Source organism: Centruroides sculpturatus, unplaced genomic scaffold (genome assembly GCF_000671375.1).
Source record: "Centruroides sculpturatus isolate CEXI.00-Female unplaced genomic scaffold, Cexi_2.0 scaffold608, whole genome shotgun sequence".
In the NCBI taxonomy this organism is placed as follows: domain Eukaryota; kingdom Metazoa; phylum Arthropoda; class Arachnida; order Scorpiones; family Buthidae; genus Centruroides; species Centruroides sculpturatus.
In genome coordinates this window covers 343-72431 of record NW_019384781.1, presented here as the reverse complement: position 1 = coordinate 72431, position 72089 = coordinate 343, and the positions used below count along the sequence as shown (strand labels likewise).

Genomic DNA, 72089 nt, shown 5'->3' with positions numbered 1-72089 from the left:
GATATTCCCTTTGTTTGTAAACAACCACCTTTACCACAATTATTTCCTCATCTTTTAAACTACTTTCGTTTTCGGTTTTGTTTTAAAGTTTGTTTCTACGTATCTTCTTTTATCAAATTTCAACATCCTTTCTTTATGATTTCGTTCGTAAAGTTAATTAATTTTAGATGCAAACTTGCTCAATTAATTTTAGTTTTTTACTCAAAGATTAATTTATTCTTATTTTTTAAATATTTATAAATTATTTGCCAGAATTTCGCATTTATCTTGTACTTTTATTATCTTGATTGAACGCTTTAAATATTACAAATGGCCGGAGTTTCATACACACGGGAAATCATTTCTGTGCTCTTTAATTATTTTTTCCTGTCTTCTGTTTAAACTAACAATTCACTTGTAATAAATGTGCAAAACGAAGTTTTCATCGGTAAAAAAAATTTATCTAACATTAATCCTATATTGTTCTTCTCACTGCAACGGGAATAAACGAGGAAATTAAAAACTGTACACGTCATATTTCTGTTCGAAATGACGAATCGATGTCACCGACGTCACAGTTTATCGCGTTTCCAACCAGTAGCAAGAAAGTAGTAACAGTATCAAATTCGTAAGTACACAGTTTCGCTATTGTGTATTTTCCTTGACAGTTTTTGTAGTTCTTCGTGTCGAATGAATTAGAATTTTCGTCGAAAATGAGGTTTGTTATCGTTTTTCAAATTCTATTTTTAGTGGTAAATTCTTGTCGAGAGTTTTGGAAAAATTGGGGAAATTTTTCTTGTACGTCATGGGGAGACAGCTGCTACGAATTAAAGAACTTTTCCTCCGTTGAAATATTCGATCGATCCTTACGGCTCAATTGTGGCAACCGAACGACTGACTCTCGTTTCATGCGATGCTTGAATGTTAAAAATGTACTGTACAACAGATAAAACTTACAGATTGTTATCTGTCGGCGATTGACTTTGGAATCTTCACTTTCGGATATAAAATCGATCACGTCAGGATATTGTACGAAACATATCAGGATAACAGAAACTTCGAGAGCGCCTCGTTTAATAACATGTCCTCTCTGCGATCAGTCGAAATACGAAACATGAGAACGTCGGAAATTCTAAACTTAACATTTCGCAATGTTCCATTACTGACTTCATTGAGAATTACATTATATAACTTCACTTTATTTCCGAACAAACCTTTCCGAGAGTTAATTAAACTTTCCGAATTATACATCACGCAAGGAAAGTTAAGAGTTTTACCCGAAGATCTATTTTATAATCTTCATAGTTTGACCAAACTTGACATAAGTCACAATAGAATTGAATCGATTCATCCATTTCTCTTTAGAAATCTCACCAAACCCGAATATTTGGATTTGGGAATGAATGAAATAAAGGATTTACCAGGTGAGATGTTGAAAGGTCTTTCTAGTTTAAGGACATTTTCTATTAGCGGAAACCAAAGATTATCACAAATTCCGTTCGGATTCTTTAAAAAACTGCACAACTTGACTACATTTTATGCGTGTTGTTGTTTCTTTTCTTCACTCGAAGAAGATGTATTTTCTGATTTAATTAATTTGATAGACGTCGATTTAAGTGTCAACCAAATTGAACAACTCCCGCCAAATCTTCTGAGAAATAACAAACGACATACAGAATTCTCCTGTTAAGGTAATAAAATAGCAACGATTCCAACAGAAATTTTTCACGGACTTTCCGAACTGCGTTGGTTAAGTTTGTAGAAAAACCGGTTAGAAAATTTTACCGAGGATGTTTTTCTGAATTTGTCGTCACTGCGGACTCTTAAGTTATCAGAAAATCGCCTGACATTTTTGCCCCGAAACCATCTTCCTCCCATTGACTAATTTAACGAGTCTCGATCTATCTTACAACAATTTAAGTATAACTATTGGTGAACATTCATTCGGCAGCAGTAAGCATCTAACTTATGTCCGTTTAATTAATGCAGGTTTGACGCAATGGCCGATGATAAATTGGACAGAATACAACTTGACTGAAGTCGATTTTTCCAATAATCGTTTTGAAACCGTCAAATTGCCAATTTACACACCAAATCTCATGATAATTCGTCTGTCTAATTGTAAAATCAGAACAATTTACATCGATGACAGGAAATATGGATTTCAAATGCCGACTTATGATTTAAGTAATAACGAAATTACTTGTGACTACGAACTGCAGCAATTTATGTTTGCCCTTAAACCAAATATAGAATTAGCAAAGAAAATGTTTCCAAATATAGAGAAGACGAAATGTTACGGAGAAGAAAGAAACTTGCTGGATAATACATCTCTCGTAGTCATAGGAAATTATTGTCCGATGAATTGCGATTCTTCTGACAAGATAATCACGTGATGGTCAATTGTTCCGAAAAGAGAATCGACAGAATTCCCGAAGTTCTCGTCCCCAATGCGAAGATTGTCGATTTGAGTAATAATTACATAAACGACTTGTCAGATGTCGATTGCGTGACGTGGAGAAACGTCACCCATCTGCGTCTGAGTAACAACTCAATAAGTAACATTTCGGATTATGTTATTTTGCTAAACCTGAAATGGCTGTGGTTGAACGGAAATCGGTTAACCGAATTACCTTCCGGATTAATGAACCTGATCGACGTTTCTACGGGATTTAAGATTTACTTATCGAAAAACAATTTCAGTTGCAGTTCGCTTTTCCTGTTTACTAACGACTGGCTGCTTAAAAACAGGAAGAAGATTGCAGATTTCTCCGATGTTTTCTGTGCGAGAAATTCGTCTTTTCTGTCTTTCACCGAAGTTGTTTCTAATGATCGATGCAAACAAATTGCAGAAGATAATTTCACGTCGTCAGTAAATGTTTCGTGTACAAAATGCGTGTCTTCCGACGAAGTTAGTTGTATTTTTGTAAAATCGCAGTGGCTATTCTTACTTCGCTAATGTTATTCAGTTGGATTGTGTTTGCTTACTTTGTTTATTGTTGCAGGAAAGGAAATTTCGAGAAAGTTCCAAAGTCTGATGGTGAAAAATTAATTTATTACAATGCTTATATATGACAAATTCTGTCATTACGACAATTCAAATATATCTACTTTCATTAACTTAATCAATACTTGCCAGAAAATTGTTATTATCTTGCATTTTTTTTCTATAGAAATGAATTTTGCTTATTTCAAAGATGCTGGAATAAATGTTACTTTTATATGCATTTATAGTGAATTTCGATTAAGTATTATAAAATGTGTAATTATTAGATAATAAAGCTGTAATTCAATCGCAAAGTCAATACTGAAATTCGACAATTAAACAATAATTTATATACAGAAAGTAGGGAAATGAAAGTATCAATTTATAATTCAAAAAAATTATTATTGAAATTTGTATTCTCTGCAAGAGATCGTTGATATTTCGATGACAATTAATATTTTTCAATGGGGAATCTCCCGCAATTTGTTTCGAGATTCATAACATAAAGAAGAATTATCTATTTATTTCCTTAAACGCAAACGGTCGAAAAAGTAATTACCGATAGGAACTATAGTTAACATTTATGTAAATAACCACATCTACTACAATTATTTCCTCATCTTTTCAACTACTTTCGTTTTCGGTTTTATTTTAAAGTTTGTTTCTCCGTATTTCATTATCAAACTTCAACATCCTTCCTTTCGTTCGTAAAGATAATTAATTACATGCAAACTATCTCAATTTATTTCAGTTTCTTACTCGAAAATGAATTTATTTTTATTTTTCAAATATAAATTATTTGCCAAAGTTTCGCATTTATCTCGTATTCTAATTAACTCGATTAAACGCTTTAAATATTAAAAATGGTCAGAGTTTCATTCACACGGGAAATCATTTTTGTTTTTTTTGTTTTGGTCACAAACACGATTTATTAACACCATCCAGAAACGTCTTGCACACAGAAAATAAATAATATTTTATTTACAAAATTAATTTGTTTAAAAGAACTATTCCCATGTAATAAATGTGCGAAAAAATTTTTTGGTCTGTAAAACATTAATTTAATGTTAATCCGATATTGTTCCTTTCAAAGAAACGAAAATAAACGAGGAAATTGAAATCCGTACACGTAATATTTCTGTCGGAAATGACGACTCGATGTCACTGAGGTAGTAATTTATCGTGTTTTCAGTCAGTCAGAAGAAAGTAGTAACAGTAAGTTATTCGTAAATCGCGGTTTCGCTGTTGTGTATTTTCCTCGACTGTTTTTGCAGCTCTTCGTGTAGAATGAATTAGAGTTTTCGTCGGACGAGATGAGGTTGGTTGTCTTTCTGCAATTTCTATTTCTAGTGGTAAATTCTTGCCAAGAGTTTTGGCAACATTGGGGAAATGTTTCTTGTACGTCATCGGCAAACAGCTGCCACCAATCAAATAACTTTTCCTCCGTTGAAATATTTGGTCAATCCTTATTAATCAAATGCGGCCAGAAAACGATTGACTTTCGTTTGATGCGATGTTTGGACGTTAAAAATGTACAAGAAATAAAGTTTATTGATTGTTTTCTGTCGGAGATTGACTTTGGAATCTTCACTTTCGGATATGGAATCGAAAATATCCAGATATTGAACGAAACAAACCAGTATAACAGAAACTTCGAGAGCGCCTCGTTTATTAACATGTCCTCTCTGCGATCTGTCGAAATACGAGGCGTGAAGACCTCGGAGCTTCTAAATTTAACATTTCGCAATGTTCCGTCGCTGACTTCATTGAGAATCGAATACTATAACTTCTCTTTATTTCTGAACAAACCTTTCCGAGAGTTAATTAATCTTTCCGAATTATACATCAAGCGCGGTATGTTAACAGTTTTACCCGAAGATCTATTTTATAACCTTTACGGTTTGACAAAACTGGACTTAAGTTACAACAAAATTGAATCGATTCACCCACTTGTCTTTAGAAATCTCACTCGATTGGAATATTTGGATTTAGGTTGGAATCGGATAAAAGATTTACCCAGGGACATGTTAAAAGGTCTTTCCAATTTAAGGACATTTTCTATTACTAACAATCGAGAATTATTAGACATTCCGTCTGGATTCTTTAAGAAACTGTTTAACTTGACTAAAATTAATGCAGAGTCTTGTTCTATTTCTTCAATCAAAGAAGATGTATTTTTTGACTTGATTAATTTGAAACTTGTCTATTTAGCTTACAACCAAATTGAACATCTTCCGCTAAATCTTCTGAAAAATAACAAACGACTGACACGATTTTCTTGTTGGCGTAATAAAATATCGTCGATTCCAACAGGAGTTTTTCATGGACTTTCTGAACTTCAATGGTTGAATTTGCGGAGAAACCGTTTAGAAATTCTTCCCGTAGACGTTTTTCAGAATTTGTCTTCATTGCAGATTCTCGATTTATCATTCAATCGTCTGACATTTCTACACGAAAACCTCTTCCTTCCATTGAGTAACTTAACGCATCTCGATCTATTTCACAACAATTTCACTAAAATTTCTGGTAAGCATCCTTTTGGAAGCAGCAAGCATCTAACTTTTGTCCGTTTAATTAATGCGGGTTTGAAACAATGGCCAATGATAAATTGGACAGAATACAACTTAACTAGAGTCGATTTCTCAAATAATCATTTTGAGGCCGTCAAATTGCCAATTTACACACCAAATCGCGTGAAAATTCGTCTGTCTAATTGTAAGGTCAGAACAATTTACGTGGATGAGAGGAAATATGGATTCGAAATGCCAACTTATGATTTAAGTAATAACGAAATTACTTGTGACAACGAACTGCAGCAATTTATTTTTGCCCTTAAATCAAATATAGAATTAGCAAAGAAAATGTTTCCAAATATAGAGAAGACGAAATGTTACGGAGAAGAAAGAAACTTGCTGGATAATACATCTCTCGTAGTTATAGGAAATTATTGTCCGATGAATTGCGAATGTTCTGCACAAGATAATCACGTGATGGTGAATTGTTCCGGAAAGGGAATCGACAGAATTCCCGAAGTTCTCGTTCCGAATGTGACGATTGTCGATTTGAGTAATAATTACATAAACGGCTTGTCAGATGTCGATTGTGTGACGTGGAGAAACGTCACCCATCTGCGTCTGAGTAATAACTCAATAAGTAACATTTCGGATTATGTTATTTTGCTAAACCTGAAATTCTTGTGGTTGGACGGAAACCGATTAACCGAATTACCTTCCGGATTAATGAACCTGATCGACGTTTCTTCGGAATTTAAGATTTTCTTATCCAGAAACAATTTGAGTTGCAATTCTCATTCTCTGTTTACTAAAGAATGGTTGCTTAAAAACAGGAAGAAGATTGTAGATTTCTGCGATGTTTTCTGCGCCAGAAATTCGTCTTGTGTGTCTTTCCCCGAAATTGTTTGTAATGATCGTTGTAAACAAATTCCAGAAGATAATTTGACGTCGTCGGTAAATGTTTCGTGTACAAAATGCGTCTCTTCCGCCGAAGTTAGTTCTGTTTTTGGATGGAAACCTGCAGTTTCTGTTCTTACTTCGTTATTGTTATTAGGTGTGATTATTGTTGTTTCCATCGTTTATTATCGCAGAAGAAGAAATGACAAGAAAGAGCCAAAGACTGATCGAGACGAAGTGATTTTTTACAATGTTTATACTTGACGAATTCTGTAATTACGACAATTCAAATATAGCCTATCTACTTTCATCAATTTAAGCAATTTGTTGCAATAAATTGTTATTATTATGCATTTGTTATTATGGAAATGTATTATGTTTGTTTCAATAAATCTGTTTCAAATCTTAATTTTGTGTACTTTTGTGGTGAATTTTGACTACGAATTATTTTTAGAAACATAATTAAAAATAAAGCTTCAGATTAAACACAAAGTTAGTTTTGATATTTATTAATCAGGCACTGCTTATAGAAAATACAGCGATGAAAATAATACTGTGACCACAGGGTCGGCACCTTTTCGATGCCTTGTCTTTAAAAGCGCCGGAACATATCGGCGCCCAGTAAGTTTTCATTAGCGCTATCTGTATATCAAAATGACAACTCTTAAATCCACAAATAATATTTTATATACTAGCTGCAAGGACCCGCTTTGCTGGGTTTTTAAAAAGTAACGATAGTGAAAATTAAGATAATTACATTATAGCCAATCTTACCCGTTTTCACAAAATGCAAGAATTAGGTCCCCCGTTACCAGACTAATTAGAGACCTGGTCCCGATTCTATTTCTGGACGTCTCCTGTTCACGTCCAGTCAAACGAACTATTTTCAACGTTTCTGTAACGTTTACAATCGTTCTATAATCGAACTAATATTCGAATTTTATGTTCGAATTTAATTCGAACAAATTCAAACAAAACATTCGAAATAGAAAGCCACTTTCAACCACTTTCAAGCCCATATCTCCCGCACCCTTATAGCTATCGAGACGCAACTACCCCTATGCACGAATCGCCGGACTTGGGGCTACCACCACATACAAACACCATTCACCAGCGATGTGTAATTTTGGCGAAAAAGTAAAAATATAGGGACACACACGTCCATTTATATATATATCTATCTATCTATATATATATATATATACATATAGATTATATAAAGAAAAAATTAATATTACACAATAATAATAAAAACAAAAAAACGATGGTGTGATCTACTTATGCCTAAAAGGTATTTTTTTCAAGAAAAATGAAATTAAAATCGCCGGAACACTTCGGCGCCAGAAAATTTTTCATTGATAACACGTTTAAACACACAAATAATATTTTATATATTACAGAAAAAAATTTAACTTATTAAATATTACACAATAATAATTAGAAAGTATTATTTTTATTTTTCATTATGATAATTTTGATGAATTTTATAATTATAATAGTAATTAATAATAAATAACTAAACAATGAGAAATAAATTTATTTACTGAAATAATGCTTTTATATAATGGAAAACATTTAATATATTAAATTATTTTTACTTCTTAGATAGCTTCACGTCATAGGAAAGTCACAGGAAATAGAATGGTGTCATTCCATCTGCCGCAGGGGTTTCTGCCGTCACGTGATCTGTCAGGTCATTGCAGAAACACGTGGGTTTGTTTACAATATTTCTTACTATAATATTTTGGAAATTAATTAACAAAGTTAAATAAAAATGATCCAAAAATCTAAAATATATACCGTATTGCTAACTTTCTCTTTGTCTAGAAACTGCAAAAATTGTAAGAATTGCGAGGTTTTAAAACGGTATTATTTGTAAATGCAGCTTTAAAGTCGCGCTTACTCGGTACGATCGCTAGGGGAAGGTCTCCATTACGTCGAGGAATAGCCTCGATTGGTATACAATCCGGAAGTTAAAGATTTCCGGTAAACAATTAATACATTATAAATAGTAAGTAACCCGATACTAAATTTTCTACTAAATAAAATGTACTTAAATTAGAAAGACCTTTCAACGTGTCACCTGGTAAATACTTTCCTAATTCCTAAATCCAAATATTCGAGTTTGGTGAGATTTCTAAACACAAGTGGGTGGATCGATTCAATGTTTTTGTAACTTCAGGCTAGTTTTTTTTCAATTTGAGAAGATTATAAAATAGATCTTTCGGTAAAACTTTGTACTCACCCAGAGTGATGTATAATTCGGAAAGATTTGTTCGGAAATAAAGTGAAATAATAGAAGACAATTGTCAATGAAGTCAGCGATGGAACATTGTAAAATATTAAATTTAGAAGTTTCGAGGTCATCACGCCTCGTATTTCGACAGATCTCAGAGAAGACGTGTTATACGAGGCGCTCTCGAAGTTTCTTCTATGCAAGAATGACAACAATATCTAAACGCGTTGGATTTCATATTCGAAAGTGAATATGCCAAAGTCAATCCCCGACAGAAAACAATCGATAAACTTTATCTCTTGTACATTTTTAATGTCCAATCATCGCATCAAACGACAGTCAATCCTTTCCTCGCCGCACTCGATGGATAAGGATTGATTGAATATTTTAACAGAGGAAAAGTTCTTTGATTCGTAGCAGATGTCTGCCGATGACGGACAAGAAACATTTTCCCAACTTTTCCAAAACTCTTGACAGGAATTAACCACAAGAAATAGGAATTGCGAAAAGATCTCTAACCTCATCTCGTCCAATGAGTCTTGTAATTACATCGACAGGCGAATCTCACAGTACGATCCTCAGAAAAGAATTAGCAATAAAACACAATTCCGAACTGGTAATATTCGATATCTTTACTGTTGCTACGTCGGCAACACGATAAATTATAACGTCAGTTACATTGAATCGTCATATCCTACAGAAATATGACGTGTACGAATTTTAATTTTCTCATTTATTTCCGTTGCCGTGAAAGGAACAATATAAGATTAACATTCCTCTGGCTTGGTGTCCTTGATGCATGGCTAACCGTCGTTCCTTCTCATGTTGTGTCTGCAATTTAAAAATTCTGGATAATGATTTACTTTCGTGTTCACAATGTTTGAAAAATGCTCATTTCTACTGTTACGGAATTGGTAGTGCTGCTTTTCATAAATTTAGTAAAACTTATAAAAAAAAATTGGAAATGTGGATCCTGTAGACCAGTGAAAACTTTAAAGGGAAATGCAAATTCAGTTTTGGAATTGGGACAAGAAGATGAATTAGGTGAGTCAACTCACTTTATTTCTCCATTAAATGCCAAACCGAGTGATTGTAATAATAAGCAAAGTAACTTCTTGCTCACTCCAACGACACCCGAGCCAATAGAGTCAACCCGGTTTGATAAACTATTTTTAGAAATTAAACAAATTTATGGAGGTATGGAAAATATAAATGAAACAAATAAAAGTATAAAGGAATCGATTCAATTTTTATCAGATAAATTTGATAAAATTAATGACCGTCTTGACTCTTTGGAGATTAACAATAAAAGGTTTTCGGTTGAAATTGCAGAGTTAAAACAAGAAAATTCTATATTGAGACGAGAATTAAATAAAACACACGAAAAATTAAGATCTATAGAGCAAGATGTTAATAATTCAAGTTTAGAAATTGTTGGACTTCCTACTTTGATAAATGAAAATTTACCTGATATTGTTTATAAAGTTTTGTCATTTGTGGATGATACATTTGATAAATTATCTATTGTAAATTGCTATAGGCCTAAGTCTCTTCCGAATGAAAGAAATTCATTGTTGCGTAAGACAAAGCCGATTGTAGTGAAATTGGCTAATGTTAATACGAAGCAAAAAATTGTCGATAAAATTAAAGAAAATAAACTAAAAATTACCTCTAGTGTTTGTAATATAATAAATGAAGAATATAAAATTTATATAAATGATCATCTTACGCCATATGATAGAAATCTTTTTTATAGAACTAGAGTTTTAAAGAAGGAGGGAAAAATTCTAAATACTTGGACCAAAAATGGTATAATTTACATAAAGATTAATGCAACTTCTCCACCTTCACGAGTGTTTACGTTAGAATATATTGAGAATTTATTTCATGATGGAAGTTCTATTAAAACATAATAAGATAACTAATTTTGAAAAGGATGGACTTTATATATTTTATAGTAATGTAAGATGCTTAAATAACAAATATCAGGAGATCAATCACATTATTTCTGGTTATGATTGTAACTTTGGTATCCTGGCTTTTTGCGAAACGTGGACTAATGAAACTCACCCTCCGTTTAAAATAAATAATTTCAATATGGAAAAAATTGAAAGACAACCAAACCAACACGGAGGCATAGTTTTGTTTATAAATAAGGATTTGGTTTATGAGGTAATACCTGATTTGACATTTACTAAAGAGTTCATAGATGTGATGACAATTGCTATTGATAAAGTTTTGATTGTAGTTATTTACCGATCTCCGGCTTCAAAATACAGTTTATTTTTTGATGTAGTAAATTCTATAATTCATTATAAAATTAACAAATTAAGAAATTATAACCTACTTATTATTGGAGATTTTAATATAGATTTACTTAAAGATTCTTCAACTAATACTTGTGACTTGTTAAACTTTTGTCTGTCAGAAAATTTATCACTTTTGGCTGATCGGAGGCAACCGACCAGATTCGATAAAGACACTCACTCCTTGATTGACTTCGGGTTAACCAATATAAGTGAGTCAGAATTTTTAATACATCAGAACTTATTGTCGGATCATACACCTATAGTTTTCTTTCTCCCAAGGAAAGATACGGAAATGGGTGGTAAATCGCTAAAAACACGTAGAAAAATAAATAATTTATCAACACGTCTTTTACGTAATGCACTGTCAGCTTGTTTCGCTTGGGACTATTATTATTCTGCAGATCTTTCTGTTGACCAATTGGCGGATTACTTTCAGGATATCCTGCAGATTTTCACTAATAAATACTTTCCTATAATAACACTAAATAAGAAAACCAAGATAAAGAGAAAGGTATTTTTGGCAAAAATTATTTCAAATGATACAAAAAAGCTAATTAGCCAGAAGAAGAGGTTGTTTAAACAATTAAAAGAGTGTTGTATTTTAGGAGATCGACGTAGTAAAATATTAATGGATTTGAGAGGGTTATCCAAGGATATTAGATATAAAATTAGACAAGAAGAGAAAGATTACTACGACAGACAATTTTCTAATATACGTTCTTCTAAAGAATTTTGGCAAAAGATTAAAGGTCTACCTATCGAAGCAGTTAAAACACAGGATAACGCACAAATTAATCAATTAAAATATAATGGTAAATTTTTTCAAAATGAAGAAAAAATAAGTAATATATTTGCTGAACATTATAGACAGATGGGAGGATTTGTGACATCAACGTTAAAAAATAATTTTTTCTCATATTCCTCTTCACGCTGTATACTCGACTCTTTTGTTTTGGAAGAGACTTCTCCTAAAGAGATTTTTGATTATATTATGAGTGTAAAAGCAAACACTCCGGATATTGATAAGCTAAATATGTTTATTTTAAGACAAATAGCAGATATAATTGCTTTACCATTATCTTATTTAATTAATAAATCCTTTAAGTATGGGAGATTTCCGGAGAAGCTTAAACACAATCTCGTAATCCCAATATTTAAAGATAAAGGATCTAAACAGAACTTGGAGAGCTATCGTCCAATTACTATTATTCAGAGTATAACTAAAATAATTGAAAAGGTTTTCTATAGTAGATTTTTTGAATTCATCAATAAAAATAAAATTATATGTAAAAATCAGTATGGTTTTAAAAGAGAGGCCTCAACAATTGATGCTTTGACTCATCTTAAACAATATATTAGCACCAGTCTCGATAATGCAAATATTGTAATGGCGGTGTTTATCGATCTGACCAAGGCTTTTGATAGTGTTGATATTAAGATATTAAAACAAAAATTGTTTAAAGTTGGATTGAGAGGTGTGCCATTGGAATGGCTAATATCCTATTTATCAAATCGTACGTACTATGTTAAGGTAAAAAATTCAATATCAAAACCATTTCGAGTTAACAAAGGTGTACCACAGGGATCCGTTTTGGGCCCTTTACTTTTTAATATTTATATAAATGATATTGTAGAGACTATTCCTGAGAATAATATTATATTGTATGCAGATGATATTGTTATAACATATGCAGATTGGAATCTTCATTTGGTTGAAAATAATATAAACTCTTTGTTATCTAAATTAAGTAAGTACATGGAAAATAATAACTTAAGAGTAAATGAAAATAAAACAAATTATATTTGTTTATCAAATAAAAACAAAAAAGTGAATTTAGAAGATATACAAGTAAGAATAAATAATGAACGTATTCAAAGAGTTAATACTGTAAAATATTTAGGAATCGAAATTGATGATAAGTTACGATGGAACAATCATATAAATAATTTAACACTGTCTTTATCTAGATATATTGGAATACTGAAAAGAATAATGAGTTTTTTAAATTGTGAGACTGTTTTGCGCTTGTATCACGCTTGCATGGAACCTAAACTTCGATATGGTATTTCTGTATGGGGTACAGCTTCTTCTTTTGTATTGAATAGATTGCAAGTTATACAAAATAACTTTATAAGAGCATTATATAAGTTGCCTTATGATTCCTCTGTCACTTCTTTTTATAACCAGATCAAAATTGATAAAATAAAAACTTTATATAAAAAACAAGTTCTTTTGGAAGGTTTTAAACTAATAAAGGTGAGCAAGAAAAAATCTTATATAAGCGAAGAATTAAATAAATATTTTAGGCCTTCTAATTACAACTACCGATGGAGAAATAACTTGCTTTTACCAATGGTTAAGCATAGTTTTGGAAGAGATGCACCAATTTATCAACTTATATATAGTTGGAATGCCTTAAAAGAAGAATATAAAGAATTGTGTACTTACGGACAATTTAAACGGGCTGTAAAAATATTGAGATGTGATTAGTTGAGTGTATTTTTTTTTTTGTTTTGTTATTATTGTATTTTTCTTCTTTGTTATTTTTTGTTGTTTTGTTGATTGTATACTTGGTAAACGTCTGTATCATTAATTTTTCTTTTGACCCTTGAAAAAGGCCAATGGCCATAGGGTCGTATGATTAAATTAAATTAAAATTAAAATTAAATTAAATTAAATTAAATGAATATTGTACCAATAAAAACTTTGTTTTGCACATTTATTTCACTGGAATTGTTCGTTTAAAGAAATTGATATTGTAAATAAAATATTACTTATTTTACTTTTCTAAGATTTATCTGGATGGTGTTAATCAATTGTGTTTTGTGACACAAAGGAATCTCTGTCTGACTCCAGTTAAATTACTTTAATAAAAATTAGCTTACCGAAACTTTTTATATTCGGACTTTTATTTAAACTGACTTTCAGTCTTTTCTTAAACATTCATTTATAAACCTTTTGGTTTTAAGAAAAAATTAATAGTAATAATTTCAAAATTCACTTACCGATTCAAATTTTCTCTTTGTCTAGCAATATTTAATTGTCTTGTTTATAGTGACTTATAATACGGAGTAAAAACACAGTTATTCGTAACAAAGGCGATCAGTGATTCTAGAAGGATCAGTTGTAAGCCGGTGAATTATCTATTTACTATTTTGTTATACCCGGCTTCGCCAGGATTTATAAATTACCCGTAGCAGTAATTGTTACACCCAGCGTTTTTAATGGCAAGATTCACAAACGTCTGTGGCAAAATCCTTTTACCCCGAAATACTAAGCACGAGTAAAATTGACTAACTTTATCCGATTTTTTATTTAGTACTTACTGTGCATGTACCACGCTTTACAGAAAACCCTGGCTGCCGACAGTGCGCCCTTCGCAGAATCTGCAATATACCTTTATGAAACAAACACACCTGTCAGCAATTTCCTGTGTTTTATTGGCAATCCAATATAAACTGGCGAGTACAGAGTTTCTAGCCGTTTGACCTCAGTTACCAGTTAGTTTTATATATAACAATTCCTACGCTCAAAACAAAGACGTAATACGTGATGATGAACGACTTTATGAAATCGGTCAGAAAGCGGAAGATAATAAAGACGAAGATAATCTATTAAAAGATTTTCTGGAGATCTCAGTGATTTAGATCACCATTATTGTACAAGTGATGAAGAACCCGAAGAGATTTAGAGAATTGAGAGAGAAAGAATCCGCAAAGTCAGTAAATAAGAGAATGAAATCCAGCAATGAGTTGCTGCAATAATATTTAAAACCGCGTTTTTGGTGTCGATAGCGCATCCGAAAGTGTCCTCGAGGCGGTTTGTTGACCTACTGTCACAGTTCTTAGCAGCGGAGGTGTCGTACGTTGGTTAAAGGTTGCTATGCCAACCATAGTTGCCATTTCATAGAATGAGGTAACTTCGAATTTTCTGATTGGGTAAAAATATTAAACTTTTATATACGGTGGTTTACGACATTAAGTCGGTAGACAGAGTATAAGTAACGAACATAATCGATATTTATACAAGACGAAAGATTAATAAATCACTACAGAAGGACGATAAATTATTTATTCAATTATTTAAATGCCAACGACAGACGATAGAAATGAAAGTAATGTTTATTCGTTCGGATTTCCCTTTATTCCAGTTCGTTACACTTCCTTTATTATTTAGTACTTAAACACAATTATTTTCGTACGCAAACTGCTCGGATCGATGTATAGAAAAAAACGACCGATTAATATCTCGAAGACAAAGGAATTAAAACAATTTAATCTATCTTTAAAAACTTCCTACATAATACAGTTTCTTCTATCTTAGCCCGTTGACGAAAATGTGGCAAAAAAGTCGTAGACGTCTTCATTTACGATAACAATTATTTTAAACGAGGAAAACTAACAAACTCGCGGCCACTCTTACGAAATATCCAGCCAGAATACTCGTTTAACGTTGTAACTTGTTTTTGCGAGAACTGCGCGAGGAAAAAACGAGAAAATTACAAATGATTGCGTAATATTTCTGTACAAATCGACATCGCCGAGGTCAGTTTTTATCGTGTCGTCCACCACTGGCGACGAAGTATCTATAATAGCCGCTTCGTAAATTACGATTCCAGAGTTCTGTACTTTCGTTGATTATTTTTCGACATATTTGCCACAGATTCCTGTGTCGAATGGATTAGAACCGTCCTTAGACGAAATGAGGTGGGTGTTCTTTTTTCAATCCCTATTTCTAGCGGTTAATTCTTGTCGAGAGTTTTGGCAACATTGGGGAAATGTCTCTTGTACGTCCTCGGCAGACCTCTGCTATGAATCAAAAAACTTTTCCTCCGTTAAAATATTAGATCAATCCTTATCTATCGAGTGCGGCGAGGAAAGGATCGACTCTCGTTTGATGCGATGTTTGGACGTTAGAAATATACAAGAGATAGAATTTAGAGATTGTTATGTGTCGGGGATTGACTTTGGAATATTCACGTTTGGGTATGGAATCGAACACGTCAAAATATTTTACTCGTCGGATAAAAGAAACTTCGAGAGCGCCTCGTTTATTAACATGTCCTCTTTGCGATCTGTCGAAATACAACGAGTAAGGACGTCGGAACTTCTAAATTTAACCAGAGCCGTAACTAGGCAGGTGCAACAGGTGCACCCGCACAGGGCCCACTTGGAAGGAGGGCCCAAACTGCTGTTCACAAGAAATTATATTTTTAAATTTTAAATTTTTCCGCTTTTCTACAGCGCGGTTTGGCAATTACATTTCGCGCCTTACTTAGACCCTAGATGTCTGCTCATCAGTGTTCCCAACCATGGCAACTTTTAGAGGGACGTAGTGAGGTAGCGGAGACCTCAGACAAATCAGCCAAAAGTAGCAACTTTTGATATTTTTTAATTTATTTTTTGAGAAATTTAAATTTATATTTATAGTTTTCAAATTTACAGGTTTTTCTCTACTTTATAGAGCTTTCTGGCAACTACTATTATTATTACGATATACGAACTGTATTTCTAGATTTTTCTACAGTGTGCAGAGCTAGAAATCTGTAAAGGTAACATTTTGTAACGAAAATAAATCTGCCCGAGGATTTTTTTAAAATTACTAAATTGAAAATGGTAACTCCCGAATAAAATCTTAGTCTCGAAGTTGTAAAAGGCATGCAGAAATTCTGACATCAATTTTTGCTTTATAGTGGTACGCATATGTGGTGTATACCTGAACGGCTGATTAAGTGGTAAGCGAACTATGCGGGCACATAGGACCCGAAGGAGTTCCTGCAGTCTTTAAAATGCTACCAAAAAAAGGATTGCGAAAACTCAGAAGATAGAAATAGTCCAGAAAAACGCTTCGATATATATAGGAATAATATCATGGAATTCTGATACATGGAAGTAATAAATGATATAGCTTTATGGCCAACAATATTAACAGATGCTATTATTGATCATATTCTTAAAACAAACCAAAAAGTATAGAAAAGGGATTTCTTAATAAGCGAAAAAAAGAGTTGATAATGGAAATAGATAAAACACCAGATGAAGGAAGTTACTTGACACTCAAAAAATTATTTAAAATATAAATTTACAGTGTTCTTGACACTCTATTATGTTAAATAGATTGGCGTTATGAAAATATGAAAACTATCTGTTATGAATGGCTTGTGAGCACTAAAATTGGCTTTATTTTACCGCTAGACTTATTACACCACCACGCGTGCTTAGTCTTCTAATTAATGTTCAACGTATCGAATCCACATGTCAAATGTAAGTCCACATTCTTTGTTCATTTCTGTCAATCACCGTCTTTTTATAAAAATTGTTAACTTCCTAATATTTTTTGTAGAAAAAAGCTGATGAGGGACTCCATATCTGAAATGCATTCTAAAAATAAAATAGTGTTTTTCTAAGTCTAATTTGATGTCCTGTGCTGGTGTAATAAGTCTAGCAGTAAAGTAAAGCCAATTTTAGTGCTCACAAGCCATTCAGAAGACTAGACAAGAGGCGTATCATAGTATCTATGACAATTTTTGCTTTCGCTGTGGCTGGTCTTTACAAAGCATGAGTTTGCTGATTTAAAAAATTCGAATGCAGATCTCGCTATTAAATATAGCAAAGATTTAAAAAAGTACAAATTCACAAGTGAAATTGAAAGTTTTAATTTTGAAGTAACGACTCTTATACAAAATATAGAAACTGCATCTCCGCTTAATATTCTACAGGCTCTTCATGATTTTGGTTTAATTGAATCTGATACAATATCAATGTCGCTCTTTGAATATTTCTAACTCTTCCTGTTTCTATTGCTTCATGCGGGAGAAGTTTTAGCAAGTTAAAATTAATAAAAAATTATTTATGGTCAACTATTGCACAAGAACGATTATCCAATATTTCTATTATTTCAATAGAATACAATATCGTTAAAAATATTAATTATGATGGTGTAATTAATGAATTTGCTGAAATGAAAGCCAGAAAAATTCAATTAAAAAATGTATTTGTTTTATTATTTTCCCAAAACCAAATAAATTAAGGGGCTTAAATGCAAATTCTTGCACAGGGCACAGGAATGGTTAGTTACGGCTCTGAATTTAACATTTCGCAATGTTCCGTCGCTGACTTCATTGAAAATTGCATGGTTTAACTTCACTTTATTTCCTTACAAACCTTTCCGAGAGTTAATTAATCTTTACGAATTATACATCACGGTTGGTGACTTAAGAGTTTTACGCAAAGATCTATTTTATAATCTTCACAATTTGACAAAACTTGATTTAAATGACAATGAAATCGAATCGATTCATCCACTCGTCTTTAAAAATCTCGCCAAACTGGAATATTTGTATTTAGGATTTAATAAAATAAAGGATTTACCAAGTGACATGTTGAAAGGTCTTTTTAACTTAAAGACATTTTATATTTCTGGAAATCCTAGATTATCAGAAATTCCGTCCGGATTCTTTAAAAAACTGCACAACTTGACTGAAATTAGTGTAGCTTCTTGTTCTATTTCTTCACTCGAAGAAGATATATTTTCTGACTTAATTAATTTAAAAGACGTCGAATTAGTTTTCAACCGGATTGAACATCTCCCGCCAAATCTTCTGAGAAATAATAAACGACTGACACGATTTTCCTGTCAGTTTAATAAATTATCGAAACTTCCAACAAGAATTTTTGATAGACTTTCTGATCTGCGAGAGTTAACGTTGCGGGGAAATCGCTTTGAAAATCTCCCCGAAGATGTTTTTCAGAATTTGTCGTCATTGCAAAGACTCGTCTTATCGAGAAATCGCCTGACATTTTTACACGAAAACATCTTCCTCCCATTGACTAATTTAACGTATCTCGATCTAGCTGACAACAGTTTAAGTAAAATTATTGGTAAGAGTCCTTTTGGCAGCAGCAAACATCTGAGTACTCTCGATTTAAACAATGCCGGTTTGACTCAATGGCCGGTGTTAGATTGGACAGAATACGACTTGACTAAAGTCGATTTCTCAAATAATCAATTTGAAACAGTCAAATTTCCGATTTACACTCCAAATCGCGTGAAAATTAAACTGTCTAACTGTAAAATCAGAACAATGTACATCCATGACAGGCAATATTGATTTGAAATGCCGACTTATAATTTAAGTAATAACGAAATTACTTGCGATCACAAACTTCAACAATTCGTTTTTGCCCTTAAGTCAAATATAGAAGTGGCAAAGGAAATGTTTCCAAATATAGAGAAGATGAAATGTTACGGAGAAGAAAGAAATTTGCTGGATAATACATCTTTCGTAGTCATAGGAAATTATTGTCCGATGTATTGCGACTGTTTTATCCAACAAAATCACGTGATGGTCAATTGTTCCGGAAAGGGAATCGACAGAGTACCCGAAGTGGTCCTCCCAAATACGACGATTGTCGATTTGAGTAATAATTATATAAAGGATTTGTCAGATATCGATTCTGTGACGTGGAAAAACGTCACCCGTCTACGTCTAAGTAATAATTCTTTAAGTGATATTTCGGATTATGTTCTTTTGCCAAACCTCAAATACCTGACGTTAGACGGAATCCGGTTAACCGAATTACCTTCAGGACTAATGAACCTGATCGACGTTTCTTCGGAATTTAAGCTTTACTTATCGAGAAACAATTGGACTTGCGATTGTCATTCACAATTTACTAAGGACTGGTTACTTAGAAACAGACAGAAGATTGCAGATTTCTCCGATGTTTACTGCACGAGAAATTCGTCTTCTCTGCCTTTCACCGAAATTGTTTCTATTGATCGATGCACACAAATTTTAGAAGATAATTTGGCTTCATCAGTAAATGTTTCGTGTACAAAATGCGTGTTTTCCGACGAAGTTAATTCTGTTTTAGGATGGAAAATAGCAGTGGCTATTCTTACTTCGCTAATGTTATTAGGTGTGTTTATTGTTGTTTCTATTGTTTATTGCAGCAGAAAAGGAAATGTCGAGAAAGTGCCAGACACTAAAGAAGAAGTGATTCATTACAATGTTTACACTTGTCGAATTGTGTAATTACCACAGTTCAAATATATCTTTTATTAATTTAATTACTACTTGCCAGTAATTGTTTCTATGGAAATAAATTTTGTTTATTTCAAATATGCTGTAACAAATGTTAATTTTATATGCTTTTGTGATGAATTTGTTTAAGAATTATATTATGAAATGTGTAATAATTAGATAATAAAGCTGTAATTCAATCGCAAAGTCGATACCGAAATTCGACAATAGAGCAATACTTTATATACAGAAAGTAGACAAATGAAAGTAACAATTTATAATTCAGAAAAATTTTTATTAATAAAAATTTTTACTTTACTTTATCCTCACAGAAAGGCATAATGCCTCACAGAAAAGCAAACTTAGGTATTCGTACTCGCGGAGTTAGCGCCATCTGTTGGACATAAAAGCCTTAATCCTAGATGATATATTTTAATTTATACGAATGTTTAACGGAATAATATACAGCCTATGTCCACCCCGAAGTTCTATTATAAATATTGGTGAAAGAATTTTTGAAATCGGATGAGCAGTTAGGATTACCTCCTACATCCAAACTTATAAACATTACCTCTTTTTAATATTAGTATAGATAAGGATATAAATCATTGTGTCAGATCTTATTATGCTATTGATACTTGACACACCGACAAGTTTGACAGAATGCGTGTGACTATGTGTCTTTCGAGTTTTCAATGCACATAGTTTGTACTAGATTATCTATATTTAATAAAATAGTTATTTCTTTTACATTGTCTGTACTTTTATGGATTAAAGTAAACAAAAGTCTTATTAGGTCAGATATGTCTCCACTCTTCTATTTTATCTTCACTACGATTTCTTTCATTTTAATATATCTGTATATATTGCAAACACTATCTCTGCTTTGAAGAAGTACTTTAGAATGGGACAGTGATGGTGAACCTTTTTGAGTCTGCATGCCATATAGTAAGCATACTTATTGTTTGAGCATTGAAGTTTTAGACTTTGAATAATGATACTCAAAGAAATGAAATGAATATGCTATAATTAGAAAAACTGTAAAGAAGCTGATAGAAAAAGGACGATCGGGTGATAAACCAAAAGGATCATTAAAAAAGACAGGTGTTAAACTGAAACCTTATACATTTTTTGCCAGATGATTTCTCTGATGGGCCACTTTGGGCACACAAATCGTAGGTTCGCCACCCCTGGACTAGGATCTAACTTTGACTTTCCTACTGCTTTTAAAAAATGTGTCCGCTAACTAAAGATATTTAAGTTTCATTGAAATTTCAGAAAATATTAGTGAAATAGATAAACTAAAAGTATTGACTAACATTTTGTTACATAGTGTTAAATACATGTTAGAATGCTCTACATTTATTGATGCCATAGGCACTCAATCAGAACCGAAATGAAGTCTTTGCTTGGCATTAACTAGCCACTAGGAAATAAAAGGTGGGTGAGTTTATCTCTTAATATTTGAACTGTCTTAAGATATAGAGTAAAGAATGTAATTTTTAAACTAATTGCTGTCCCGCACAGAGTTGAGTATATACATGATTCTTTTATCAATGGTCTCCAGTCTGTTAATATCAGATAGCATTTATTGGAAGATTCTTCACGAGCCCTTGATGAGGCCTGTAAGCAGGACTGCTGCTGGACCAGCTCTAAGGACTGGCCTTAGAGATGGTCCAGCAGCTGGCTGAATAATACTTGCAACTTATAGGTACAGTACAATTATGCTATAGCCAGCACCATTATAACAAATCAGAAAGTTGTGAGGTAGTAGAAATTTCTATATTAGAACTAGTCTTTAATATTAACATCGTTCGAGAGACGTAACGATTGTTGTTCGTAGCTGTCTCCGGTTCGACACGACCCTTCTCGGGATATCTATTACCAAAGGTATTTATCACCACGCGATCCTTATGTGAACTCTTTCTCTCCGCGACAAAACTTTAGAACCTCTGTATCTTATCCAATTTATTTTTAATTAAATCCTTGTTAATTGTTAAGTGTAGTTCGAGTCTCCTCCACATGCTGTCTCTCTATCGGCTGACATTACGAATCCGTCTGTTCACTTACGGGACCGTTCGCGGGACGGTGTGACGTAATAATTGCCGTCTCGGCTTTATTACGTCACAGCCTGTCAATCCTGACAGGGCACTAAAGAAGTGCCGACCCGAAAGGTCACAAAGTTACTTGAGACAAAATGAATATTTCTCCACTTCGTCCCATGTGCACCAGTTGAATTTTCTAGAACAGGCAAATCTAGACAGGCTTAAACCATTATTAGATTTACTTGTTCCAGAGAATGCAACTGCCTTAAATTAAAACAAGCTTTCGGTTCTTTTCTCATTATATAAAAAGGATACTTTATTTTTCAGACTAAATTCAAACTACAGTGGGCTGTAACTTATTTCTGTTGAGCTTGGGCTAGACAAAGTTTTGATACATAATTAGACATTCTCAGATGTGGTTTTTAGCAGGCTCTGAGTCAAACTGGTTGGTCTGTGGCATTGTATTTACTGTCGTTCAAAAGATGAAAAAAGCACACACTGCAATAGAGAAGGAAACAGCTGCAATTCTAGAATCATTGAAGAAATGAAAAATTTACCTATTCTGATGACCCTTTAAACTAATTATTGACCAGGAGCTTTCCTTTATTATTAACAAATGGCTCTCTAGCAAAGTCTAGAATGATAAAATAATGAGATGATTCCTTGAGCTGATATTTTACAGTTCTGATATCTATCACCATTAGTAAGAAAACACAATGGCTGACACCCTCTCAAGAATTTGTAAGACTAAATGTGACAACAGATAATATGAATTCACCAATTAATCCGCCACCCTGAAGTTATTGTTACCGCCAAGAATATACTCTTTCTTTGGATGAGGTACAATACATTACCATGTCCCATTTATGCAGAAGATGCTTTTTCAAGTCAAGGAAACCTCAAAGGCTGCAACCTCTTTGAATGTCTTAACATAGATTTTAAAGGGCCACTACTGTCTGCCTCTCAAATTGCTACATTTTCATAATTGTTGACTAATTAGTACTCTTGCTTTTAGTTTGCTTACTCATGTTCAGACACAAGCTTAGCCACAGTTGTTTGATGTTTAACGTCATTATTTTCAGTATTTGGTGAACCAGACTTTGTGCATTTTGATTATGACTTCTCATTTCTCAACTAAAGACAGGGGAATGTTTTTCTCATCTTCCTTCTCCTCTTTTGGTATGGCAACTACTTTATCATCTCCATCTCCATACAGTTTTAAAAGAAAGCTAGTGGAGCAGAATAATGGTATAATTTGGAAGACTGCTAATCTAGCGTCGAAGGATAAAGGAATCCCAGTAACTTATGGGGAGCCAGTGATCATATAGGCTTTGTGTTATTAGATCCTTGTTTTGTACTGTTACTTACTAATGTCTATTCGGTCACCATCACATAGTCACTGAAATTACATGCCTGACTTGACTAACAATTTGATTTATTTCATGATCAGCAATGATTTGGGACAAATCGCCTGTCTTTATGCCATGATGCACGGATTGACCAGAGTATATTTTGGCGGTTATTTCTTGAGGGGTCATCCCATGAGCATGCATGCCATATCGTATGCCATCAACTATTGGAGCAAGGTGATGTGGAAAAGTTTTGAATTTTTTTCTTAGGTTAGTAGATGCATAAATTTTATTTTTATATAATGTCTGTAAATTAAAAAAGTTCACATTACTAAATCAGTAAGCACCTAATGGTAAATATTATTGACTGAATTTTATATATAGTTTTAGAATTTGATATTTTATTCCTTATTAACAGGATGATTATTACTTTCCATCTTACANAATTTTTTTCTTATGTTAGTAGATGCATAAATTTTATTTTTATATAATGTCTGTAAATTAAAAAAGTTCACATTACTAAATCAGTAAGCACCTAATGGTAAATATTATTGACTGAATTTTATATATAGTTTTAGAATTTGATATTTTATTCCTTATTAACCCACGGTTACGCGCGGCAGGTTACTCTCGCGAAGTCCAGCGCGGTGGGTACTATAGAACCCTTGCGTTCAAAATTCAATTTTTCAAAATTCATAGTTTTTTCGCGATTTTTTCATTTTGGGTGTTTGTGGGCATGTGTTTTTGATGTATTAGTGAAGAAAACTACTTCAAATATATCGTTTTTATTTATTCGTAACGAAAAACAGAAAGTCTCCCGTTTTTAGAAATTTTTCAAAAAAAATTGGTCAACTTCAAGAGTGTATTTTACAAACTGTAAACAAGTCTGATGCTATCTAAGCTGTCAATCGTCTTACTGTATGTGCTTTTTAACTGTTACAACAATTAAATTCTTTGTACCAAACCCCGGGCCAAAAATATCTCAATATTTCCAAAAAAACACCATGTAAAATCACACAGCAAGTAGAGGTAAAAATGGAGATTATTGGCAGATAACATCGATAGTAAACTTCTTTTGCACTGTAATTGGTTAATTTATATGTCTGTTATTAGATCGACCTATAAAAACAATTGCTGGAAATATTCCCGCGAAATGCCACGCCCCCGAAGGCCACCACATGGAAGTATGTAAACAATCGCTATAGAATCGCGTGTTTTAATCTTTTTTTCCACTTCTAATTTGCTAATAATAAGTCGCTTGACATTATTTAGACGAATAAACATGTTTTCAACACCATTTAGCAATAAATATCGCCAAAAAACGCCACTTTTCAAACTGTCAATGTTAAGTCTATGGAAAACTTTTTTGCCTTTTATTGGTTTTAAAAATCCTGTTTTTACGCCTTTTATGCTGTCATTGGTCATTTCTAAGATGACTGACTCGATATCAACCAATAAGCGTTTTCTGGAAATAGCAAAACAAATCAACCCACCTCCGTTAGTCGCGCTAAAAAAAATTACACCGTTAGGCGCGCGGAGTACTATAGCACTCTACTGATTTCCATTGTAAGTCTATGCAAAAACTTTTTTTCGTGCAAATTTGAAATTTTTTCGTTGCGATCTTCACACCATGGAAGGAAGGTACTGAGGGCATCATTTTTAAGCACAAAAAATTTTAAAAAATACACGCGTTTAAACACCCCGGGGGTTCTATATCACCCCCCGCGCCTAAAGGATTTAGGCGCGGGGGGTGATATAGAACTTAGGCTACTTTCCATCTTACAGATAATAGTTTTGTGTAATACTGTATATGTATATTCTACGCTATAAACGTATTGATAGTTATATAACACAACAGTTATTTTACTAAAACAGTAGATCCCCTATAACATGGTAGATACGTTCTGTATTATATGAATTTGTCTTATATGAACTCTTGTTATAGGGAGGGTTTACTGTATTCATATTAATGTAATTTTTAAGTTCATTTTAGTGTTTTTAATATATTTATAAATATTTTTTATATATATTTTTATTATAGAATAATTTAAAAATGAAGAGAAAAAATTATTACTAATAATTTATTACAAAACTGTCAAATTGTTTTTTTTTATTTTTAGTGATTATAGGCCTACTCTTTATCACAAAGCTGAGAAAAGTCCGTTATGTCGATTCAAATCTGTAACAGACAGTTTAGAAAAGATCGTTAATGAAGGGATCGGTTGGATTTTGAATTTCTGGCACATGTGTATAGATAAATAACATCAACATAAAGCCCGATTGGTATACATACTAAACTTCCAAACGATCGCCTGAATAACGGGCTATAATATGGCTACTTAAAATGATTAGAACCAAAGCAATTTGTCTTAAGAGGTAAGCGTTAGGCGCCATCTCGTAACTAAATTAATAATTAAATAAATAAATAATTAATTAAATTAAATTTAGAACCTTCTGGAATAAAAGAACTGGCCCGGGACGGGGCTCGAACCCGCAACCTCCGCTTACCATGCGGTGCGCTACCAGTTACGCTACCCGGACCCCGAGCAAGCCTTCGCTTCCAGAAGTATATATAATAGATTAGATATAACCTTACTTGGTTAAATACATCACTGACTGGGGGCGACTTCATCGCCCACGACCCTCAATGGCACTCAGCCAGCTAACGTAACACCCGGCGAGGTATATATATATAAATAACATCAACATAAAGCCCGATTGGTATACATATAAAACTTCCAAACGATCGCCTGAATAACGGGCTATAATATGGCTACTTAAAATGATTAGAACCAAAGCAATTTGTCTTAAGAGGTAAGCGTTAGGCGCCATCTCGTAACTAAATTAATAATTAAATAAATATANATATATATTTATTTTATTCATAGGTTACGACAATTCAATTTACATGGAAGGCAGGCAGCTCAGAAGCTGGCCCTCATCATTACTAACCAATTTGACTAGCTGGGGTTTGCCCAAACTTACTATCGTTGGGACGTGGCGACCGGGTCAGTGTTGTATTCACTGACGAGCAGGTCTTTTGTTCAACAAGTAGCAGAACCGTGTGGGTGCATTGCTTACCCTCCATCAGGTTTAACCCAGAATACGTGTGGCGCACCCAAAGAAGCGGTCGCTTCTCGTTAGGTGAGTTTTGAAATTTCGTGTTTTCGTGTATTTATATCATAAACTCTTTGAACATGACAACATATCGGCATGTTCATTTTATAAATTACAAGTTTATTGACTTTTTCTGTTTACAGGTGTATGGGGATAGATGATAGCTGCAGAACCCGGGGAGTTAGTCCGGATATACGGTCACCTCACCGCCGTACAATACATAGAGATCCTCGAGCCGACATTGAGGGCCGTCTATGACAAAGAACAGTCCTACTTCGTTCACAACCACTCCCCGGTACATACAGCCAGAGTGTGTACGCAGTGGATGGAAGAACAGCCACAGATCATAGACACGGGATGGCCAGGGAGAGGGACAGACCTCAACCCCATTGAAAACGTATGCGCTCAGCTCTGCTACGACCGCATTCGGGCAGCAACTCCCAATGAACTGTGGGAAATCGTCAGAGTTCGTTGGGAAAAGCTTTGTGAGGGCATACTTTGTCAAAATCTTGTGTCAAGTATGCCCGAGCGACTGAATGACGTCGTGGACACAGGGTTGGAATGCAGACGAGGATCTGACCCTCTCCCCTCCATCCGCGATTTTTATTTTTGTTTAAAATGTGTTAAGAAAACAGAAGTTTTTATCTTAATTCCGTCATTAGAAGGCTTCTTTCAAAATCATGCTTAGAAAAATGTATAGATTTTGATTATTGAAATAAATATTCATTAGAAATTTAAAAAAGTGTATATATTTATTTTGTTTTAATATGTCGAAAATGGCTCCCGAATGGCATCTTTCCCGGATAAACAACTTTAAAGAGGCAACTTTACGCTTGCCTCGTAGACATGCGCAAATTGCAGATCCGGTAGAGGTGACAGAGATAGGATTAACAACAGACAATTATATGCGACAGACACCTGTTTATTCAATAACGAATATGGCCCCAACCTGTCTCTATAGGGCAGGCATACTAATACACACGGTACTAAAAGTTCTTTATTTCATAAGAAAAGTCGGTATTAAACGTATAAAGTACGTGTTTTCAATAGTATTTGGTCGGTCATTTTTAACGAAAAATTTTATTTTATTAGTGCATCTTTTTATTTGATAATTTAAAAAAAAATTATAATAACTTTATCCATATTTAAATGTGTGAGATATTAAATGCAAAAGCTAGCGACAGTTCAAAGAACGTGTATACATTTCATATGTCAGTCTTGTAGTTTCAACGTTGTGAGACTAAAGCACTGTGAATTTTACAGTTTCCAACGAAAAAGAGTTTGTTTTTCGTTGTATTCTTTATCCAAAAAAAAAGAAAACAAGAATTATTTTCCTAACAATAAATTATATATATATATATATGTTAATTTCCACGTATTTCCCACACAGGAATAGTACGACATACATGTACCGTATTATAATTTTCTGGTGTAGAACAAATTAAACCTCTCAATACCTGTCATACTCTACAGCTAGAAAATCAGTTCTCAACCAGTGGTACACGTACTGCCAGGAATAAGCTACAATTTAAAACAGAAATTTCGAAGAGGTACAGTACAAGAATGAATGATTGAGATCTGATGAAGTAATCGCGTGAATGTTCTATGTAATTCGCAATGGGCTTCTAATTGCATAACAATGACCCACCCATGGCGGAGTATATAAAAAACATCGAACACAGGCTAACGGTGGCGGTTCGAGTCCTATCGATGGGCGGAATGCGTGGGATTTTCGAGGCTCGAGTCACGTGTGTAACGGGTGAATAGGGACCACATTCACGTAGAAACTATTTAGTGAAAGAGATCCTAGTTTTGAATTGTGGTAATTCTAACATTAACACCGAATAAAAATGAATATTTATAAATAAACCGTTTGTTTTCTAAATGAGTTTTATTGACCGATCGGAAATAAACAAGCATTTTAACGTTATCTTTATTTAAATTTCTGGAATTAAGTGAATACAGTGAATAATGTTTACATTAATAATATTTTATTCTTAGTAGCAATTAGCAGTTTTCGTGTATTATTTACGTATACATTCAACCATTCAATTGATTTTATAAAATACAAATATAAATTAATATTCACGATAAATGCAGTTACATACGAAACTGGTAAATTGAAAATATGTTTTATTCCATTCGTCGGATTTTCATTTCCACCGACTCTACTTGTATCAAGTTACCATTAACGAACCATATCATTCCACCGGCACACTTGTAGCTTTTATTGTTTCCATGAGGAGTTCTGTGATTATAACAGGATAGATATCGATTGAACCAATATCCGCCTAACTTCAATCTTGTGCAGATTTCCTTCCAGAATCCATTATCGTATGTGCTGAATCTATTGTTTTTAAAATGACTTAAAGAATCACCTGCAAAATAAAAAGTTGTTTTAATACCGTTCGTTCTGAAAACTAACGTATTTTAAATGTAAAATACATAAAGATCTCACCTATATTTCCTTCAACGAAGTTATCGAACATCAATTTGTCATCTTCGTCTTCGCTACCAACTTTAAAATTTGAATAAACGGCATAATAATCTCCAGATTCTTCAAATTTTACCATCTTAATTCTCAGCATGTAATTTCCTTGAGCCGTTAATGAATGTATTTTGTCCAGTCCTAAATAAAATATTTTTTTATTAATCGCTCAATTAGCAAACATTTTTTATATTTGTAAAGTATTTACCTAACCAAAATTCTTTGTTTAATTCGCCGAAACCTTGGCGGTAATCTTCCCAGTTTTTGTAAAAATAGTTAGCTGGTTTACCATAGTCTCCTCTTCTCTCGAACACCTTAAAATTATCGAAATTTTTTTGATCAGTCTTTGATTATAATTATGTTAAGAACAAAATAAAGCAGTCCACAAAATCGCTTAATTATACAAAATACTAATCTGCAATAGAGTGTTAGTGTGTACTGATGTGTCCAAATTAGTTTAGCCAAATTTATTTTGAAGTTATTATTATTACGTTAAAGAGAATTTAAGAGTCTTACTGTCCAGTCTCCTCCGTCTTTTTCCATGTCGCAGTACACGGGAAAAAGAGGTTCGTTTGTTCTTCCCCTCGGACACACTGTGTAAATTCCGGATTCCTCGATGCCGGATTCTTTTAATTCTTCGCAATCCATGGGTCTAATAACTGCATACAAAAGAGTTTAAGTAAATTATAAAGTCTTTTATAAATAAAGCGAACCGAGAATATCTTACCGTCATCGAGTAACGCATCCCTCTTGTGACAAAGCACCTGTGTCGAATACAGGAAGAGAATTACACCCAGACAATACAAGGCTCGTTAAGTGAAAGACTTGTTTGTTAATCTTTATATTTAAAAGCGGGAGGAAGTGAGTGTTAAATGTGTGCGAGAGATAAGAATTTTAATTATAATAACCGGAATGTTCGTAGGAAGTAAATATTAATGTATTTGAGACCAATTAGAAGTAATTAAAGTTTTCCGTTCTGTATAATCACAACGATAATCGCCACTTAAGTTCATAATTTATTACTTTTATTCGGAATTTTATTCCATTATATTCAATTTTTTTCTCACAACTAGCGTGAAATTTCAGAAAATTAATAAGATTAATACGTGTAAAAATCTAATAAATTTATGTACAAGAGGAAGTTCTGTTCACTGTGCTGGTCTTCAGTTTTAACACCTTTCTTTTATTTAAAACATCGCCTGACTTTTCGTCCAGTCTGAAAAATCCTATAAGAGTAATCAGTGCTTCCAAACCCTACGCTTTTTTATATTTGGGCTCGATTTTATTTCGTTGTCGAGAATAAGGACAGACGGATAGTGAAATGGTTGCAGACGGGCAGACGTACGACCGTGGGAACTTAGGTCTGTAGTTTGGAAATTGTAGCTCAATAATTACAAATACTTTCTAAACAAGCCAAAACCAAAGACAATGATGAAATTCCTAAAATCAAGAAATTCAATATATTCACGTGCAAAGCTTTCATCACAATGCAATTTGCTACCTAAAGAACAGGAATTTGACGAATTTCTTTACCGAGTTCGTGAAAGGACTCGATGACGTTAAAGATTTCGTCACTTTTCTTTAAAACCGGACCGGAAATTATATGATAAATTGAGAAACTTTTGTGAAATTCCAAACCGATATTATTCAATTGAATAAACACGAATTTATTTTTGACTTTAACTGAATCGATCCGATAAAATATCGAAAGAATTAATCGGAAACAGCCGAATAAGGAATCAATTAGGTAATTATATTAAGGAAATACTTATAATTACGTTCGATAAATATCGACTTAAAACGATCATTTTCTACAATCTTCTATCATAAATCTTTATTTCATTTTAAAATTTAAATATTTCTTGCTTACAATTGAAATTAAATAAGAATATTTTTTTAATTTACGCAAGTTGTTTTTACGACAGTCGCTTGTTTTAATTGAAGAATGGATAATTTCAGAATTAAGAAAGTGCCACACTCCGGAAGATGATAAGCGAGAGGAAAGCGCCTCATCCTCCTCTTCCACTTCCCTTCCAGTGATTCGGGTGCTTCCGAAAGATGTTGAGCGGAAGTCGCTTACACCCGACGGGAAACGTGAGGTTGTCAAATCTCCGAACGAAAGCGCCTCGTCTTCGGTCGATCACCTGGGATGACGATACCCGGAAGTTGCGAAATAGGACAAGCGGTCGCGCGAGGTAGGAGTCGTCGAAAGTAAGAAGCTTTGGTGGAATAAGCTTTTCTTTTTCAGCACAAGATAATCCTTTTCTCAGTCGACTTTACCAGGCGGAAAAGACCTTTTACTCGACTGCGACTTAACGGACTGGACCCAACTTTTCATTTAACTTGGATTCTTTTCTTTCCACTTCACGGACAGATACTACGGTGCCGGCCGAGGACTCGTTCTTCCACTTGGATTAAAGTAAAATCCACGGAACAACGACGATGTGACGACGAAATCATAAGACATTCTTATCATTGTTTCTCGAGTTTCTCGATTTTAAAGACTGTTGTCAAAACCAGAGATGTCCAATCCGCGGCCCAATTAATATTTTTATGCGGCCCACTGCACTCTAAATATACGACGTGAAATCAAAATAGCGCAATCTCCAGTAACAAAGAAATTTCAATCTTTTGCCACTACCAATAAGGGCACAAATGAAAAAAGCATAGAAAATAAATTAACTTGCTTTAATGTCCTTAACACTTATTTTATTCCAACGTAAACTTATCAGATTAATATGACTATTACACCGGAGTCTTGGGCTATTACCAAAAGGAGAAGTTTCTGATTAAGAACTCCTCCATTCGTTAATAGCCAACACACCGGTGTAATAGCCTTTCTCCAAATTCTTTTGTTGGTTTTTCCAAATTTTTCGTAATAAAACATCTCTTCTGCATCCGCGTTACACAAGTTCGACTTAGAGTAAAATTTAGCATACAGAATCGCTTCGTTCCGAAAAAGTTTCCGTTTACGCGGATTTCCGCTTTATACTTTCGTTTTACTTCGACTTTCAAGTCTGTTGCCCTTTCTTTTGTTCTTCACGCTTTTTCCCAATGAAATCGTGCTTTTTCTTTTCGCCATCTTGCACAAGGGATGAATAATAAAGTACTAATTCATGCACGAAATCTGTAGTGTTGATTGCACTTTGTCCACATTTCGTGTAGTAAATAAGGAAACGAGACTTACACTAGAAAACAGAATTCTTGCCACTAGAGAGCGTGTTATAAGCCTAAGCAATGGCTGAACACTATTGTATTAATTCGACAATTTACGAGATTATTGGCCTACTAAAACTTTTTATATTCGGAGTGAACGTAAACTGGTTTGCATTCTTCCTCGTAAACATTTACTTATAAACATTTCGACTTTAAATAATTAAAAACAAAATTGCCTTTTCTTAACTGGAGTGTTACGTCACAAATGCGGATGTAACCCGTACCGAGTGACGTTCCTTCCGCTTCCACTATACTCGTTCGAATGTCGGGTCGTAACTTACGGCGATTGATGTAATTTCATACGTTGTTTCGATGATGACATATGTTATTGTTACCGATTGAAATTTTCTCGTTGTCTAACAATGTTTGCGATGACGTTTGTGATGACGTACAATACACATACCAAAAAACAGTTCTACGTAATAAAGACATTCACTACTTACAGAAGGATCAGTCGTAAGATGACGAATTATTTATTTATTTGTTTAACAATTAAATGCAAACGATAAAAAAAGTAATTACCTATAAAAACTAAACATTTAAGTCTGTAAATGACCACATTTACTACAATTATTTCCTCGTCTTTTAAACTTCTTTCGTCTTCGGTTTTGTTTTAAAGTTTATTTTTCCGTGTTTTCCTTTATCAAACTTCAACATCCTTTTTTTCGTTGGTAAAATTTATTAATTTTAGATGCAAACTTTCGCAATTTATTTAAGTTTCTTACTCGAAGATTAATTTATTTTCATTTTTCAAATTTTCATAAATTAATTGACACGCCTTAGAGAAAAAATAATATTTTAATTTACAATATGAATTTATTTAAACGAACAACACACTTGTAACAAATGTGCAAAACAAACTTTTTATTAAAATGATATATTTATTTAACGTTAATCCGATATTGTTTCTATTATTACAACGGAAATAAACGAGGAGATTAAAAACTGTATACGTAATATTTCTGGCGGAAATGACGATTCGATGTCGCAGACGTCAGAATTTCAGTCTGTCAGAAGAAAGTAGTAACAGTACTAAATATGTAAATACGGTTTGACTATTATGTATTGTTCGTCGACTGTTTTTGACGCTCTTCGTGTCGAATGAATTAGAATTTTCGTCGGTCGAGATGAGGTTTGTTATCGTTTTGCAATTGCTATTTTTAGTGGTAAATTCTTGTCAAGACTTGGAAAAGTTGGGAAAATGTTTCTTGTACGTCATGGGGAGACAGCTGCTTCGAATCAAAGAACTTTTCCTCCGTTGAAATATTTAATCAAACATTAACCATCGAGTGCGGACAAAAAAACGATTGACTCTCGTTTGATGAGATGTTTGGACGTTACAAATGTACAAGAGATATTATTTAAAGATTGTTTTTTGTCCGGAGTTGACTTTGGAATATTCACGTTCGGACATCGAATCGAACACGCCAATATATGGTATCTATCAATCCTGTATGAAAATAACTTCTAAAGCGCTTCGTTTAATAAACTCCATCTCGTTGAAAGATTGCGTCGTTACCTCGCGAACAATCTTCCATCGATGCCACGAGGAAATATTGGAAAATATAACGATGGCAAGAATTTAACCCGAATAATAAAACAGATTTAAAAGAGAAATGTACCAAAATTTGCTCCGAAATTAGACTAGAACAACGAAAATCATTTATTGATACTACGTTAATAAGAATTATTTAGACACGTCACAATGCCGGGCTGCGAGTTTTAATTTAAAATATACGCTCTCCGTTTCAAATTAATAGTGACTCGGCCTCGTTCATTACTTTTAATTTAACAATAAAGTCGTGCCGCTCATTTATATAACCCTTCTCGAGGCAGAAAATATTTGAATCGAAGTAACGCGACTTCCGGTTTGCATCGGGCCTTTTTATATAGTTAATCGTGGCCCGAAGTTTTTATATCTGCTCTCGACTTTCATCCGCTTTCATCTTCCTCGCTCGAGATTAAGGAAGGTCGGACGGACGGACGAGTCTACAAGTTTTTCAACTTGCAGCTGAATAAAATCTGTAATTCGTAATAAAAAAGATTTAAACTTTTTAAACGCGATTTCAAATACTCTCAAGTTTTCGAAAATCATTCATTTACGTAAGAAATTCCGATCCTTTAACAGTGTTTATTTATTACTTTCCGGTTGTTTTATCGATGACGGAGGGAAATTATGACGATTCGGGAAAAATAACTTGGCCCCAAATTTTTACATTTTCGGGCTCAGAAAACCTCGAAACGTCGAGAAATGCAACAAAAGTCGGGGAGAAGTAATACCTGTATGTATGGATGTTACTGTGTGTGTGTGTGGCACAATATTATTCACCGTGTTCGAAGCTTAATAACCCCCGTACGTTTTGTCGAAGGTTTCTGAAATTTTGAAACGTTTTGTCCATTTATTAGAAGAATCGATGCTATAATTAAAAGTCGAAGGGTGGNCAAGTAAGGTTATATCTAATCTATTATATATACTTCTGGAAGCGAAGGCTTGCTCGGGGTCCGGGTAGCGTAACTGGTAGCGCACCGCATGGTAAGCGGAGGTTGCGGGTTCGAGCCCCGTCCCGGGCCAGTTCTTTTATTCCAGAAGGTTCTAAATTTAATTTAATTAATTATTTATTTATTTAATTATTAATTTAGTTACGAGATGGCGCCTAACGCTTACCTCTTAAGACAAATTGCTTTGGTTCTAATCATTTTAAGTAGCCATATTATAGCCCGTTATTCAGGCGATCGTTTGGAAGTTTAGCATGTGTATAGAGTTACAGACGATTGGCGAAGCATGACGCCATGCCATGACGTCATGTTGCAGACCTGCGATAGAGCGACGACCAGAGTACTGATTGGTTGGCCAGCGCACAGTCGACAACTATATAAAATCGACGTGGAAGGGGGAAGTTCAAATTTATCCAACCGAGATGTCGAAGCCACTTTGTAAGGAAATACTTTAGCTGATTGTGAAACACCCAGCAGAGGTGAAACGTTCAGGAGATTGCCGAATGCCTCAAGATATCAACGAGAAGGGTATGGCGCGACCTCAAGCTACATCGCGACACAGAGTCTGTGTCGCCATGGAAAGATCACAAAATTGAGCTGGATCTGTAGATAAGGTCAAGAGAAGGTTTGTAACATTTGTAGTACAATATTCCGATCTTCCAACGAAATTATCCCTATCGATGTAATGAATTTCCAGAAATACAACTTTATTAACTTGTTCTTGCGTATACAGAAATGTAGGAAGCAGGATAATATATATATTTATTTTATTCATAGGTTACGACAATTCAATTTACATGGAAGGCAGGCAGCTCAGAAGCTGGCCCTCATCATTACTAACCAATTTGACTAGCTGGGGTTTGCCCAAACTTACTATCGTTGGGACGTGGCGACCGGGTCAGTGTTGTATTCACTGACGAGCAGGTCTTTTGTTCAACAAGTAGCAGAACCGTGTGGGTGCATTGCTTACCCTCCATCAGGTTTAACCCAGAATACGTGTGGCGCACCCAAAGAAGCGGTCGCTTCTCGTTAGGTGAGTTTTGAAATTTCGTGTTTTCGTGTATTTATATCATAAACTCTTTGAACATGACAACATATCGGCATGTTCATTTTATAAATTACAAGTTTATTGACTTTTTCTGTTTACAGGTGTATGGGGATAGATGATAGCTGCAGAACCCGGGGAGTTAGTCCGGATATACGGTCACCTCACCGCCGTACAATACATAGAGATCCTCGAGCCGACATTGAGGGCCGTCTATGACAAAGAACAGTCCTACTTCGTTCACAACCACTCCCCGGTACATACAGCCAGAGTGTGTACGCAGTGGATGGAAGAACAGCCACAGATCATAGACACGGGATGGCCAGGGAGAGGGACAGACCTCAACCCCATTGAAAACGTATGCGCTCAGCTCTGCTACGACCGCATTCGGGCAGCAACTCCCAATGAACTGTGGGAAATCGTCAGAGTTCGTTGGGAAAAGCTTTGTGAGGGCATACTTTGTCAAAATCTTGTGTCAAGTATGCCCGAGCGACTGAATGACGTCGTGGACACAGGGTTGGAATGCAGACGAGGATCTGACCCTCTCCCCTCCATCCGCGATTTTTATTTTTGTTTAAAATGTGTTAAGAAAACAGAAGTTTTTATCTTAATTCCGTCATTAGAAGGCTTCTTTCAAAATCATGCTTAGAAAAATGTATAGATTTTGATTATTGAAATAAATATTCATTAGAAATTTAAAAAAGTGTATATATTTATTTTGTTTTAATATGTCGAAAATGGCTCCCGAATGGCATCTTTCCCGGATAAACAACTTTAAAGAGGCAACTTTACGCTTGCCTCGTAGACATGCGCAAATTGCAGATCCGGTAGAGGTGACAGAGATAGGATTAACAACAGACAATTATATGCGACAGACACCTGTTTATTCAATAACGAATATGGCCCCAACCTGTCTCTATAGGGCAGGCATACTAATACACACGGTACTAAAAGTTCTTTATTTCATAAGAAAAGTCGGTATTAAACGTATAAAGTACGTGTTTTCAATAGTATTTGGTCGGTCATTTTTAACGAAAAATTTTATTTTATTAGTGCATCTTTTTATTTGATAATTTAAAAAAAAATTATAATAACTTTATCCATATTTAAATGTGTGAGATATTAAATGCAAAAGCTAGCGACAGTTCAAAGAACGTGTATACATTTCATATGTCAGTCTTGTAGTTTCAACGTTGTGAGACTAAAGCACTGTGAATTTTACAGTTTCCAACGAAAAAGAGTTTGTTTTTCGTTGTATTCTTTATCCAAAAAAAAAGAAAACAAGAATTATTTTCCTAACAATAAATTATATATATATATATATGTTAATTTCCACGTATTTCCCACACAGGAATAGTACGACATACATGTACCGTATTATAATTTTCTGGTGTAGAACAAATTAAACCTCTCAATACCTGTCATACTCTACAGCTAGAAAATCAGTTCTCAACCAGTGGTACACGTACTGCCAGGAATAAGCTACAATTTAAAACAGAAATTTCGAAGAGGTACAGTACAAGAATGAATGATTGAGATCTGATGAAGTAATCGCGTGAATGTTCTATGTAATTCGCAATGGGCTTCTAATTGCATAACAATGACCCACCCATGGCGGAGTATATAAAAAACATCGAACACAGGCTAACGGTGGCGGTTCGAGTCCTATCGATGGGCGGAATGCGTGGGATTTTCGAGGCTCGAGTCACGTGTGTAACGGGTGAATAGGGACCACATTCACGTAGAAACTATTTAGTGAAAGAGATCCTAGTTTTGAATTGTGGTAATTCTAACATTAACACCGAATAAAAATGAATATTTATAAATAAACCGTTTGTTTTCTAAATGAGTTTTATTGACCGATCGGAAATAAACAAGCATTTTAACGTTATCTTTATTTAAATTTCTGGAATTAAGTGAATACAGTGAATAATGTTTACATTAATAATATTTTATTCTTAGTAGCAATTAGCAGTTTTCGTGTATTATTTACGTATACATTCAACCATTCAATTGATTTTATAAAATACAAATATAAATTAATATTCACGATAAATGCAGTTACATACGAAACTGGTAAATTGAAAATATGTTTTATTCCATTCGTCGGATTTTCATTTCCACCGACTCTACTTGTATCAAGTTACCATTAACGAACCATATCATTCCACCGGCACACTTGTAGCTTTTATTGTTTCCATGAGGAGTTCTGTGATTATAACAGGATAGATATCGATTGAACCAATATCCGCCTAACTTCAATCTTGTGCAGATTTCCTTCCAGAATCCATTATCGTATGTGCTGAATCTATTGTTTTTAAAATGACTTAAAGAATCACCTGCAAAATAAAAAGTTGTTTTAATACCGTTCGTTCTGAAAACTAACGTATTTTAAATGTAAAATACATAAAGATCTCACCTATATTTCCTTCAACGAAGTTATCGAACATCAATTTGTCATCTTCGTCTTCGCTACCAACTTTAAAATTTGAATAAACGGCATAATAATCTCCAGATTCTTCAAATTTTACCATCTTAATTCTCAGCATGTAATTTCCTTGAGCCGTTAATGAATGTATTTTGTCCAGTCCTAAATAAAATATTTTTTTATTAATCGCTCAATTAGCAAACATTTTTTATATTTGTAAAGTATTTACCTAACCAAAATTCTTTGTTTAATTCGCCGAAACCTTGGCGGTAATCTTCCCAGTTTTTGTAAAAATAGTTAGCTGGTTTACCATAGTCTCCTCTTCTCTCGAACACCTTAAAATTATCGAAATTTTTTTGATCAGTCTTTGATTATAATTATGTTAAGAACAAAATAAAGCAGTCCACAAAATCGCTTAATTATACAAAATACTAATCTGCAATAGAGTGTTAGTGTGTACTGATGTGTCCAAATTAGTTTAGCCAAATTTATTTTGAAGTTATTATTATTACGTTAAAGAGAATTTAAGAGTCTTACTGTCCAGTCTCCTCCGTCTTTTTCCATGTCGCAGTACACGGGAAAAAGAGGTTCGTTTGTTCTTCCCCTCGGACACACTGTGTAAATTCCGGATTCCTCGATGCCGGATTCTTTTAATTCTTCGCAATCCATGGGTCTAATAACTGCATACAAAAGAGTTTAAGTAAATTATAAAGTCTTTTATAAATAAAGCGAACCGAGAATATCTTACCGTCATCGAGTAACGCATCCCTCTTGTGACAAAGCACCTGTGTCGAATACAGGAAGAGAATTACACCCAGACAATACAAGGCTCGTTAAGTGAAAGACTTGTTTGTTAATCTTTATATTTAAAAGCGGGAGGAAGTGAGTGTTAAATGTGTGCGAGAGATAAGAATTTTAATTATAATAACCGGAATGTTCGTAGGAAGTAAATATTAATGTATTTGAGACCAATTAGAAGTAATTAAAGTTTTCCGTTCTGTATAATCACAACGATAATCGCCACTTAAGTTCATAATTTATTACTTTTATTCGGAATTTTATTCCATTATATTCAATTTTTTTCTCACAACTAGCGTGAAATTTCAGAAAATTAATAAGATTAATACGTGTAAAAATCTAATAAATTTATGTACAAGAGGAAGTTCTGTTCACTGTGCTGGTCTTCAGTTTTAACACCTTTCTTTTATTTAAAACATCGCCTGACTTTTCGTCCAGTCTGAAAAATCCTATAAGAGTAATCAGTGCTTCCAAACCCTACGCTTTTTTATATTTGGGCTCGATTTTATTTCGTTGTCGAGAATAAGGACAGACGGATAGTGAAATGGTTGCAGACGGGCAGACGTACGACCGTGGGAACTTAGGTCTGTAGTTTGGAAATTGTAGCTCAATAATTACAAATACTTTCTAAACAAGCCAAAACCAAAGACAATGATGAAATTCCTAAAATCAAGAAATTCAATATATTCACGTGCAAAGCTTTCATCACAATGCAATTTGCTACCTAAAGAACAGGAATTTGACGAATTTCTTTACCGAGTTCGTGAAAGGACTCGATGACGTTAAAGATTTCGTCACTTTTCTTTAAAACCGGACCGGAAATTATATGATAAATTGAGAAACTTTTGTGAAATTCCAAACCGATATTATTCAATTGAATAAACACGAATTTATTTTTGACTTTAACTGAATCGATCCGATAAAATATCGAAAGAATTAATCGGAAACAGCCGAATAAGGAATCAATTAGGTAATTATATTAAGGAAATACTTATAATTACGTTCGATAAATATCGACTTAAAACGATCATTTTCTACAATCTTCTATCATAAATCTTTATTTCATTTTAAAATTTAAATATTTCTTGCTTACAATTGAAATTAAATAAGAATATTTTTTTAATTTACGCAAGTTGTTTTTACGACAGTCGCTTGTTTTAATTGAAGAATGGATAATTTCAGAATTAAGAAAGTGCCACACTCCGGAAGATGATAAGCGAGAGGAAAGCGCCTCATCCTCCTCTTCCACTTCCCTTCCAGTGATTCGGGTGCTTCCGAAAGATGTTGAGCGGAAGTCGCTTACACCCGACGGGAAACGTGAGGTTGTCAAATCTCCGAACGAAAGCGCCTCGTCTTCGGTCGATCACCTGGGATGACGATACCCGGAAGTTGCGAAATAGGACAAGCGGTCGCGCGAGGTAGGAGTCGTCGAAAGTAAGAAGCTTTGGTGGAATAAGCTTTTCTTTTTCAGCACAAGATAATCCTTTTCTCAGTCGACTTTACCAGGCGGAAAAGACCTTTTACTCGACTGCGACTTAACGGACTGGACCCAACTTTTCATTTAACTTGGATTCTTTTCTTTCCACTTCACGGACAGATACTACGGTGCCGGCCGAGGACTCGTTCTTCCACTTGGATTAAAGTAAAATCCACGGAACAACGACGATGTGACGACGAAATCATAAGACATTCTTATCATTGTTTCTCGAGTTTCTCGATTTTAAAGACTGTTGTCAAAACCAGAGATGTCCAATCCGCGGCCCAATTAATATTTTTATGCGGCCCACTGCACTCTAAATATACGACGTGAAATCAAAATAGCGCAATCTCCAGTAACAAAGAAATTTCAATCTTTTGCCACTACCAATAAGGGCACAAATGAAAAAAGCATAGAAAATAAATTAACTTGCTTTAATGTCCTTAACACTTATTTTATTCCAACGTAAACTTATCAGATTAATATGACTATTACACCGGAGTCTTGGGCTATTACCAAAAGGAGAAGTTTCTGATTAAGAACTCCTCCATTCGTTAATAGCCAACACACCGGTGTAATAGCCTTTCTCCAAATTCTTTTGTTGGTTTTTCCAAATTTTTCGTAATAAAACATCTCTTCTGCATCCGCGTTACACAAGTTCGACTTAGAGTAAAATTTAGCATACAGAATCGCTTCGTTCCGAAAAAGTTTCCGTTTACGCGGATTTCCGCTTTATACTTTCGTTTTACTTCGACTTTCAAGTCTGTTGCCCTTTCTTTTGTTCTTCACGCTTTTTCCCAATGAAATCGTGCTTTTTCTTTTCGCCATCTTGCACAAGGGATGAATAATAAAGTACTAATTCATGCACGAAATCTGTAGTGTTGATTGCACTTTGTCCACATTTCGTGTAGTAAATAAGGAAACGAGACTTACACTAGAAAACAGAATTCTTGCCACTAGAGAGCGTGTTATAAGCCTAAGCAATGGCTGAACACTATTGTATTAATTCGACAATTTACGAGATTATTGGCCTACTAAAACTTTTTATATTCGGAGTGAACGTAAACTGGTTTGCATTCTTCCTCGTAAACATTTACTTATAAACATTTCGACTTTAAATAATTAAAAACAAAATTGCCTTTTCTTAACTGGAGTGTTACGTCACAAATGCGGATGTAACCCGTACCGAGTGACGTTCCTTCCGCTTCCACTATACTCGTTCGAATGTCGGGTCGTAACTTACGGCGATTGATGTAATTTCATACGTTGTTTCGATGATGACATATGTTATTGTTACCGATTGAAATTTTCTCGTTGTCTAACAATGTTTNTAGATTTTATTGGGCTGCAAATTTGTAGATCGATAAATTCCCACAGTCGTCGTTCGTCTGTTATCTGTCTGGAGAAAGGAGTTAAACGGATGAAAGCCGATAGCAGATATGAAAAGTTTAGTGGCAGTAGGTCCGATATAGGAAGGTTCGACGGAAACCGAAAGTCACGTTACTTCAATTGTAATACTTTCTGCCACGAAAGGGGTTATATAAATCAGGGGTGGCCAACGAGTCGATCGCGATGTCTCGACTTAATACGTTACACTCGTAACCGAACGTAACGCGCAAACGCAACTGCGGCGATATCGGACCTCCGCGTCCTCCCTCAAATGCAGTTTTGTCGGTCCTTTTGTAATCCATTTGCATACAGTTGTAAAGGGAGAATAAGAAATGTAGACAATGGGTCGTAAAACCGAAAAAAAGAAGGCCGGGAAGAGGGACAGAGAGAGTAGATCGAGACACGGTAGACAGAGGAAGGGTGAAGTGGTGGTCCCCGAAAGTGACAACGTTGATTTTCAATTTTTCTTCTGTTTAAAATATAAGTACCTTTTCTTCCTGTTTTAAATTAAATTGTGGCTTTTCTTACCTATGTAAACATAGTATGCATTTCACACCTCTCCTTCGCCACTTAGACTACGCCCACGACAACCAGTCGATCGCGACACATTTTCAAGTTGAAAAGTAAATCTTACGTACACAATAGTTGGCCACTCCTGATATAGATGATCGGCACAACTCTATTGTTAAATGAAAAGTGTGAAATACGTGGCCGAGCCATTACTAATTTCGGGTGGAGAGATATATTTTAAATTAAAAATTACTAGAAATATGGTTAAAATTGAAGCCCGACATTGTGACCGCCTCACAATAGATAACTCTTTTTAACGTACTATTGAATTAATAAGTGATTTTCGTGGTTGTAGTCTAATTTCAGACCAAATTTCTTACATTTTTCTTTTAAATCTGTTATATTTTTTGGGTTAGATTCTCACCGTCATTGTAGTGTTTCCGGGTCAGTCCGACAGCGTTATATTTTAAGATGTAATTCATTTTTTGACATCTTTGAACGTGTGACTTTAAACTGCATCTTATTGAAAGATTGCGTCGTCACCTCGCGAACGATCTTCCATCGATGCCACGAGGAAATATTGGAAAATATAACGATGGCAAGAATTTAACCCGAATAATAAAACAAATTTAAAAGAGAAATGTACCAAAATTTGCTTTGAAATTAGACTAGAACAACGAAAATCATTTATTGATACTACGTTAATCAGAATTATTTAGACACGTCACAATGCCGGGCTACGAGCTTTAATTTAAAATATACGCTCTCCGTTTCAAATTAATAGTGACTCGGTCTCGTTCATTACTTTTCATTTAACAATAGATTCGCGCCGATTATTTATATAACTTAACCCTTTTCGAAGCAGAAAATATTTGAATCGAAGTAACTCGACTTCCGGTTTGCATCGGGCCTTTTTATACAGTTAATCATGGCCCGAAGTTTTTATATCTGCACTCGACTTTCGTCCGCTTTGTAACTCCTCGCTCGAGATTAAGGAAGGTCGGACGGACGGACGAGTCTACAAATTTTTCAAATTGCAGCTGAATAAAATCTGTAATTCGTAATAAAGGAGATTTAACAAAATATTAAAATAAAACAGTTTAAACTTTTTAAACGCGATTTCAAATACTCTCAAGTTTTCGAAAATCATTCATTTACGTAAGAAATTCCGATCCTTTAACAGTGTTTATTTATTACTTTCCGGTTGTTTTATCGATGACGGAGGGAAATTATGACGATTCGGGAAAAATAACTTGGCCCCAAATTTTTACATTTTCGGGCTCAGAAAACCTCGAAACGTCGAGAAATGCAACAAAAGTCGGGGAGAAGTAATACCTGTATGTATGGATGTTACTGTGTGTGTGTGTGGCACAATATTATTCACCGTGTTCGAAGCTTAATAACCCCCGTACGTTTTGTCGAAGGTTTCTGAAATTTTGAAACGTTTTGTCCATTTATTAGAAGAATCGATGCTATAATTAAAAGTCGAAGGGTGGAAAGATAAAGGGGCGATATGTATCTCCAGTTTTTACTGTTTATTAGCAATTTTTTATAAAACTCGTCTCTACCCTCAAAATTATGCTTTTTGCAATTTTATTATAGTTCAAAATATAAAAATTTTTAGAATAACATTCCATAACGGATGGCGTCATCAAATCTTATTTTCATTTCAAAAACTTTCTGTACAGAAAATATCGTTTAATTATTAAACTCCAATATTTATTTATGCTTAATTTACTGCTTTATTGTGCAATAATTATACATTTTATATAATTTGTGATAAAAATGAAAAAAAGTACACAAACTTAATTTCAATAAAAGCAAATAAAAAATAATAACAATTTATGAGCAATTATTCATTCAAGCCATCGAACACGGGGCATTTTAATTATACTATTTACACAATTTTTCAGGCGTAAATATTATAATAAATCACTTCTTCTTCCTTAGGCTTTGGCACTTTGTGGACGTTTCCTTTTTTGCCACAATAAACAGAGTAAGCAAACACAATCCAACCGAATAACAATAGCGAAGTAAGAATGGCCACTGCGATTTTCTATCCAAAAACAGAACTGACTTCATCCAATCAATCTTCGTTCGAAGAAGAATCATTTACTGAAAATGTCAAATTTATTTCTGGAATTTCTGTGCATTCTTCATTGGAAATAATTTCGATGAAAGACACAAAAGACGAATTTCTTCTGCAGTAAATATTGGAGAAATCTGCAATTTTCTGTCGGTTTCTAAGCAACCAATCCTTAATAAAAAGCGAATGACAATGGCAATTCCAATTGTTTCTCGATAAGTATAGTGTAAATTCCGGAGAAACGTCGATCAAGTTCATTAATCCGTAAGACAATTCGGTTAATTGATTTCCGTCCAACCACAGAGATTTAACGTTTGGCAAAAGAACACAATCCCAAATAATACTTATTGAATTATTACTCAGACGCAGATGGGTGACGTTTTTCCACGTCACACGATCGACATCCGCCAACTCCTTTATATAATTATTACTCAAATCGACAAACGTCGCATTCGGGACGAGAACTTCGGGAATTCGGTCGATTCCCTTTCCGGAACAATCCACTATCACGTGATTTTCTTCGGTAAAACATTGGCAATTCATCGGACAATAATTTCCTATGACTACGGAAGATGTATTATCCAGCAAATTTCTTTCTTCTCCGTAACATTTCGTGTTTTCTATATCTGGAAATATTCTCTTTGCCACTTCTACATTTGACTTAAGGGCAGAAACGAATTGCTGCAGTTCGTAGTCACAAGTAATTTCGTTATTACTTAAATCATAAGACGGCATTTGAAATCCATATTGTTTGTCATCGATGTAAATTGTTTTGATTTTACATTTAGACAGATTAATTACCACGCGATTTGGAGTGTAAATTGGCAATTTGACGGTTTCGAAACGATTATTTGAAAAATCGACTTCAGTCAAGTTGTATTCTGACCAATCTAACACCGGCCATTGTGTCAAACCTGCATATTTTAAACGGACATAATTTAAATTCTTGCTGCTGCCAAAAGGATGCTCACCGATAATTTTAGTTAAATTATTGTTAGATAGATCGAGACGGGTTAAATTAGTCAAAGGGAAAAAGATATTTTCGGGTAAAAATGTCAGGCGATTGAATGATAAACTGAGTTCTTGCAATGACAATAAATTCAGAAAAACATCTTCTGGAAGATTTTCTAACCGGTTTCCCAACAACGATAACCATCGAAGTTCAGAAAGTCTGTGAAATATTTCTGTAGGAAGTGTCGATATTTTATTGTTCGAACAAGAAAACTGTGTCAGTCGTTTGTTATTTCTCAGAAGATTTGGCGGGAGATGTTCAATTTGGTTGGAATCTAAATTGACGATTTCCAAATTAATTAAGTCAGAAAATACGTCTTCTGCGAGTGAAGAAATCGAACATCTCGATGCAATAAACATAGTCAAATTGTGCAGTTTTTTAAAAAATCCGGAAGGAATTACTGATAATTCACGGTTCCCCTGAATAAAAAATAACCTTAAATTAAAAAGACCTTTCAACATGCCACTGGGTAAATCCTTTATCCGATTCAAACCTAAATCCAAATATTCCAATCGAGTGAGATTTCTAAAGACAAGTGGATTAATCGATTCAAGTTTATTGTCATTTAAATCAAGTTTTGTCAAATTGTGAAGATTATAAAATAGATCTGGTAAAACTTTTAACTTACCATACTTGATGTATAATTCGGAAAGATTAATTAACTCTCGGAACGGTTTGTTGGGAAATAAAGTGAAGTTATAGCCGCCAATTCTCAATGAAGTCAGCGATGGAACATTGCGAAATGTTAAGTTTAGAATTTCCGACGTTCTCATGTTTCGTATGTCGACAGATCGCAGAGAGGACATGTTATTAAACGAGGCGCTCTCGAAGTTTCTTTTCTGCTGGCGTCTTTCGTAAAATATATGAACTCGTTCGATTTCATATCCGAAAGTAAATATTCCAAAGTCGATCCCCGACAGATAACAATTTCTAATAAATAACTTTTGTACATTTCTAACATTCAAACATCGCATTAAACGAGAGTCGATCCTTTCCTGGCCGCACTCGATGGATAAAGATCGATCGAATATTTTAACGGAGGATAAGTGCTTCAATTCGTAGCATCTCTCTATCCATGACAAACAAGAAACATTTCCCCAATGTTGCCGAAACGCTCGACAAGAATTTACCGCTAAAAATAGCAATTGAAAAACGATAACAAACCTCATCTCGTCCGAAGACACTTCTAACTCAGTCGACACGAACAGCTGCAAAAACAGTGGACGAAAGATACGCAATAGCGAAATTGCGTACTTGCGAATTTGATACTGTTGCTACTTGCTCGCGACTGATTGAAAACACGATAAATTATGACGTCGGTGACATCGATTCGTCATTTCGAACAGAAATATGACGTATGTAATATTTTATTTCCTCGTTTATTTCCGCTGCAGTGAAAGGAACAAGATCGGATTAACGTTAAATGAATATTTTAGAAATACAAAATTTGTTTCGTACGTTTATTGCGAGTGAGTTGTTCGTTTAATGAGATTGATATTGTAAATAAAATATTATTTATTTTCTTTCTCTAAGATGTTTATGGATGGTGTTAATTAATTGTGTTTTGCGACACAAAGGAATGTTTCTGTCCGACTCCAGTTAAATTACTGTAATAAAAATGTTATCACTGAATGTGAAAGAAATATAAAATGTATTCGTTTCGTATTCGTTTAAATAGAAATCATTTCGTTGGGTACATTTCGATCGTATTATGACGAAATATAAAATATTTCTTGCGGATTATTCTTATTTTTTTCTCAAACTTAAGGGAAAATAAAAGTACCGTCTTTTGTTACGTAAAAAAGACAGAAAAAATAATTAAAAGCATAGCATTGATTTCCTGTGCGAATAAAACTCCGACCATTTGTAATGTTTAAGGCATTTAATCGAGGCGCGAATCTGAATACTAGCGTATAGGACACAGCTTCTGGGTGGGAAGCGGCGTTAATTTTTCGTCTCACGAGAGAGTTATAGCTCCCAATTGGAGGGGGTTTAAGAAATAAAAGAGACGGAGATCCGAGGTTCGGAGCGGACATTCCTCCCGAAAAGAGCGGATCAAAGTTCCGTCGGTCAAACTTCTCGTCTCGCCACTCCAGTCGATCTCCACAGAACTCTCGAACTACTACCCGGAAGCCGACTCAAGTATACTAGAAGACGTTGGTCCGTTCGACGAGAGGTATTATAGGTCGATGTAAACTCTCTGTCGGTCAATTAGCGTATAAGTACTTAGATTTTGATATAGTTTATTTCTTAAATGTAGCATTGGACGAAGATGATGATCGTGCTCGTATATAGACTTACTGCTGTAATTTTAGTGTAACCGTTGTTGTATTTAGCTTATTAATTAAACCGTTATCGTTTGTTAATTATCGATCGTAATTATAAGTATTTCCTTAATATAATTACCTAATTGATTCCTTATTTGGCTTTTTGTGATTAATTCTTTACATCTCTACAAAGTAGATATTATTATTATTATCGCGGGTCCCTAACCGCTCGAGAGAGAGTTGGCAATAGTCGGTGAGTTGATATATAAAGGAGAGGAGGGTATTATGGAATACCGTTTACATTTCTAAAAATAACTTTACTGGTTTTTGAATAAAAATCCATGGTACGACGACAATGAGCGGTCGACTCTCGCTGCGCTGCCTCGTGGGAGTCTTTCTCGAGTAGTTCGTGGTATTCCCACGTAATAGCAGCGACAAACGAAGCCGAAACATCGATATTCCATACCGGACTATTTCATAATACCCTCCTCTAATATCATACTCAAGTCGAGATTGGTTCCTTTGAAATCGAAGAATCGGCGAATCGATGAACTGCTGGTTCGCCGGGTGGTTCGTTAGAATCTCGACGAGTCGAAAAAGTGCGAAAGTCTCTCGATGTCTCGAGATATACGTCGGCTCGAGCGGCGATCGTCATCTCTTTCTTTTTATTAGGGGATCCTTCCAGTTTCTTCTTTTACCCTTATTATAAAATGTTATAATCAGGGCCAATGTTTGAATTTCGATCGTAGGTTCCGGGTGACGCATTAAAAAGATGTGTCACTTTGGGAAAGAAGTAAATCCGGAGAAACATATAATCGTATCATTCCGGTTTTTTATTGTGTTGGGAGAAAATATAGAATTTTCTCCACATTTGATTAAGCATTATTCTTTATAAAACGAATGCGTAAAAGTTTTATAACCAAATAAAGTTTATTAAATCCGAGCTCTCACAAAATCGTCATTAAGTCTGACCCACCTTCGATCTTTAATCACCAATATTTAACGGCATAAATTTGCCTAATAAACAAATCACCCTACTAAATTTCTGAAAATTTTGAAGAAAAGCGCAGGAGTTATTAAGTTTTAAACAGGGTAAACAAAATCTCCCGTGCACAAATGTCCATACATAGAATACACCTCCGAATTTTTTTGTATTTCTCGACGTTTGGAGATCATGTTTTGCCATACTTTTCCTCTGTTATATCTAACAGAACCAGAAAACTAATATTGTGTTAATTCGGAATTTCAAAGGAGAATTAGCCTAGGGGCTGTCCATAAACGACGTCCACACTAGAAGGTAGGGAGAGGTTATGACAAGTCGGACAAAGTCGGACAGATTGGGAGGGAGAGGTTCAGCTTCATCGGATGTCCGTTTATTTCATTAAATTTTATACATTTTATTATATTTACTTCAAAAACTTCTTGCGTGTTTCGTTTTTACTTATGGTTTCTATCATTATCGGAGCGGGGCGAAGCCGAGTGACGACTAACACTCGACTTCACGCATTCCTTGTCAACATTATAACTCTAGAATGAGTTGTTCGATCTCGATGAAATTTTCTAGGACGATTCATCGTCTCTCGTGGAAGAACCGGTTAAAATTTCAACTCTCAAAAATGATCCATTTTACTGAAACTGGAGATAGGGGTGAAAAAGAAGGTCGCGTTTTTCTTCAGTATTAGAGGTCAAAGTGAGCCGACTAAGGCTACGTCCTACGTGGCAGCGTCTATTTATCGAGCCTATTTATCCGGAGATGAACTCGATCAGTTCCAAACGGCAGTAGAGCTATATCCAACAAACGAGCGACTTAAACAAAGCAACGAAGACTACTCGCAGTCGACTGGTGCCCCGTTGCTGATATAGCAGCTGAAAACACACCAGATATTGCCTTACCAAAGATGACTCGGCTCTCGGTGTCTACAAGTATTTGAATGTCTCAGATAATGCCAGAATCATGATGCGAGTCAACTTACGGGTGCGGGAGGTCTCGTCAATGGTTCGCTAGAAACTATACGCTACATTATATACGCTCCTAATGCTAGTCCTCTAGCTCTTCCCGTGTTTATTTTAGTGAAATTCGATACTTATCAGAGACCTTAATCTATTTCCAATAATCCCCATAACGCGCTCTTCGAACGATAGCAGTATATCGCGATCTCGTAGACAATTTCCCCTTAGCATACTCGATGCTATACATAAATCACAGGGATTAATTCTTCCAAAAATCGAAATAGATATAAATAAAAAAGAGATAGCTATCGGTCTTACCTATGTTGCATTCAGTCGAGTGAAAAAAATAACTGACAGTATTTTTAAACAGTTAAAATAAACATCGCTACGAGTCAATCTGTAAGTCCAAAGGCCCATAGTGATAAACAGAATTTCGTGATACGTTGGCGTAGCGATTAATTAATGGCTTATTCTGACCTTATATTTGTACCGTTAAATGATACAACAAAAATGAAATATATTTTATTCTTTCTCTCTTTTACCCCTCATAATCTAGAAAATGAAGATGCGAGCAGACCCGCTCCGACTACACGCCGATACAGCGTTACGTAACTAGTTTATAAAGGATAAAGGTTTTAAAGGGTCGAGTGTCGTTGGAAGTCCGAAGAAGGACGGGAATTACGGAAACTCGAGCAAACGGGGACTAGAGGAAGAGGGAGGAAGTAAATATTTCAAGAAACACGAGGACGTAATTTACGGACAGTCTAACACTATATTGTGAATAAATATAAAGCATAAAATTACTTTTATAAATGTCAAATCCGCGGTTTATTAGGCATAAAATATTATAAGAAATATATTAATTATCTAAAATATTATTCAAAAAGGAGGAAGTTTGGGAGAAAGAGGGAAATCGACTTCCTTTCCCACACGACTTATCGCTATTTCATATAGCCGTATGTCAGTTTACCCTCTCCGCACTCGTTACGTATCAGACGCTATTGGGCGGAGGTCCAGTTAAAAAGGGAATTTTTTTCCATTCGAAGTAGTTCGTAGAGGATAGAACGTGCCATTTGACTTACGGCAGTTGATGGAAAGTTCAACTTGCCACAGAAGGCAGTTTTCTACTACCTAGAGATGCCATAAAGGGGCCATATAGAAAACAGAAATATATTATACTGTGTGCCTAGAAGATTGTTTCACATATCCCGAATATCTATCATCACGTCGACACCTAAAAGAAGATCAAATCTCGAGTGAAGGTAGTATAATATTTACGTCTGATTGTAAGCTGTTTCTCTCGAGATAGAATTAGAATCGATTCGATTGTAATTCGTTAACATACGCTCTTATTAAATTCTTGTTATTGTTTTTAATACGGTCTCGTTCTTATCTCTAATCTTAGCCTACGTCCGATCCACTGCCTCGCGACCCTCCCACTCGAAATTCCTCTCAAACGAATACGAGCGTGTCTAACGCTTTGACTAGACTAGTGTCACGAAAAACAAACCTGCAGGGGTTTCTCACGAACTTCCGCTCTTCGATCTAAGTCTTTGGAAGCCATCCTTCGACTCTGTGGGCCAGTCTACTCCACTGCTCTGCCGAATAAGTAGAAGACAGGCTAACCCAGACTACCCACGGCTGACCCTTCACATAAAAATTTCGATTTTAAACAGTAAAAATATTATCGTTCCTTAACTGGCGTTTAGATTACGTCACAACGAAAACGAACGGTTTCTCGCCTCGATCCTTCCGCTAGTCTCTTTCTTTTCTCGTGTCGTAACGTATGCCCAACGACGTAATTTGACAAATTGCCATTTCATACGATGACGTAATTTCGAATGTAAATATAGCAAAAGGTAAATATGGTAGAAGTCCGACGGAGTTTTATTTACGATAATAATTAACTTAAACGAAGCAAACTGGCAGCAATTCTTACGAAATATCCAACCGGGATACTCATTTAACGTTAACTTTATATTTTTGCGAGAACTGCGTGAGGGAATAAAAGGAAATTAACAATTGTTTGCGTAATATTTCTGTTAGAGATCGAAATCGCCGACGTCAGTTTTTATCGCGTTGTCGACCACTGGCAACGAAGTATCTATAATAGCTGCTTCGTAAATTACGATTTCTGAGTTCTGTATTTTTGTTGGCTATTTTCCGAGAGATTTACTTCAGATTCGTGTGAGAAAGGGATTAGAACCGTCCTTAAACGAAATGAGGTTGGTTTTATTTTTTCAATTCTTATTTCTAGCGATTATTTCTTGTCAAGAGTTTTGTAAACATTGGGAAAATGTTTCTTGTCCGTCGTGGGCAAACAGTTGTCACGAATCAAAGCACCTTCCCTCTGTTCAAATATTTAATCAATCCTTATCCATCGAGTACGGCGAGGAACGGCGAGGAACTCTCGGTTCATGCGATGTTTGGACGTTAAAAATGTACAAAGGATACAATTTATGAATTGTTATATGTCTGGGATTGACTTTGGAATGTTCACTTTCCGATACGAAGTCGAACACGTCAAGATACGGTTCCCATTCCTGAAGAAAAGAAACTTCGAGAGCGCCTCGTTTAATAACATGTCCTCTCTGCGATCTGTCGAAATAGAATACGTGAAGACGTCGGAACTTCTAAATGTAACATTTCGCAACGTTCTATCGCTGACTTCATTGAAAATCGAATGGTATAATTTCACTTTATTTCCGAACAAACCTTTCCGAGAGTTAATTAATCTTTCCGAATTATACATCAGGCATGGCAAGTTAACAGTTTTACTCGAAGATCTATTTTATAACCTTTACAATTTAACAAAACTGGACTTAGGTAACAACAAGATTCAATCGATTCATCCACTCGTCTTTAGAAATCTCACCCGATTGGAATATTTGGATTTAGGTTTGAATCGGATAAAGGATTTACCCAGTGGCATGTTGAAAGGTCTTTTTAATTTAAGGTTATTTTTTATTCAGGGGAACCGTGAATTATCAGTAATTCCTTCCGGATTTTTTAAGGAACTGCACAACTTGACTGAAATTAATGCACATTATTGTTCTATTTATTCACTCGCAGAAGACGTATTTTCTGACTTAATTTGAGAACCGTCAATTTAGGTTTCAACCGAATTGAACATCTCCAGCCAAATCTTCTGAAAAATAACAAACGACTGACAGAATTCTCCTGTTGGGATAATAAAATATCGACACTTCCGACAGAAATATTTTACGGACTTTCTGAACTGCGATCGTTAACGTTGCAAGGAAACCGTTTAAAAAACCTTCCCAAAGACGTTTTTCAGAATTTGTCGTCATTGCAAAGACTCGATTTATCAGAAAATCGCCTGACATTTTTAGCCGAAAACTTCTTTTTCCCATTGACTAATTTAACGCATCTCGATCTATCTAACAACAATTTAACCGAAACTATTGGTAAGCGACCTTTTGGCAGCTGCAAGCAACTTCGTACTCTCCGTTTAAAGAATGTCGGTTTGACACAATGGCCGGTGATAAATTGGACAGAATACAACTTGACTGAAGTCGATTTTTCAAATAATCGTTTCGAAACCGTCAAATTGCCAATTTACACTCCAAATCGTGTGGTAATTAATCTGTCTAAATGTAAAATCAGAACAATTTACATAGACGAGTGGAAATATGGATTTGAAATGCCGTCATATTATTTAAATAATAACGAAATTACTTGCGACCACGAACTGCAGCAGTTCGTTTTTGCCCTTAAGTCAAATATGGAAGTGGCAAAAAGAATATTTCCAAATATAAAGGACACGAAATGTTTCGGAGAAGCAAGAAATTTGCTGGATTATACATCTTTTGTAATTATAGGAAATTATTGTCCAATAGATTGTCAATGTTTCGTAGAACTTAATCACTGGTGGTGAATTGTTCCGGAAAGGGAATCGACGGAATTCCCGAAGTTCTCCTCCCCAATGCGACGATTGTCGATTTGAGTAATAATTACGTAAAGGAGTTGTCAGATGTGTATTGTTTGACGTGGAAAAACGTTACGCGATCGAACGATCGATGTATAGAAATTGTAGGAAATAATTTGACGTCGTCATTAAATTTTACGTGTATAAAATGGGTTTGTTCGGACGAAGTTAATAGTGTTTTTGAATGGAAAATCGCAATGGATGTTCTTACTTCGCTAGTGTTGCTAGGTGTGGTTATTGCTATTGCCATTGTTTATTGTCGCGGAAAAGAAAAAGTTCGGAAAGTGTGAAAGACGAAACGGATTATTACAATGTTTAAGGATCGACTCTCGTTTGATGCGATGTTTGGACGTTAGAAATGTACAGTACAAGAGATAGAATTTAGAGATTGTTATGTGTCGGGGATTGACTTTGGAATATTCACGTTTGGGTATGGAATCGAACACGTCAAGATATTTTACTCGTCGGATGAAAGAAACTTCGAGAGCGCCTCGTTTATTAACGTGTCCTCTTTGCGATCTGTCGAAATACAACGAGTAAGGACGTCGGAACTTCTAAATTTAACATTTCGCAATGTTCTGTCGCTGACTTCATTGAAAATTGCATGGTTTAACTTCACTTTATTTCCTTACAAACCTTTCCGAGAGTTAATTAATCTTTCCGTATTATACATCACGGTTGGTGACTTAAGAGTTTTGCGCAAAGATCTATTTTATAATCTTCACAATTTGAGAAAACTTGATTTAAATGACAATGAAATCGAAACAATTCATCCACTCGTCTTTAAAAATCTCACCAAACTGGAATATATGTATTTAGGATTTAATAAAATAAAAAATTTACCAAGTGACATGTTGAAAGGTCTTTCTAACTTAAAGACATTTTATATTTCTGGAAATCCTAGATTTTCAGAAATTCCGTCCGGATTCTTTAAAGAACTGCACAACTTGACTGAAATTAGTGTAGCCTCTTGTTCTATTTCTTCACACGAAGAAGATGTATTTTCTGACTTAATTAATTTAAAAGACGTCGAATTAGTTTTCAACCGGATTGAACTTCTCCCGCCAAATCTTCTGAGAAATAACAAACGACTGACACGATTTTCCTGTCAGTTTAATAAATTATCGAAACTTCCAACAGGAATTTTTGATGGACTTTCTGATCTGCGAGAGTTAACTTTGCGGGGAAATCGGTTTGAAAATCTCCCCGAATATGCATTTCAGAATTTGTCGTCATTGCAAAGACTCGTTTTATCAAGAAATCGTCTGACATTTTTACACGAAAACATTTTCCTCCCATTGACTAACTTAACGTATCTCGATCTATCTGACAACAGTTTAAGTAAAATTATTGGTAAGAGTCCTTTTGGCAGCAGCAAGCATCTGCGTATACTCGATTTAAACAATGCAGGTTTGACACAATGGCCGGTGTTAGACTGGACAGAATACGACTTGACTAAAGTCGATTTCTCAAATAATCAATTTGAAACAGTCAAATTGCCGATTTACACTCCAAATCGCGTAAAAATTAATCTGTCTAACTGTAAAATCAGAACAATTTACATCGATGACAGGAGATATGGATTTGAAATGCCGACATATAATTTAAGTAATAATGAAATTACTTGTGATCACAAACTGCAGCAGTTCGTTTTTGCCCTTAAGTCAAATATAGAAGTGGCAAAGGAAATGTTTTCAAATATAGAGAAGACAAAATGTTTTGGAGAAGAAAGAAACTTGCTTGATAATGCATCTCTCCTAGTCATAGGAAATTATTGTCCGATGTATTGCGACTGTTTTATCCAACAAAATCACGTGATGATCAATTGTTCCGGAAAGGGAATCGACAGAATACCCGAAGTGGTCCTCCCAAATACGATGATTGTCGATTTGAGTAATAATTATATAAAGGATTTGTCAGATATCGATTATGTGACGTGGAAAAACGTCACCCGTCTACATCTAAGTAATAATTCGATAAGTAACATTTCGGATTATGTTCTTTTGCCAAACCTCAAATACCTGACGTTAGACGGAAACCGGTTAACCGAATTACCTTCAGGACTAATGAACCTGATCGACGTTTCTTCGGAATTTAAGCTTTACTTATCGAGAAACAATTGGAATTGCGATTGTCATTCGCAATTTACTAAGGACTGGTTACTTAGAAACAGACAAAAGATTGCAGATTTCTCCGATATTTACTGCACGAGAAATTCGTCTTTTCTGCCTTTCACCGAAATTGTTTCTATTGATCGATGCACACAAATTTTAGAAGATAATTTGGCTTCGTCAGTAAATGTTTCGTGTACAAAATGCGTGTTTTCCGACGAAGTTAATTCTGTTTTAGGATGGAAAATCGCAGTGGCTATTCTTACTTCGCTAATGTTATTAGGTGTGGTTATTGTTGTTTTTATTGTTTATTGCAGCAGAAAAGGAAGTGTCAAGAAAGTGCCAAACACTAAAGAAGAAGTGATTCATTACAATGTTTACACTTGACGAATTGTGTAATTACCACAGTTCAAATATATCTTTTATTAATTTAATTACTACTTGCCAGTAAACTGTTATTATTTTGTATTTGTTTCTATGGAAATAAATTTTGTTTATTTCAAATATGCTGTAACAAATGTTAATTTTATATGCTTTTGTGATGAATTTTGTTTAAGAATTATATTAGAAAATGTGTAATACAGTCGACCCCCTATAATTACGGTNAATCCTGAATAAGCCTATAAGAAGAACTATTACCTGATTCTCCGATTCGACACGACCCTGATCGGGATATCTATTAGCAAAGGTATTTATCACCACGCGATCCTTATGTGAACTCTCTCTCTCCGCGACAAAACTTTAGAACCTCTGTATCTTATCCAATTTATTTTTAATTAAATCCTTGTTAATTGTTAAGTGTAGTTCGAGTCTCTTCCACATGCTGTCTCTCTATCGGCTGACATTACGAATCCGTCTGTTCACTTACGGAACCGCTCGCGGGACGGTGTGACGTAATAATTGCTGTCTCGGCTTCCGTGTTCCGATAAACACGGTGGTGTCAATCCTGACAGGGCACTAAAGAGGTGCTAACCCGAAAGGTCACAAAGTTACTTGAGGCAAAGTGAATATTTCTCCACTTCATCTCGTGCACCAGTTGAATTTTCTTGAACAGGTAAATCCAGACAGGTTTAAACCATTATTAGATTTATTTGTTCCAGAGAATGCAACTGCCTTAAAACAAGCTTTGGGTTCTTTTCTCATTATATAAAAGGGATACTTTATTTTTCAGACAAAATTCAAACTGCAGTGGGCTGTAACTTATTTCTGTTGAGCTTGGGCTAGACAAAGTTTTGATACATAATTAGACATTCTCAGATGTGGTTTTTGCAGGATCTGAGTCAAGCTGGTTGATCTGTGGTATTGTATTTACTCTCTTTCAAAACATGAAAAAAGCACACACTGCAATGGAAAAGGAAACAGCTGCAATTCTAGAATCATCGAAGAAATGGAAAATTTACCTTTTATGATGACCCTTTAAACTAATTATTGACCAGAAAGCTTTCCTTTATTATTAACAAATGGCTCTCTAGCAAAATCTAGAATAATAAGATAATGAGATGATGCCCTGAGCTGGTACCTTATAGTTATGATATCTATTACCATGGGTAAGAAAACACAATGGCTGACACCCTCTCAAGAATTTGTAGGGCTACAAGTGACAACAAATAATATGAATTCACCAATTACTCCACCATCCTGAAGTTATTGTTTTCACCAGGAATATACTCTTTCTTTGGATGAGGTACATGTACAGTACATGCAAGGAAGAATCCGCGACAATCCGTCTCTTCGGCCACAGACAGGCGAAAAAATCACGAAATTCGGTGAAAATTCCAAACGTTTTACATTAATTTTGCGTCGAAGTAACCAAAAAACTCTGACAATTTGTTGCCAGCGGTTGAATTTTCAATTCGTACGATTAAAAGTGATTTATTTCCAGCAGTTTTTCCGTGTTTTGCATCATTTGCAGCGATTTTATCGATAAGTTTTGACTACGACCTTTCTAAATTTAGGTATTTTTCAACATCGTTAAGCAGAATATCACAATTAGTGTCAAGCATTTTCTTACAAAGCTCCGTTTGGATAACAATTGACGGGTTTAATCACAGAGACGTTCGAATGAGTCTTTTCACTTGTTTTACGAAATACTTTTCACCCTTTTTATTGCTAATGTTCGTTTAGCTCGAATTCAATCGAACGTTAAAGCAAAATGGAAATTAATAAATACCTTAAAATGTTATTCCCCGATATGATTTACATACACATTGTATCTCTATTTTCACAAATATTTTGTATTATGGCAATCGACGGAATCGTATATTTTGTAAAAACCGACTTTTTAAATTATGCATCGAAGATTAAAAATCGTTGGAAAGATTAAAATGTTTATATTTAATAATTAAAGATTTCTGACTTTTAAATTTTTATTGTAATTAAAACGATCATTTTTTACAATCTTCTATTATAAATATTTATTTCATTTTAAAATTTATATATTTCTTGCTTACAATTGAAATTAAATAAGAATATATATATTTTTTAATGCTAGTTCTGCTTCTAGAACATTCGCTTGTTTTAATTGAAGAATAGATAATTTCAGAATTAAGAAAGTGCCACACTCCGGAAGATGATAAGCGAAAGGAAAGCGCCTCATCCTCCTCTTCCACTTCCCTTCCAGTGATTCGGGTGCTTCCGAAAGATGTTGAGCGGAAGTCGCTTACACCCGACAGGAAACGGGCGGTTGTCAAATCTCCGAACGAAAGCGCCTCGTCTTAGGTCGATTATTTGGGATGACAATACCCGGAAGTTGCGAAATAGACGGTGGACGAGCGGTCGCGCGAGGTAGGAGTCGTCGAAAAGAATCCTGAAAAAATACGTCGAAAGTAAGAAGCCTTGGTGGAATAGGCTTTTCTTTTTCAGCACAAGATAATCCTTTTCTCAGCCGAAGTCGATGTTACCAGGCGGAAAAGACCTTTCACTCGACTACGACTTAACGAACTGAACCCAGCTTTTCATCTGACTCGGATTCTTTCCTTTTCACTTCACGGACAGACACTACGATGCCGGCCGAGGACTCGTTCTTCCACTTGGATTAAATTAAAGTCCACGGAACAACGACGGTGTGATGACGAAATCATAAGACAATGTTATCATTGTTTCTCGAGTTTCTCGATTTTAAAGACTGTTGTCTAAACCACAGATGTCCAATCGGCGGCCCAATTAATACAAATATTTTTATGCGACCCACTGCACTCTGCACTATTTTGATTTCATGTCGTATCTCCAGTAACAAACAAATTTCAATCTTTCGCCACTACCAATAAGGGCACAAATGAAAAAAGGATCTTGCAGTAAGCGATGAACAATAAAGTACAAATTCATACACGAAATCTGTAGTGTTGATTGCACTTTGCCGACATTTCGTGTATATAAGAAAACGAGACTTACACTATAAAACGGAATTCTTGGCGCTAGAGAGCGTGTTATAAGCTGAGCAGTGGTTAAGCCAGCAATGGCTGAATACGATTGTATTAATTTGGCACTTTACGGGATTATTGGTCTACTAAAACTTTTTATATTCGGAGTGAACATAAACTGGTTTACATTCTTCCTCCTAAACATTTATTTATAAACATTTCGACTTTAAATAATTAAAAACAAAATTTTCGTTTCTTAACTGCAGTGTTACGTCACAAATGCGGATGTAACCCGTACCGAGTGACGTTCCTTCCGCTTTCACTATACTCGTTCGAATGTCGGGTCGTAACTTACGGCGATTAATGTAATCTGTTTCGATGACGACGTATGTTTTTCTTAACGATTGAAATTTTCTCGTTGTCTAACAATGTTTCGGTCTCTTTTGTGATGACGTACAATACACATACCAAAAAACAGTTCTACGTAATAAAGACATTCACTACTTACAGAAGGATCAGTCGTAAGATGACGAATTATTTATTTATTTGTTTAACAATTAAATGCAAACGATGGAAGAAGTAATTACCTATAGAAACTAAACATTTAAGTCTGTAAATGACCGCATTTACTACAATTATTTCCTCGTCTTTTAAACTTCTTTCGTCTTCGGTTTTGTTTTAAACGTTGTTTCTCCGTGTTTTCCTTTATCAAACTTCAACATCCTTTCTTTTCGTTCGTAAAATTTATTAATTTTAGATGCAAACTTCCTCAATTTATTTACGTTTCTTATTCGAAAATTAATTTATTTTAATTTTTCAAATATTCATAAATTATTTGCCAGAGTTTCGCATTTATTAGCATAATTAAATGCTTTAAATATTACAAATGGTCGGAGTTTCATTAACACAGGAAATTATTTCTTTGCCTTTAATTATATTTAATTAATGCCTTTTTTGATGTCTTATTTACGTATCAAAAGAGGACATTTATATTTGTTCTTTATTTTAATTTACAATACGAATTTATTTAAACGAACAACACACTTGTAATGAATGTGCAAAACAAATTTTTTATTAAAATAATATACAGTCGACCCCCTATAAGATCATTGATTATTCCGTTTTATATGAATTCCATGTTGTACGAGTAACTTAGATTTTACAAATACGTGTACAGGGCTGTGAATGGCTCACGTATTTGTAAAATTTAAGTGACTCGTACAACATGGAATTCATATAAAACGGAATAATCAATGATCTTATAGGGGGGTCGACTGCATTTATTTAACGTTAACCCGATATTGTTTCTATTACCACAACGTAAATAAACTAGGAGATTAAAAACTGTATACGTAATATTTCTGGCGGAAATGACGATTCGATGTCACAGACGTCAGAAGAAAGTAGTAACACTACTAAATATGTAAATACGGCTTGACTATTATGTATTGTTCGTCGACTGTTTTTGCCGCTCTTTGTGTCGAATGAATTAGAATTTTCGTCGGACCAGATGAGGTTTGTTATCGTTTTGCAATTACTATTTTTAGTGGTAAATTCTTGTCAAGAGTTTTGGAAAAGTTGGGAAAATGTTTCTTGTACGTCATCGGCAGATATCTGCTACGAATCAAAGAACTTTTCCTCCGTTGAAATATTTAATCAAACCTTAACCATCGAGTGCGGCAAAAAAACGATTGACTCTCGTTTGATGCGCTGTTTGGACGTTAAAAATGTACAAGAGATATTATTTGAAGATTGTTTTTTGTCCGGAGATGACTTTGGAATATTTACGTTTGGACATCGAATCGAACACGTCAAGATATTTCACTCAACAAATGTGTATGAAAGAATGTACGAGAGCGCCTCGTTTAATAACATGTCCACTTTGCGATCTGTCGTAATACGAGGCGTGAAGACGTCGCAACTTCTAAATTTAACATTTCGCAATGTTCCATCGCTGACTTCATTGAGAATTGAACTATATAACTTCACTTTATTTCCCAACAAACCTTTCCGAGAGTTAATTAATCTTTCCAAATTATACATCACGTATGGTAACTTACGAGTTTTACGCAAAGATCTATTTTATAATCTTCACAATTTGACAAAACTCGACTTAAGTTACAATAAAATTAAATCGATTCATCCATTTGTCTTTAGAAATCTCGCCCGATTGGAATATTTGGATTTACAATGGAATCCGATAAAGGATTTACCCGGTGACACGTTAAAAAGCCTTTATAATTTAAGGACATTTAATATTAGTTGGAACCATGAATTATCACAAATTCCGTCCGGATTCTTTAAGAAACTGTACAACTTGACTGAAATAAATGCATATGGTTGTTCTGTTTCTTCACTCGAAGAAGATGTATTTTCTGACTTAATTAATTTGAGAACCGTCAATTTAGGTTTCAACCGAATTCAACATCTCCCGCCAAATCTTCTAAGAAATAACAAACTGCTGAGACGATTTTCCTTTTTGTATAATAAAATATCAACACTTCCTTCAGGAATATTTAATGGACTTTCTGAACTGCGAGTGTTAGAGTTGGAGGGAAACCGGATAGAAAATCTTCCCGAAGATGTTTTTCAGAATTTGTCGCCATTACAGATTCTCGATTTATCACAAAATCGCCTGACATTTTTACACGAAAACATCTTTCGCCCATTGACTAATTTAACGCATCTCGATCTGTCTAATAACAGTTTAATTACAATTATTGGTAAGAGTCTTTTTGGTAACAGCAAGCATCTGCGTACTCTCCGTTTAAAGAATGTTGGTTTGACACAATGGCCGGTGTTAAATTGGTCAGAATACGACTTGACGTACGTCGATTTCTCAAATAATCATTTTGAAATCGTGAAATTGCCAATTTACACACCAAATCCTATACAAATGGATTTGTCTAATTGTAAAATCAGAACAATTTACGTGGATGACAGGCGATATGGATTTCAAATGCCGACTTATGATTTAAATAATAACGAAATTACTTGTGACCACGAACTGCAGCAATTCGTTTCTGTCTTTAAATCAAATAGAAAAATAGCGAGGACAATGTTTCCAAATATAGAGAAGACGAAATGTTACGGAGAAGAAAAAGTTTTGCTGGATAATACATCTCTGGTAGTCATAGGAAATTATTGTCCGATGAATTGCGAATGTTCTTTCGAACAGAATCACGTGATGGTCAATTGTTCCGGAAGGGAAATGGATAGAATACCCGAAGTGGTCCTCCCAAATACGATGATTGTCGATTTGAGTAATAATTATATAAAGGATTTGTCAGATATCGATTATGTGACGTGGAAAAACGTCACCCGTCTACGTCTAAGTAATAATTCGATAAGTAACATTTCGGATTATGTTCTTTTGCCAAACCTCAAATACCTGACGTTAGACGGAAACCGGTTAACCGAATTACCTTCAGGACTAATGAACCTGATCGACGTTTCTTCGGAATTTAAGCTTTACTTATCGAGAAACAATTGGAATTGCCATTGTCATTCGCAATTTACTAAGGATTGGTTACTTAGAAACAGACAAAAGATTGCAGATTTCTCCGATATTTACTGCACGAGAAATTCGTCTTTCCTGTCTTTCACCGAAATTGTTTCTAATGATCGATGCACACAAATTCCAGAAAGTAATTTGGCGTCGTCGTTAAATGTTTCGTGTACAAAATGCGTGTTTCCTGACGAAGTTAGTTCTGTTTATGGATGGAAAATCGCAGTTGCTGTTCTTACTTCGCTAATGTTATTAGGTGTGATTATTGTTGTTTCGATTGTTTATTGTCGCAGAAAAAAAAATATCGAGAAGGTGTCTAATGAAGAAGAAGTGATTTATTACAATGTGTACACTTGACAAATTCTGTAATTTCGACAATTCAAATATATGTATTTTCATCGATTTAATCAGTACTTGCCAATAAATTGTTGTTATTTTGCATTTGTGTCTATAGAAATTAATTTTGTTTATTTGAAATACACTGTAATAAATGTTGCTTTTATATGGTTTTGTGGTGAATTCTGATTAAATGTTTTATTATACAATGTGTAATAATTAGATAATAAAGCTGTAAATCAGTCACAAAGTCAATACAGTAGAGCGTCGTTTATCCGAATCAATTGGAAACTGGGGTTTTCGGATAACCGATTACGTACGAAAAAATAAATTAACCTACCCCGTGTTGAAATTTTTTCCGTTGCGTGTCGCTTCGCGTTGAATTTTCGTCGATGTTTAGCCTAACGAAAACTTTTTAAAATAATAATCGTGGCTATTGTATCATTAAAAATTATTTTTTTTATTTTGTACAAACAAAATAAATATATTGAAAAATATAAAAACCAAAAAAATATACTATAGAAGTTGATCTAGTATTAAAAACGTTCGATTCGGCACGACACACAGTTGTCAGAAAAACACCACACAAAAGTGCCAGTGCTGCCAGCCAAAACACACACATCAAACAAAAAAAATATTGGAGTAGCCCAAGATGTAGCCAAAGATTGCAGCGCCACAGCACTAGCGAAAATTTAAATTTGCCGACTGGAATGCTTTCGGATAACCGACTTTCGGATAAACGACGCTCTACTGGAATTACCTCTATTATATTACATTCAATAGATTCCCTACGCCCTGTAAAAGCCAATTCTCGCTTCTATAACATCTACTAATTTAAATATGATATGTCTATTAACCGTAACTTTGTTATAATTTTCAATATTTACTTTATATTGTTTACTAATGTTAAATTCTATTTTGCTTCCAAAATGCTATAATTTTAAGAAAGAATCGATGCGAGATTTACGATTTTCGTGTCTTTTGCCAGCTTTACTCAAATTATTTAAATCGTCAAAGCCATTCTTATTCCATACACTAATTTCATTCGAAAATAATAGGCGAGGCCAACCAAAGAATTCGTGCATTTTTATGCATTCGCAAAGCCATTTTACGTCTTTTTATCGTGAAAATATCGAACAAATTTTTTTGTCGACGTATTTATATTTAATTTCGGCATCGGTCTTTCTTTTTAATAATGTTTTCTTTTTCATTATACGGTCTCGAGCCAATGCATGGTACAAAGTATTCAATTGTACGAATATACTTTTAAAGAAAATTATAATTAAATATAGTTTTGTGAAGAAACGTTCATAAAAATAACATAAAATATTTTTTACTTTTTAAATATTGAAGCAATCCACTTAGTTAAAATTGCTCCCTACCAGTGGCTCGTGGATGGAATCAGAGACGGTCATTGGTAGGTGTGCGGTGCGTGCATGCACGCGGGCTGCTAAATCCCGAGGGTGCCGATACCGGTTAATGTCAAATGCCTCTTTTGTCGCATCACTAGTACAGTAGAGCGTCGATTATCCGAATCAATTGGGAACTGATATTTCGGATAACCGATTGTGTACGAAAAAATAGTTTAACGTATCTGATGTTGAAATTTTTCTCCGTTGCGTGTCGCTTCGCGTTGAATTTTTGTCGATGTTAAGCCTAACGAAGACTATTGTATCGTTAAAAATTAGTTTCTTATTTTGTACAAACAAAATAAATATATTGAAAAATATAAAAACAATAAAAAATTATACTTCATAAGTTAATTTAGTATCAAAAACGTAAAATATTTGAGTTGCCCAAGATATAGCCAAAGATTGCAGCGCCACAGCACTAGCGAAAATTTAAATTTGCCAACTGGAATTCTTTCGGATAATTGACTTTCGGTTAATCGACGCTCTACTGTATTTGCGTTTTAATTGTTAAATGATATCAGTTTCGTTACATCATTGCTTATAACATCAAAGTTAATGGCAATTTTTCCTCTAAATTGTACGATAATAGGCCTACAGTAACATATAAGTAAACTGTCTATTTTCATGCCGTCCTTATCCAGAACAGTTTGTAGATATCTATCCTTTCCGAATGTTCTATCGTAACACAACACAAGACCCTCTGTTCTATCTATAAGGAGATAGCCCGATGTAGAAAGCACAGGATTGTAAGGAGTGAGGAAATTGTAGGCTTTTAGAGAAACCCTACAATTTCCTCGCTCCTTAGAAATCGAGAGAAAATAGTGCTTCGGCCAAAACACCTTGAAAGGTTAGAAATGTACAAAGCCTTCGTAGTTAACTTCAAGGAGACAGACTCTATTTCGTCAGGCTGGACAGCGTATAAAAAGTTATAAGTGAAGGTTTCTTCTTCCAATTGTCAGACTAGTAATGTCTATCACGTCTTTCTTAATTATGAATAATTAACAGAGACCGAGATTAAAACAATTCTCTTTGTTTCGCCTATTCGCGCTCACGGCTTCAGTGTCTCCAACATAACGAACAAAATGTTAGTTCGTCTTAATATACTTTTGTTATCTGCAATGATGGATATAGTGCACAATTTGCACACATTTAATTCAAAATATCTCAAGCTAGTAGTGGCTTGCCCCTGTACATCACACTTTTCCGTTAACAATAGTCATCTGTTAACTGACGTTTTGAATTGAAAAAAAAACGAGACTTTCGGTTCGAATCGGAAGATCATATATAGTTAATTGGGGCATCATGTCTCTAAAGTTTCCACATCTGGTTTCGGATTTCATATAATTCCGTTCTCGAGGTTAAGACAATGACAAAATTTGGAAATAAATGTAGCATTCCTCCCAAAGCAAAATTGTCGCGCTGTAAGTCAGGAAATAAAATATCATGGCATGAGAGGTACAGTACTTGCGGACGTGTCAAATTGATTAAGCGGTCACATTAAGAATTTAGGGGAGAGATCCTTTAAAAAGTCAGAAATTCAAGGAGAAAGAATGATCGTTTCCCCCTAGCTGTGTCGATCTCCCGTTGTCTCGGACTTAATTTTCGTTCGGCCGTATTATAAAGGTTTAATATTAACTTTATCCAGTTTCATGTTGCATTAATAGGCGAAACCCACGACGACCGAGGAATCCTAAGAATTTGATTTATTTCATGCCATGGTCGAAAATGGACGAAAAAGATATTTATTCGAACGAATTTCGGAGATGATCGAGCGTCGAGACGTAGAATTTAAAAAGATCGTCGAAATTCTGCACCATGTAAATGCAGAAGGTAATTTANAAATATTGGAGTAGCCCAAGATGTAGCCAAAGATTGCAGCGCCACAGCACTAGCGAAAATTTAAATTTGCCGACTGGAATGCTTTCGGATAACCGACTTTCGGATAAACGACGCTCTACTGGAATTACCTCTATTATATTACATTCAATAGATTCCCTACGCCCTGTAAAAGCCAATTCTCGCTTCTATAACATCTACTAATTTAAATATGATATGTCTATTAACCGTAACTTTGTTATAATTTTCAATATTTACTTTATATTGTTTACTAATGTTAAATTCTATTTTGCTTCCAAAATGCTATAATTTTAAGAAAGAATCGATGCGAGATTTACGATTTTCGTGTCTTTTGCCAGCTTTACTCAAATTATTTAAATCGTCAAAGCCATTCTTATTCCATACACTAATTTCATTCGAAAATAATAGGCGAGGCCAACCAAAGAATTCGTGCATTTTTATGCATTCGCAAAGCCATTTTACGTCTTTTTATCGTGAAAATATCGAACAAATTTTTTTGTCGACGTATTTATATTTAATTTCGGCATCGGTCTTTCTTTTTAATAATGTTTTCTTTTTCATTATACGGTCTCGAGCCAATGCATGGTACAAAGTATTCAATTGTACGAATATACTTTTAAAGAAAATTATAATTAAATATAGTTTTGTGAAGAAACGTTCATAAAAATAACATAAAATATTTTTTACTTTTTAAATATTGAAGCAATCCACTTAGTTAAAATTGCTCCCTACCAGTGGCTCGTGGATGGAATCAGAGACGGTCATTGGTAGGTGTGCGGTGCGTGCATGCACGCGGGCTGCTAAATCCCGAGGGTGCCGATACCGGTTAATGTCAAATGCCTCTTTTGTCGCATCACTAGTACAGTAGAGCGTCGATTATCCGAATCAATTGGGAACTGATATTTCGGATAACCGATTGTGTACGAAAAAATAGTTTAACGTATCTGATGTTGAAATTTTTCTCCGTTGCGTGTCGCTTCGCGTTGAATTTTTGTCGATGTTAAGCCTAACGAAGACTATTGTATCGTTAAAAATTAGTTTCTTATTTTGTACAAACAAAATAAATATATTGAAAAATATAAAAACAATAAAAAATTATACTTCATAAGTTAATTTAGTATCAAAAACGTAAAATATNTAGGGGGAGGAAAAATAACAAGTGGAAGACGGGGCACTGGAGGTAGAGTATTGGACGATGACCGTAGGGAAAGGTTGGGGTCACTGACAATCTTTTCCTGAACTGTTTTAAAACGAGTGTCAAAGTGCATTGCGTTTCATAATTTCCAGTTTTTCCTTTAATTTCGTTTTACAAAAATCGGGGAAAATATCGAACAAATAGAACAAACTTTTGTTAAAAGTTAATTACAGTATTTACTCGAATATAAGACGATCTCGCGTGTAGGACGAGGTGTGATCTTAAAGATCGAAATAAAGAAAATTAGATTTATTAATGCAATTCTAATTTTATTTCGTTTAATAAGAAATAAAATATCAAATGCAGATAAATGCACACTTTCTCCCGTAAAAATTACTGGCATTTTAATCTTCAACGAAAAATCTTCAATTCTTCGTCGATTCACTTACGAGTTTCTTCGAATTTCCAAATAATCATTTGTATACACATGAGAATGAATTACAACTTATACTGTATTGGGCTCTTGTGTAATTTTGGAATTCAATTCAAAAACTTTGCTTTTCCTATTGCTATTTATCTTTACTCATGACAATACACAAGAACGTTTAAACGACGCAGGTAAAATAGTTTTTAAACAAAATAAGGTAAAAACCCGGTAAAATATGCCAATACAATTACAAAAATTATACAAAAACGAAAAAATCCTTTGAAAAAGTAAAAAATGGACAAAAACCTCGTCATATATGCGAGTAAATACTGTATAAACTCTTGGTCCTCACATAATATTAATTTTGTATCGAATTTTTTGCATTAATTATACTATTTTTAAATAATTGCAACTGTCGTTTCTTTCCGCGTAACTATTAAAAATGATTTTAGTGCTGTTTCGCCTAAAACATAATTAAATTTATATTTATTTTCATTTTTTAGTAGTTTTATTTATTTATTTTATAAAATTTACCTGATTTATAACTTTTTTTTTTAAATTTTATCTTTTAATTATGAGAGAGTTAACATTGAACTATCAGGCTACGTAGTGAGTGGCAAATCTACATAGGGATTAATAAAACTCAAGTTCTGTGCCCCGAAGTGTTAAGGGGCACATAAATTAAATTATTCTCCTAAGTTTTAATGCGCTTCTATTAACATTTCATAAATATATATATTTCAACTCTAATTTTGATGTTATTCAAAATAAATTTCAATGAATTATTTAAAAAATTCTAATTTTTACGAACATTGTTGACGCGTTTTTTAAACGTTTGTTCGAAATACGTCACACACGATGAATCGCAGTTCGATTGTGTTTCTCGTTGTGATCGAACGTGCTTTTCTTTCGCTCTTCGATTGCGTGCTGTTTTTTGCGGTTTAAAGACTTTTACAGAGAAGATTGAAGATTTTTACAGTGAAGATTGAAGTCCGTATTGATCTTAGACGTAAGAATTTATTTATTACTTGGAGAATCGGTCCCAGAAGACATCTCGGCACGTCGTTCGATGGTCGGATTCAAATCTTTTAGGTTTAAAAAGGCGGCTACGGTGAGCAGTTTGCTTTTACTCGGAGGAATTTAAGCTTTCGTTTTCACTGGATTTTGCAAATTTTCTTTTTTACAGGATGAAGACGTTGGTGCGTTGTTGGAGGGGTTCCGGAGGAGGCGGGCGGTGGCGCCGGAGGGAGAGGGTTCCGTGCCGTTGGAGGAGCGGGGGCTCGACGAGCGACAGGTAGCGGGTGAAGAAGACCTTCGCCAAGTGCGCGTGGCGTGGCATCCTCCCGGAGTCGGGATGATGCGACGCTATATCGTGGGTCCAGTGCGCTTGGCCGAGGTCTTCGGGGGTCATCCGGCCACAGACCTCGCTGTGGAGGACGTCGAAAGTGACGGCTCGTCCGAGCTGACACTTTCTGTTTGGTCGCGTTCTGCTCGTTCGCCCGCGACGGCGAAGCAACCGCCTCGCCGAAGTCGGAACGGAGAGGAGTCGGAGGAGAGAACCCCCCGAAGTCGAGGGACCGCGCTGTCCGTGGTTTTGTTGCTGCGGAGGGCTGCGGTTGCCTCGGACTAGGCGGTGATCTTCTTCGATTTCCTCTTCTTCACCCGGATGCGACTTTCTTACCGGATTCGACATTTTTCACCCGGACACGACACCTTTTAACGGACGTGACCTCTCTTACCCGGACGTGACCCACGGACTTGACACGTTTCTTCACCGGACGTGACATTCGGCCGACCTTTCTTCCCAAACAGCTGTTACGAGGATTGAGCTTCCGGTTAGGATTCGTTAAGTTAGCCTAGGCTAGGTCAGGTCATAACACTGTTCGGGAAGAAAGGCTGTCTGATTAAGGTAATAATCTTGACCTTAGGTAATAAATGAATAAACTTCTCGTTTTCTCACTGCCTTTGTGTTTTGTAGGAACATTTGGGAGGAAGATTCTTCTCCCTCCCCAACTTTACCACGAAAAGGACCAAGTGACTATCTATCGTACAAGTGAATATTTTCCGATGGTAAGAACTCTTTCGTTTCATTTCTTAACGCATCTTATTCTCGTATCATAATTTACTGTTTTCTGTTTATAGACACGCCGAAGATGTTCTTCGATCACACACGTACTGTACACTAAGTGATAGCTGCGAGGAAGAGTTAGTCAACCTTCTACAGTGTAAACCCTGTCATGTTTTTCAGAATTTGTCGTCATTGCGAAATCTCGATTTATCACATAATCGCCTGACATTTTTTCACGAAAACATCTTTCTCCCATTGACTAATTTAACGTATCTCCGTCTATATGACAACAATTTAACTAAAATTATTGGTAAGCATCCTTTTGGCGGCAGCAAACATCTGACTTATCTGAATTGCTAACTTATCTGAAATATCTTGAAATGCAGGATTGACACGATGTAGCCGGTGATAAATTGGATAGAATACGACATAACTGAAGTGATTCTTTCAAATAATCGTTTCGAAACTGTCAAATTGCCAATTTACACACCAAATCCTATGCAAATGGATTTGTCTAATTGTAAAATCATAACAATTTACATCAATAAGTGGAAATATGAATTTCAAATGCCGACTTATGATTTATATAATAATGAAATTACTTGTAACCACGAACTGCAGCAATTCGTTTCTGTCTTTAAGTCAAATATAGAAGTGACAAAGAGAATATTTCCAGATATAGAGAAGACGAAATGTTACGAAGAAGAAAGAAATTTGCTGGATGATACATCTCTCGTAGTCATAGGAAATTATTGTCCGATGTATTGCGACTGTTTTATCCAACAAAATCACGTGATGGTGAATTGTTCCGGAAAGGGAATCGACCGAATTCCCGAAGTTCTCGTCCCGAATGCGACGATTGTCGATTTGAGTAATAATTACATATACTACTTATCAAATGTCGATTCTATGACGTGGAAAAACGTCACCCATCTGCATCTTAGTAATAATTCAATAAGTAATATTTCTGATTATGTTCTTTTGCCAAACCTCAAATACCTGAGGTTGGAAGGAAACCGGTTAACACAATTACCTTCCGGTTAATGAACCTGATCGACGTTTCTCCGGAATTTAAGATTTACTTATCCAGAAACAACTTTTTTTGCCATTGTGATTTTCTCATTACTAAGGGCTGGTTGCTTAGAAAAAGACAGAAGATTGCAGATTTCTCCGATATTTTCTGCACGAGAAGTTCGTCTTCTGTATCTTTCGCCGAAATTGTTTCTAATGATCGCTGTAAAGAAATTTTAGAAAATAATTTTGCGTCGTCAGCAAATGCTTCTTCTTCGAACGAAGATTGTTTTTAGTTCTGTTTCAGGACGGAAAATTGCAGTGGGTGTTCTTACTTCGCTAATGTTATTCAGTTTGATTGTGTTTGCTTCCTTCGTTTATTGTTGCAGAAAAGAAAATGTCGAGTAAGTAACCAAGACGAAAGAAAAAAAGTGATTTTTTATAATGTTTACACCTGACAAATTCTGTAATTCGAATAATTAAAATACCCCGTGTTCGATCGCTTTAATGAAGAATTGTTCATAAATTGTTATTTTTCGTTTGCTTTTATTGAAATTAAATTTGTGTACTTTTTTGTTATTTTTATCACAAATTATATGAAATGTATAATTATGGCACAATAAAGCAGTAAATTAAGCATAAATAAATATTGGAGTTTAATAATTAAACGATATTTTCTGTACAGAAAGTTTAAAGTGAAAATAACATTTCACCATGCCATCTGTAATAAAATGTTGTTTTAAAAATTTTTATATTTTAAACTATTATAAAATGGCAAAAAGCATAATTTTGAGGGTAGAGAATAGCTTTATAAAAACTTGTAAAAGCTAATAAAGAGTAAAAATCGTCATTAAATCCCACCCGACTGGAGATACACACCGACATCCCTTTAGCTTCCCATTCCATCGACCTTTATCAACATTTAATAGTATCAATCCCCCTAATAAATAAACAAAATCCTCAAAATTTCAGAAATTTTCGACAAAAATCGCAGGAGTTATTAAGCTGCAAACACGGTGAATGAAATCGTTGCCCCCTCACACACGTCGACACTTCCATAGATACAGAATTTTTTTCATTTCTCGAGGTGTCAAGGTCCTCTGAACTAAAAAATGTAAAAGTCTGGGGCGGGGACATTTTTTCCCGGATCGCCATACTCTCCCGGTAGTTATAACAGGGTGGAAAGTAATAAATAAACATTAAGACACAAATGAAAGTAAGAACATCGCAAAAATATCCCATTTCAGGCTTGGGATTGGCTAGGATTTCGGCCAACAACGAGAGTTGGCACGGTAGT

General features: G+C 34.8%; 7 protein-coding genes and 1 long non-coding RNA gene across 11 annotated transcripts; 5 read left to right on the top strand and 3 right to left on the bottom strand.

Annotated features, from left to right (window-relative positions):
- Positions 1-341: 341 nt before the first annotated feature.
- LOC111629177 (vasorin-like) lies at positions 342-1883 on the top strand. The gene has a single exon (XM_023373059.1). It carries the CDS (start codon positions 1061-1063, stop codon positions 1667-1669), a length of 609 nt encoding a protein of 202 aa, XP_023228827.1. The 5' UTR covers positions 342-1060; the 3' UTR covers positions 1670-1883.
- A 384-nt stretch (positions 1884-2267) lies between these two features.
- LOC111629179 lies at positions 2268-3576 on the top strand. The gene has a single exon (XM_023373060.1). The coding sequence runs from the start codon at positions 2375-2377 to the stop codon at positions 2936-2938; it is 564 nt and encodes a 187-aa protein (XP_023228828.1). The 5' UTR covers positions 2268-2374; the 3' UTR covers positions 2939-3576.
- A 15399-nt stretch (positions 3577-18975) lies between these two features.
- LOC111629175 (slit homolog 1 protein-like) lies at positions 18976-20001 on the top strand. The gene has a single exon (XM_023373055.1). It carries the CDS (start codon positions 19038-19040, stop codon positions 19956-19958), a length of 921 nt encoding a protein of 306 aa, XP_023228823.1. The 5' UTR covers positions 18976-19037; the 3' UTR covers positions 19959-20001.
- An 8711-nt stretch (positions 20002-28712) lies between these two features.
- On the bottom strand, positions 28713-29870 carry LOC111629180 (techylectin-5A-like). 2 transcript variants are annotated; one of them, XM_023373061.1, is made up of 5 exons: positions 29673-29870; positions 29462-29604; positions 29154-29259; positions 28916-29086; positions 28713-28822 (listed from the first exon to the last, which is right to left on the bottom strand). In XM_023373061.1, exons 2-5 carry the CDS (start codon positions 29591-29593, stop codon positions 28755-28757), a joined length of 477 nt encoding a protein of 158 aa, XP_023228829.1. In that variant the 5' UTR covers positions 29594-29604; positions 29673-29870; the 3' UTR covers positions 28713-28754. The 2 variants fall into 2 exon arrangements, with proteins under 2 accessions (XP_023228829.1, XP_023228830.1); XM_023373062.1 differs by having other exon boundaries at positions 28722-28804; positions 29673-29869.
- Positions 29871-34705: 4835 nt separating this feature from the next.
- On the top strand, positions 34706-36444 carry LOC111629181. The gene is made up of 3 exons (XR_002757288.1): positions 34706-35282; positions 35435-35690; positions 35807-36444. It is a non-coding gene; the product is annotated as an uncharacterized LOC111629181 (long non-coding RNA).
- A 1150-nt stretch (positions 36445-37594) lies between these two features.
- LOC111629176 (techylectin-5A-like) lies at positions 37595-51370 on the bottom strand. Of its 3 annotated transcripts, none has more exons than XM_023373056.1 (6): positions 51130-51368; positions 38879-38915; positions 38668-38810; positions 38360-38465; positions 38122-38292; positions 37595-38041 (listed from the first exon to the last, which is right to left on the bottom strand). In XM_023373056.1, exons 1-6 carry the CDS (start codon positions 51181-51183, stop codon positions 37797-37799), a joined length of 756 nt encoding a protein of 251 aa, XP_023228824.1. In that variant the 5' UTR covers positions 51184-51368; the 3' UTR covers positions 37595-37796. The 3 variants fall into 3 exon arrangements, with proteins under 3 accessions (XP_023228824.1, XP_023228825.1, XP_023228826.1); XM_023373057.1 differs by having other exon boundaries at positions 37826-38028; positions 51130-51370; XM_023373058.1 differs by having other exon boundaries at positions 37826-38010; positions 51130-51370.
- LOC111629174 (leucine-rich repeat-containing protein 15-like) lies at positions 44027-46685 on the bottom strand. Its single transcript, XM_023373054.1, has one exon. The coding sequence runs from the start codon at positions 46569-46571 to the stop codon at positions 44391-44393; it is 2181 nt and encodes a 726-aa protein (XP_023228822.1). The 5' UTR covers positions 46572-46685; the 3' UTR covers positions 44027-44390.
- A 9051-nt stretch (positions 51371-60421) lies between the features above and the next one.
- LOC111629173 (protein toll-like) lies at positions 60422-62960 on the top strand. Its single transcript, XM_023373053.1, has one exon. It carries the CDS (start codon positions 60549-60551, stop codon positions 62901-62903), a length of 2355 nt encoding a protein of 784 aa, XP_023228821.1. The 5' UTR covers positions 60422-60548; the 3' UTR covers positions 62904-62960.
- Positions 62961-72089: the final 9129 nt, after the last annotated feature.

Coding starts and splice junctions, on each gene's coding strand:
- LOC111629175 (XM_023373055.1), top strand. CDS start 19,038: ATGCCGACTTATAATTTAAGTAATAACGAAATTACTTGCGATCACAAA.
- LOC111629173 (XM_023373053.1), top strand. CDS start 60,549: ATGAGGTTTGTTATCGTTTTGCAATTACTATTTTTAGTGGTAAATTCT.
- LOC111629177 (XM_023373059.1), top strand. CDS start 1,061: ATGTCCTCTCTGCGATCAGTCGAAATACGAAACATGAGAACGTCGGAA.
- LOC111629174 (XM_023373054.1), bottom strand. CDS start 46,571: ATGAGGTTTGTTATCGTTTTTCAATTGCTATTTTTAGCGGTAAATTCT.
- LOC111629180 (XM_023373061.1), bottom strand. CDS start 29,593: ATGGATTGCGAAGAATTAAAAGAATCCGGCATCGAGGAATCCGGAATT. Junction 29,260..29,461: donor AAGACGGAGGAGACTGGACA/GTAAGACTCTTA, acceptor GATAATTTTAAG/GTGTTCGAGAGAAGAGGAGA. Junction 29,087..29,153: donor AAACAAAGAATTTTGGTTAG/GTAAATACTTTA, acceptor TATTTTATTTAG/GACTGGACAAAATACATTCA.
- LOC111629176 (XM_023373056.1), bottom strand. CDS start 51,183: ATGGCTTCCAAAGACTTAGATCGAAGAGCGGAAGTTCGTGAGAAACCC. Junction 38,916..51,129: donor TTCGTGAGAAACCCCTGCAG/GTTTGTTTTTCG, acceptor TATTCGACACAG/GTGCTTTGTCACAAGAGGGA. Junction 38,293..38,359: donor AAACAAAGAATTTTGGTTAG/GTAAATACTTTA, acceptor TATTTTATTTAG/GACTGGACAAAATACATTCA.
- LOC111629179 (XM_023373060.1), top strand. CDS start 2,375: ATGGTCAATTGTTCCGAAAAGAGAATCGACAGAATTCCCGAAGTTCTC.